Source organism: Phaethon aethereus (assembly GCF_964289735.1).
Source record: "Phaethon aethereus genome assembly, chromosome: 7".
Lineage (NCBI taxonomy): Eukaryota > Metazoa > Chordata > Aves > Phaethontiformes > Phaethontidae > Phaethon > Phaethon aethereus.
Genome location: NC_138583.1, coordinates 40,189,937 through 40,262,025, shown reverse-complemented (window position 1 = coordinate 40,262,025; position 72,089 = coordinate 40,189,937). Strand labels below are relative to the sequence as shown.

Genomic DNA, 72,089 nt, shown 5'->3' with positions numbered 1-72,089 from the left:
TATGCCAAGTAATAATTATTGCTTATGTACTTTTCCAATCAATTGGTCAAACAATCCCGGTAGACAGTCACTGGAGGGATCTTAGCCCCTACTGCTTGGGTGCTCCCCAGTTGTTATAGCCCCGTTCTCCGCTTTCACCACAGGTGAAAGGACAGAGGTTACGTTCCCCTGAGCTGCAGCTCCGTCGGAGCTCATTTCTGTTATTGCTGTCCTCAGAGTACGAAATATCAGTAGCAATTTATTTTCTTCATCTACATCAAAACCTTCCGAAACAGAAAGAATAACATTAGGTTTTTAGCGCTCCAAGATTGCTCCAGCATCAAGGAGAAAACCCCTGCTAATCTTGAAATGAATGTTTTCATTCTCTAGCAACCCCAGCATCTCAGTCAGGGAAAATAACAGAGGCATTAAAATAAAATACACTACTTGACTGAAAGGAAAGCATTCCAATATTATGTAAAATAGTGTCTCAAAGGGTACACTGTGATAAAATATATATATATGGTTAAAAATGAATCGTCCTTTAATATGTTAACCAGAAACAGAAAAATCAATAACAGCAACTTAAGTTTGCAACCAAGAGAAAAAGACATGGTTGAGTGAATGTTCAGAATGCTCCACTTGATGCTCAGAGTGCTTCATTAGGTATTTTTATATGCTGGATTTGAGTAGATACAAGATACAGAATTTCAAACGGACAGTAAGAATCCAAAGCTGTGCTGACCCTTTGATCAACTTTACTTAGCCCATAGCTACTCAACATAATTTTTTAAAGGTAAACAGTACACCAGACTAGAAGCGCTTTATTTCATCTTTTTTTTTATTTGATGTCACCTCATTTTAACAGTTTTCAGAACTGGACACGGTAAGATGCTGTGCTTCACGTCTTCCTTTTTTTTTTTTTTTTTAAACAGTTAAAGAGTTTATAAATATTTTTGTTTAAAATTCAGAACGCCAGTGAAGGCCCTGCACTCTGCTTCCTTCAGTACGCTTAAGGTATTCCATTGCAACACAGAGAAATTACCAATCGCCTTCCATCTTTTTGAGCCCTGTCACTTAAGGCAAAGAGACGTCTTCTTCATGGGAGCCACTGTCCACTCTCCTGCTGCCCCCAGCCCTCAGCTCGCCATGTCTGTGTTAGAGGTGTCCTGTCGTACTCCCCTTCTCGCTGTATTCCACAGCCTTCCCCTGCATTGGTTTTCACCTTGCTGTTTAATAGAGCTGCTCAAGATAAATGCTAGCAGAGCAACGTGACCTAAATTTGCCTTCAACTTTTGAACCAAGGCTCTAGTTAGCACATTCCATCAGAAAACAGCCATACCTTTTTCTTGATATCCAATGCATCTTCCTTTTTTTAAACAGGCTCAGAGAGCATTGAATGAAGTCAGTTCTCCAAAGAGGCCAACAGGAACATAACGATGCCGTTGCTCTTTCACGGACTAGGCTGGGGAGAACTAATTCCCTTGTGACAGAAAGTTTCCAACCCTTGCAGAATATAAAGAAAGAAGACGGTATTTCCACAATTAAATAGCACAAGCGCCAGCTTTTACAGACACCGTCCCTCAGCAGTCTGAAATAAATTCCTACTAACCAAAGTAATCACTCCTGACTTCAGAGAAAGCCAATCACTTGGAGAAATAGCATGAAAGGTGGAGCTGATTTTCTTGTAAATGTTAATAAAACCAGGCCTCAAAGGAGAAATTACTCACTGGGAACAATTATGCCGTAGTGTTTGATTCCACAAAAAGGCACAGCAGCACTTGCAAGCTGAAAAGGCCAGATCAGCAACGTGGAACAACTAAGACTACATTATTTGCTGACTATCTTAGAAGTGCACAAGAGAGAAGTGACAAATTCTAATACTTGCATTTCAAGGCATGAGTGGCAAGGCCATTGTTTCTTTACTGCCACAGCATTTTCTATTATCTTATAGCTTTCCTTAGCTGAAGTAAATGCTCTTTTTCAAAAGCACTAATAGAAGTCTGAAAGCAAGTTTCTTAATACTACTGTCGTCTTACCCATTTTCCAAAGACTTGTTAAAAATAAGGCAAAGATGCTTGGGGAATACTAAGAGCAAAGAGAGCCACTATTGATAGTATCTTTAATAACTTAAAACTATCTTGAAGCCCAAAACTTGAAGTTGGAACAGTACAAAGGAAATAGAAGTTAGCCAGGCACAGTTAGCTGCAGTGAAGAAAGTTGCCATGAGTTAAAGGATGGGCAGGACAACACTTCTGCTAATGCTTTGGCTGGCCCCGTGTCAGTAACTTATTCTGTGCTTTTTTGGATTCATACCCATGTCACTGGCAGCTTGCAGTGCCTGAAGACCTGCCCCTCAGACTTAATATGTATTACCGTCTTAAAGTGCTTGGTTCTGGGGTAGAGCAGAGGTCTACTTTGCACACTTCCATTACTAAACACTAAGCTAACTTTTTGCACTACATGAAAACTTACTTTCCCTTTTACTACTGCTACGGTCTATTAGGACACAGTTAGGTCAACACACGATCCTCTGATCTCTGGCTGAAGTAGGTCTTTTCATCCAACACTTTCCCAGCCTCAGAATACTCACGATGCAATGCGCTTCCATAAAACTCAGTGGTGGAGGCCAACATTAGAAAAAGCAAAATGCCAGAAGGTATTCAGTGAGCTTTGTGAAGAATCAACAGCATGTTCCAAAACCTGGTTTTGCAGGGAACAAGACAAACAGACATCCCAGAACCAGCTGAGGTGCAACAGAAAACAAAAGGCCGAGACACAAGAAACAGTGCTATTTAAATACCTTTACAAAATGATGCTATGTTTTTGAAATGGTATGCAGCAAAAAGTTCATAACGACTAGCTAAGACATTTAAGAAGATACAAAGGAAGAAAGAACATCACATGAAATGGATTGGACAGGGAGAAAACACATTTAATTACTGCTGCAATAATGGAGCACACAATGAGCCAAAGGACCTTCTAGGTCTATTCATTCAGTGGGGTGTTTTCATCTTTTTACTTGTCTTTTGCAATTTTTTCTTTCTTTTTATCATACCAGTTGTGTTATCACAGCTCCCTGTGATGCATATCTCGGTTTTAAAAAAGTCTAAGTTAAAGAATGAAGTACTACAGTATTCAAATATACCTTCAGTAAACCTTCTTGGCAAGTATTAAACAATGATCATAAGTTAACTACTTGCCTAAGTATAGCCCTCTTAGGAAGAATTGCAGCATCAGTTATTAAGATTAGATTTTGGCTTTTAAAGGAGAAACTGTCCAGAAGAAAACTCTAACAGAATTTCTCCAAAGTCACCTTACCTTCTTTTAGGAGAGGACTAATTTCCAAACTTCTGCTGTTCAGTGTACAAGTGACAGTTCTGGGATATCGATATGGGTCATTACTGCCCACAGCCTGACATGTTCTTGCTCTTCACAGTGTAAATTTCCCACAGAAAGGATCACATGTATCTCTTTTTTACACAAACTCCTCATTAAAATCCTTAATTCTCTCTGTGACTTACTCATGTTACTGACAATTACTCCCAACAATTATACTTGTCCTGTTGAACTCATGTGCACTCGTATTCTGCACATAAATAGCCTTTCAGTTCTCTAAGGTAAAATCAGATTGTTGCAAAGAGACTGTAGATAACCTGATCACGAACCACAGACACCTCAAAGCATCTGATCAACCCTAGCGAGGTCAACATTAAGCATTTGCCAGCATGGCAGCAGCTTTATAGCTGAAGGTGTCCCCAGCAGTACAGCACTAGCAACACAATTTCAGTCCTCACATCTACTGGAAGAAGAGTCCTTCAATCACAGGCCTCTACTTTTTAGCAAATTCATTTATTTGCTGCTTTCTCTACAGATACATTTTTCCCCAGAGATTCAAGTGAAGCTGCTGGTCAGAAGCACTGTCAGTTCAAACTAAATTCTTCTTGATTCAAACCTTCCTTCTTGAGTAAATCTGTCCAGCTGAGTGATGCATCTTTCCCGACTGTCCTTATGGTAGGAACAATAAAAATGATCAGATGTCAGCAGACACGTACTCTGCAGTACTTCACCTGCATTTCCACACTTTTGAAAGAAAGGCGTGCAAAGGTGACTCAGTAGTTGCTAGTGGTACTCCAGAACCTACAAAGTCTAAAGCAAATTAAAACTGATTTTACATACTTAAGCAATAGCACAGCATGTTCTGAGGATAGTTATGTCTTAAGCTTTTATGTACAGACATTAAAAGAACCAAGAAACTATGGTCATACAGAATTCAGTAACATATAAAATAAGGATAGGGGTGAAACAGTGACAGATGTAGCATCTGGCCTGTCCTCATCAAGGAGAAATCCTGCTGAGTAGTACTAACACCTCTTGCCTTCAAACAGGCTCCATGGTGGTAAGACCTGCACATGTGGCTCCTGTTAATATTATCGATGACTTAGAATGACAGCACGTGGAAAAGAGCCTGATCCCAACCACAGCAGCCTCACACGCTCCCCTTACATTTTGAGGACACTGACCTCAGTCAAGTGCCAGCTGGCAAGTACCATACTCCTCTCTATCGGCTTTTCTATGGGTGTTTTTTTTTTTTTAATAACTCTTTGAAATGTTTTAAAGAAATAGGTAAACCCCATTTATAAAGTAACACAGACCCCAAATCTCATCTGCCTTTCATAGCAGTATTACTTACCAAAGCTTTTTGTTGCACACACCTTGACGCTCTCTATAGACCTATGAATCAAGTATAATTAGCTTTTATTCTACAAAGAAACAGGTGCTTTTCAGTTTATGACTTCATGGTCTCCCACGCTACAGAATCTGACGTAGGAAAGGTTAGATTTATTATGTGTTCAGGAATTATTCCACTATATTAACCACCAATATAAAGTGATCTCGTTGGAGACTACATTATTGTACAAGCACTTCAGCATCTGCATGATGCAACATATTCTAGGCCCTTAGAGAGGTAAATAATTGATAGGAAATGACTCATTTTTCATCTTTGCAGCTTTTTAAAATCTTTTTTAATGTACATCAGAGTATTTCTAGGATACCACAGTGCTAAAGGGGGCAAGTTTTGTTCAGGCAACTCACTAGTCAGCACTATGGCAAAAAATGTATCACACACTGGATATTTTGATGGGTGCTTAGCAACATGGACAAAGCTAGCTATATTATTATTATGGTATTTTCCAGAATTACTATGTACATTAACAAAGCAGGAAATTGAATATTAGGTACATATGCCAAAACAGGAAATTACTTGCAAAGCTCTTTGATCAGGGTGTCAAGTCTACTGTCAAGTTGGACACAGCATGAATACCAAGATAAAACATACAGCAAAAGCAGGTCCTCCAGTTTGGGGAAAAAATGAGGTTCTAGAAGACACTGAAAAACTTGCAGTTAATTGCAAAAAATCAGAAAATGGTAAGATTTTCTTCTCCTGCTTTCCCATTGCCTTTCTCCTTCGATGTTCTAATCTATGGTTAGTGGGTATTACGTATTTGAAAGGAAAAAAAAAACCCAAGCACAAAATAACAAATAATAAACCACCAAAAAACCCACACCAAGAGAAAAAGTAAAGAAAAATGTCAGACACATAAAAGAAGAGGTGAGAGAAGAGTGAGGGCCATGTGAGAGAGAAACAGAAGGAGGTAACTGATCAGATTTCCTTTGTGGTAGTTTTAGGAAGAAATAAAATAGTGTTGTATAAGGGATCAACCAGACTATCTGCACTTCTGATCAACCTACCCTTCAGAGAGACTACAGAAAAAATCAAGCCATTAGCAATTCACTCTGTGCACTGTAGAAAACCGAATTACATATGCTGCTCCAAAGCAAGCTCTCTCTCCACCCACCATAACCAACGAGCACTGAATCTCCTCCTTAGATGCAACATTTTTTCTAGAAATTGGTGCATGTGGCATGATTTACACTACACCCACAGTGAATTCCTGTGGCCCTTTGAAATGCGCATAAATGAGCTCAGCTCTCTTTCCTGTTTTCTTGCTTTGACAGTAATGATTTTATTCCTATAAAGTCCATAAAATCTATTTGCGGGGGAAAAAAGGGCATCTGCATCACCAAAATCTTGGCTTCTTCATAGAATCATAGAATGTTTTGGGCTGGAGGGGACTTTAAAGATCATCTAGTTTCCATCTGCCCTGCCATGGGCAGGGACACCTTCCACTAGACCAGGCTGCTCAAAGCCCTGTCCAACCTGGCCTTGAACATTTCCAGGGATGGGGCATCTCCACAGCTTCTCTGGGCAGCCTGTTCCAGTGCCTCACCACCCTCGCAGGGAAGAATTCCTTCCTTATATCTAATCTAAATCTGCCCTCTCTCCATTGAAAGCCATCGCCCATTGTCCTATCACTACATGCGCTTGTAAAAAGGCCCCCTCCAGCTTTCTTGCAGGCCCCCTTCAGGTACTGAAAGGCTGCAATAAGGTCTCCCCAGAGCCGCCTTCTCTCCAGGCTGAACAACCCCAACTCTCTCAATCTGTCTTCATAGGAGAGGTGCTCCAGCCCCCGGTCATCTTCGTGGCCCTCCTCTGGACTCACTCCAACAGGCCCATGTCCTCCTTTTGTTGGGGGGCCCAGAGCTGAATGGAGTACTCCAGATGAGGTCCAATGAGAGTGGAGCAGAGGAAGACAATCACCTCCTTTGACCTGCTGGTCACGCTTCTTTTGATGCAGCCCAGGATATGGTTTGTTTTCTGGGCTGCAAGCACACGGTGTTGCGTCATGTTGAGCTTCTCAACAACCAACACCCTCAAGTCCTTCTCCGCAGGGCTGCTCTCAATCCATTCTCTGGCCAGCCTGCATTTGTGCTTGGGATTGCCCCAACTCATGTGCAGGGCCTTGCACTTGGCCTTGTTGAACTTCATAAGATTCCCACAGCCCCACCTCTCAAGCCTGTCCAGGTCTCTCTGCTCTGGATGGCATCCCATCCCTCCAGCATGTCGACCGCACCACACAGCTCGGTGTTATTGGCAAACTTGCTGAGGGTGCACTTGATCCCACTGTTCCTGTCACCAACAAAGATGTTAAACAGTCCCAATACTGACCTCTGAGGAACACCACCCGTCACGGCTCTCCACTTGGACATTGAGCCATTGACCACAACTCTTTGAGTGTGACCACCTAGCCAATTCCGTACCCACCAAGTGGTCCATCCGTCAAATCCACGTCTCCAATTTAGAGGCAAGGATGTCGTGTAGGATGGTGTGAAATGCTCTACACAATTCTTGAATGTCAATTAGCAACCATGCATTAAAGTCCCATCTCGTTTACATGCTAATACACATCTTGCCAATTAACTTGATCTGATATAGCTTTTTCATTACAGTTTCACAGGACCCTCCTCTGTTTCTGTTTCCGTTTCCATTTCTCTCCCATTTCCATTTTTTTCCTGAGTGTTTCCTGCTGCTGTGCAGCACATCACAGACTACTGCAGAGCCCCAGATCTCAAGCTGACAGGAGGAATATTGCCTCTGTATTGCCATCCCAGGGCTTTGAATTGCTAAGGGTCTGACACACCACTGTAATATCACTCTTGCCCAAGAGCTACTCAACTCTTATCCAAGTATTTACAGTCCAGCAGGTATTCCCCTGCATATACATTTCCCTCTGCTCTTTGCTGGGTATTTCTGAGCAGAATGGATGCAGAAGAGTCAAACCCCTTCTGACAAGTCCCCAGCCCCTCCTGCCTGGTCCTACGGACTAGTTACAGCTATGCTCTCCCCCCACAGCCCCTTCTGAGCTCCCCCGGTGAGAAGGATGAGGGTGTATGTACAAATGAAGACAACCATTATTTCTTGTTACTCTGCCCTTCTCCATCCAGGTAAGTAAAATGCCTTATCCCTAAAGCCCTCAGGGATCTTCAAGTCTCCAAGAGAGGCACACAGAGCAGTAATAAATGGAGCAGGGGTCAAATACCAAAAAGCCCTGAACTCACCGCTACATGATTTTTTCATCATTCATACCTGACGCTCAGTTCCTTCGCTCACCTAATTCCTGATACAAGACTTGGAATAGTGCACACGTGCACAGATCTCAGGAATTGCAGTGGCTCCCTATGTCACTTTTCCTCAACACAGAAGCTATGTAATTCTTCACTAGAAATTAAAATCAATTAAGGGACAGCAGAGCCTGAGGTATATGTATGTTTTCTTGAAGTTAGAGGTTTTAGTCTCTCTGCACAGAAATGAAGAATAAATACAACTGGAGTTAAATCTCTCAGACTGTCAGACAAATGAAATTTCTTTCTCTGCTGTCAGCTTCTCTGGCCTTTCATCAAATACTGTCAAATACAGCAGCGCACCTTGCATGCCTGATGCCAAGTCCCCACTGCTCAGAATGAACCCGAAGCAACGGGGAGGAGCAGCTGGGCGGTTAGGCTAGTTAGGACTACGTTGCAACATTCCTAGGACTTCTGCACTCTACCATGAGGTTTAATCGCACGTTTTCAACCCAAATGAGAAATTAGGTAGCCTATTTAATTCCCACAATACATCTCTCTTCTAAATAAGAAACTGTTCATCAGTTTACCTCTAAAATCAGATCTACTTCTCTCCGTATTGGAGAAAGAAGACAGATTATGAGTAATAGTGTCTTGTATCCTACTACAAAAGCCCCAGCAGATGTGAAATGAACAGAGCTCTATGGAATGAAGGAACTCATGGAGTAGGTTCACTAAGTTGAGAAGAATTATAGGGAGACCTCATGATTTATAAAATGATATGAGTGTAAGAAAAAGAAAAAATGAAAACACATCTATTTAGGGTAAATTTAATTTCATTTTCCTTTGTTCTAACAATTGGGAATACCTAACAGGTCTCTGATATGGATGGCATGTCCCTCCATCTAAGAAAAAAAGAAGGGAAGGAAATGCAAAACAGAAATAGAGAAATGAAATCCAAACACCGCGAGGTCAGGCACCCGGTGACAAGAGATCACCTGCCCCATAGGGAACACCCACTTCAACCAATGGTACCAGTTACAAGCACAGAGCAAGGTTAGCACTCACATCTCCAGATGCCTTTATTCACCCACCTATACAGCATGAATACAATCAAAGAAGGTGAACTCATGCCCCTCAAAAGCCAGTGGTAAAATTACTCATTTTAGCAATTATTCCAACCTAAGACCCCATCACCCTAAATTTGTACAATGTTCAGAAATTATGAGATCAGCATCATTTTTTCTTTCAGGATTTTTTATTATTATTTGCTATAGGTTGTCCTTTGTTCTACCATTTTGCTTGCAGCTGAAAACAAACTATTGCCTATGCCTGCTCCTGCAAGGTAAAAAATACATTTGAAGCCCACCTGTGCATGAAACTGCAAATAGGCGGAAGGCACGAGCAGGACATTACTGGTCAAAGTAAGGCTGCATTTCAAGAGAGCAACAATTAAAAGCAAAAATAAAAGGAAACAGAATCAAAGCTGCCCCTCAAGAATCTGGCCTGAACAGGCTATACATATAGTATGACATTTAAAAAAATAGGTGGTTTTCAAGCCTGACTAAAAATAGTTTGCTCAAATTTCTTTATAATGCCTTTAAAGATAGGAAGTGACAGCGGAATTGAGAAATCAGGCTGCCCGTGCTCAAACCACAGAACGGAGGAGGCTGGAAGGGTCCCGTGGAGATCACCTAGCCCAAATCACAGCGTCACAGCAATATTTTCTTCTACATCTCAGGTGAATATGTATTTTCTCTTTCCCTTATAATAACACTTCCAGTTTTGGACTGTATCTGCAAACTGATTATTTCCCTCCCTCCACTCTTAATCCAGGCACATGCTGACTCTTCTATACGTGACCCCCATCGGTGATTGGAGCTATGTTTACTATGGCAATTCAACATCTTAAGTTCTATTTATAGCTGAAAAACCTATACACTTCTTTTAACTGTCTCCTTCCTTTCATTGACTGTGTGTTGTTGTTCATTTATTATTGCAGGTTAAGCCTTCTCATATACATCTCATATTCATCTATTTAATGAAGTTTTGATTATGCCATTGTATCTAAGAACTTCCCACCTTTCATGTTTTAGAAAACTGCATTTTGGAGAGCTTCCTCAAATGTCTTTAATCACAAACAGACAATAGATGGGTGGTCTTCTGATACCAAAGTCTAGAATTTGGGATAACTCCCACAGTAGCTCCAGCTCTGTTTGCAGAATGGCAACACACGAGACGACAGATCCTTCTCTACGCCACGCAGGTGTGCTGGGGCATCCCGGAGGTAAGTGGATTACAGCGGATACCATAATCCTTATCCTGCATTAATGCAGTATTTTATCACTAGAAAGACCAGGGAGGACTCCGACTGTTTATGCATCGCTTATCTTCAGTGCACTGCCTGCAATACGTCAATTTTCATGCCAGTAAAATAAATCATTGAACTGCGGAAGAAAATTCTGTGTCCAAGAGCAACAACCAAATCCTCTTTGGTAGCCCAACTTCAGTCCCCACACAATGACAGTTAATACTCGCCGGCTGTAACAACCGCAAATAAAACGGCTCTTTCTTCTTTTTGAAGGAGGTGATTTACATAGGAACCTATGTTTGATAGCAGTTGTCAAGAAAAGTAAAACGAGCTCAGAAATGCTCTCCATAGTCCCAGATGTTACATCTGACTCCAGCTGCCTGTGCATTTGCGGGGAGGGACTGCTTATATTTAGTAAGTCTTTTCTAAAAATACTGGTGTTCAGTTCCTTGAGCCCAGATCTCAATTACCAGATCCAGAGCCCTGCAGCTAAGCTTGCCATGAACCTCACCGCCTGGTGCTGAGCAGAGAAGGGAACCATGTATTTCTGCAAAACACAGAGCAAAGTTTCATGGGGGACTTTATCTCTCCTACCTGATTTTTAGGGAGATTTTGTGTCTTGGTTATTCAAATGGCAGGCGACTGGCTTTGTTTCTTGGAAACAGAAGAGTTTCTCAAGATAAGGAGGTTAAATATTGGAGGTGGTTCTTGCCAACTGCAAAAAAAAGAGCTTTCTATTGATCCTACTACTGTCAATGAAGGATTACGTCTTTATTGATTTCAATAGAACATCTGGAATATACTAAAAACGTACAAAAATCTTGAACTTTTGCACGAAACTTAAGACAATAACCTCTTCTAGGATCCTAGTGCATCTGTGAGGGACCCAGACCTACAGAAATGTGTTAACACTGGCATTTAGAACGGCCCACAGCTCCTCCCTGCTCCCCTTGCCCGTGACATGCAAAGCCAAGTGCTCTCAGCCCTTAAAGGCTTCTGTTGGATTTTGCTTTTCAGTAGGATTTTTACCTAGGCAAGCGTTAAGAACAGGGTATCCACTCAGTTCAGTTTCCTTCTGCAGATAAAAAAAACCCCTAATACCCAATATTATTTCAGTAAAATGTCTTCTGTTTACTGCCATTATGAATATTAGCTCACTGCAACTATAAATACACAGTTACACAAATACGCCGAGAATCATTGCCTCTTCCAGGCTAGTTTCAATGAGTTGCCTAACAACATTGTTTCTCCTTTAAACATCTTTATATTTTGGTACACTGATAAAACTCCCCTTCATTTGTTCAGTCATGTCACATACATTCTGCTTTGTGCACTTCTGCATATTTGCAACTGCGCTAATCATCTCAGTCTATTCTCCTTTAGGCTTGAATGAGATGTACTACATTAATCAGTTGATTGTTATTAACCCAGTTACATTGTATCTTTGCATAATGCTGCTCCGTCTCTAAATCCATAGTCTAATCAGGTATTACGACATACATTTAATTATACTACTTGTGTACTTCATAATAATCTTCTTAATAAGTGACTGGGGGGTTATGTTTTAAGCCTTATGAAATTTCAGCAAACCAAAGGAGGAGAAGGCTGGTTTATGGGTCAGGATCAGGTCCCTAACAGTTAAGGCTGCTCTGTATTAAAAACAAACACACACACACCCCCCCCACTAACAACCACCAAACGAACAAACAAAAAAACCTCTCATGTAGCATAATCCCAGAGGACAGAAAAACACCAGTCCCCCGGTCATTTCTATACCCAGGCCAGAATGGGCAAATGTCCACCTTGGTTCTGCTGAAAACAGACATTTGAGGTTCCTGGCCTGAACAGCAGTCCAACCATGGTCAAAGACAAAGGCAAGAACTGCACATTCACCTCCTCAGTCTACCCCTGAAATAAAAGGGACTGCATGCCAGCAAGTCTGCGCGGCTCGGGAAAACACATCCAGCTTTGGAGACGGTAGTAAATCCCCAGGAGGCAAAGCCCCCAGCAAGAGCCCAGAGCAAAGCCCCACCAGCAAACGCCCAGGGAAGGGACAGAATGCAATGCAAGATCATCTTTTGAAAGTAGAATAAATCTATATTCATTTATCAACAGATGCACTTACTATTGTGCAGAGGGGACTTACCACTGCTGTGGGACCAGAGGCCTCCAAGGTGGAGGAGCCAGGGGACGCCATCGTGAGGCTGCTCTCGGCCGTCTCTCCAAGCACACGGAGACCAGGGGAGGCTCCTCATGGATGGAGAAAGGTGGACATTGCTTCACCCCCAAACAGGGCAAACCCTAGCTCAGCCTCTGGGAAGACTGTGGATCCTGAAGTTTCATGTGCCTGGAAACAGCATCTGTGAAAGGCAAGAAGGGCACTGGGATCACCTTGCCGTGAACAAACTGTGCCCGATGCCCATCAGCTGTTGGGATGAGATGGCTGGATCCATGGGCGAGGGAAAAGCAAGGATGTCATTCACTTCGATTTCATCAGCACTTTCAAAACAGCCTGGAGAAAAGGAGTTGCAGGAGGGATCTAACAGCTGCCTATAAGAAGGTCATGGAGAAAACTCATCTAAAGGTGCTCAGCGAAAGAGCAGGCGGCAGTTGACCCCAAGGCACAAAGAGGCAAGCTCCACCGAGACCGAAGGGGAAAAATAAATCAGAGTGAGGCTGGATAAGCACTGGATCAGACCTCCCCTTGCAACAGCCTGTGGAATCCCCAGGTTTGAAGAGGTCCATGGCTCAATGAGGCAAGACCCTGAGGATCTGGTGACTCTGGCCACCTCCCTGCGTGCAAACACAGCCCGTAGCTTATGTTGCTGTGGCTGCTCCTGCCCCTGTCTTTTTGGTGGCAAAGGAAACAAATACAGGTTTATTTTGCTGAGGTAGTAGAAAACCAGGTTTGTCTCTTCCAGGACAAATCACTTAATGAGGCATATTAAGAGCTGGATTGTATCCACAAACACCAGTGTTTGCACTCAGGCAAACTTAAACATAAATTAAAAAAATGTGCTAAAACAAATCCATGGCAAGCTGGGAAGATAAGCCACATTGTTCACCAGCAAGCGATGCCCTTCAGAAAGTGGCGTGCACTGGAAATTAATAAACACAAGAAGAAAAATAATATAAACTGCAACTAAATCCTAAGGAAACAACAACAAAAAAAGGTTCAGCCGCAGATCGAAGCGTAATCTTCCCGTCACTGAAGTCTGAACTACCCATAAACGCAAATGGCCCTGTTTGACCCGGTGGTTAGCTCAAATAGTTGAGGACGTGTAGCTGCTTAACTGCAGCCGAGATCAGGTTGTACGCGTCTTACTCCTTCCCTGCTTTTATCTGAGTTTTGATCTAATTACGTAAATTTTGAAGCACGTGTGCAACTTCAGCCCAATAAACGCCTCTATTGATTTGGATGGTTATTCCTCAGGGCAAAGTTACATATCTGAATATGAGTTTCTAGAGTCACAGTCTTAAATAATAAATTATTTGAGCCAAATAAACTTCTTCCTACGCATCTTTCCACGGTATTCAAACATACTTGTAAAAAGCCCAAATTAAATTTGTAGTATGCTCACTTGTTTAGAAGAGCAGAGCTTAAAATATGCACAGCTGTTTGCAGGATTTTGGCATATACAGTCATAATGTACTGACATATTTTTTTATTTTATTCCTCATACCAACGGGGTAAAGTGAAAATCTATTTAAACTGTCAGATCAATATTTTTTTTTCTGTAGACATCCCACAAAGATCATTTGTAGAAGCAGACTATTTTGTTAGCGTGTGCTTTAAATATTTTATTTTTCATATTATTACCTGCAGGTCTAATCAGACTTTTCACAGTGTAAATTCTAATAACAAATAATTTAGCTACCAGACATCTTTAGTCCCACAAAATGACTTTAAGAAAGTGCACAGTAAGTGACACATTAAAAATGTAGTTTACAGAAAAATTATCTTTATATGCTTTTTCGTAAAGCATGCAGTTGCTGTGAATACACAAAAACTACACTGTACTTGGAAAAAGGATGTGTAGTATCTACGTGAACTTTCTTGGAATCATTAATGTACTTTAGTAACCACTGCCACATTAACCATAACCACACTATACAATGCAGATACTGTTTAATTATTAACGTGTTTACAACAATTTTGCAAACAATGAGCTAATTACTACAATTATGTATTTTTCCATCATCTGAAACTGCTGGGCTGCGCCGTAGACGTGGAGGGAAGACGTGCTCTCGTGGGCTGCACGCTCTGCACCTCGAGGGCAGGGTCGGTGACGGGACCCACGGCGCCGCCCAGCCCCAGGGACCACCAGCACGGCCACGCTGACGGAGAGCGGGTACCGCGTGCGGGGGCGACCGATGCGGCCCCCGGGGCAGCGGCAGCTCCATGGCGCGCGCGGGAGCGGTTCTGCGCTCACGTGCAATCCCGGCAAAAGCGGCGGCAAAGCCTCCATTTCCCAGGCTGCCGCTTATTTTTGTTGACTATTGATTTTGTGCCAGAATTTAGTAGGATTCCGTCTTAACTGATAGTCTAGTCGTTCATCCTGGCTTTAGATTATTAATAAGCATCATGTCTCAGTCACCTGTTCGCAGTATTGCGGTGCCTCAGAAGTGACTGGCTTCAATACATAAACACCTGAACAGCCGCGCAGAAGAGTGAAATATTTCATTGTGGTGGCTCACTGGGAAACTTCTGCTACACCTGGACTGATGCAGGATGAAGAAATCCCTGCTGTGAATAAGCAAGATACAGCACAGGTAGAGGTGGGGTTCACGCCCTTTAAACTCCGCTATTTTACCCTTCAGGATGCTATGAAAAGGAGAGCGGTCACAATTTTTTTTGCATGGACTTAAAAATAGTAGTAAAAGCATAAGGCTAGTCTGTAGGCGAGCCAGGTGTAAAAGATCCTCAGCAATTTTAAAGAGAAGTAAGAGGAGACAGATTTGGCTCACAAATTATCATGATTACTCACTATTTACTGTTCCTTTTGCAGCGGGGGAAGAGGGTGTTAAGTCAAAATGCTTTCGTTTAACAGCATTTACTGTCAAACCAAGCAGGAAAAATAAGCTTCAGGGTTTTAGTACCAAATTTGGAATTACATATAATTAATATAATGTGCTCAGGTTGATTATAACCCACGGCAATTGATTTTGCCCGAGTTAGTACCTGCTTCACACGATATGTTCTATGTGTATATACTACAGACTACCATATACATGTATACACCCCCACATGTGCTCAGTGAAGATACTCACGTGAAAACCCAAGTCTAAAAACCCAAGTCAAGAACTAGAAGAGAGACCCCCCCCAGGCTTAGGTGCCAGAGACACAAGCTCCTCCGGCTTCAGTATTTATTTCTTGTAAGCAATCTGCTCTACTACACATCTGCTTTCCTTTCCTTTTTTTTGGCTTAGGAATAAAGAAAAAAAAAAAGTCACTGTTCGTTAGAAACAGAGGGGAAGCCAGGCTATGTCAATGAAAAAAGTGACTAGTGCCCATCCCCTGTGGGGTTAATGCAATTTTAACACAGGTTCCTCACTCAGTTTTAGAGTTTCCTTTGGGTCTCATCAGCTGCCAGGAGCTCCTTTAACACAAGTCAGACAAAACAGAAAGAAAGAAATGTGACTTAACACACACTGAATGCTCCAAGTGGACCTTTCCCCACCCTGAAGCACTCCAAGCCCAGACTGCCCACAGGCTGCCCAAATCATCACGTCCAGGCAGAGGGGTGAAAAATAATCTAGATGTAAACACAAATCAGAAAAATAACAGAAGGAACAATGGCAACAATGGCATCTCCCTTCAGGAAGAAATGTCCATTTAATCTTAGGGAAGAGCGTACCAGCATGGCAACCTCTGCCTCTTTGGTGCAGATGACCAAGCAGGCAGTAATGCTGGAAGGGTACACTGCACCCTCTTATAGTTGAAGTGCAACACTGATCTCAGTTGAGAAGGCCAGGACTTCCAAAAACAACAACTTCAAGAGCGTTGCAAAAACTAACAAGCATAAAATGAAATCCAGAGAAGTAGAACTATCACATGCCCCTTTAGGGCAACGGAGCTGGGGAGGGGTCTGGAGCACAAGTCTTCTGAGGAGCAGCTGAGGGAACTGGGGGTGTTCAGTCTGGAGAAGAGGAGGCTGAGGGGAGACCTCATCGCTCTCTACAGCTACCTGAAAGGGGGTTGTGGTGAGGTGGGGGTTGGTCTCTTCTCCTAAGTAATGAGCAATAGAACAAGACGAAATGGCCTCAAGTTGCACCAGGGGAGGTTTAGACTGGATGTTAGGGAAAAAATCTTTACTGAGAGAGTGGTCAAGCATTGGCACAGGCTGCCCAGGGAGGTGGTGGAGTCACCATCACTGGAGGTGTTCCAAAAACGTGTAGACATGGCACTTCGGGACATGGTTTAGTGGGCATGGTGGTGTTGGGTTGACGGTTGGACTTGATGATCTTAGAGGTCTTCTCCAACCTTAATTATTCTGTGATTCTGTGCTATTTCTAAAGAGCACAGAGCAGAAGCAAGTCAGACTGAGGACCTGATGAGGACACTCCATCCAACACAGGCATAAAACCTGAGTGAGCCAACACTAGGAGCTCAAGCAGAAGAAATGATAAAAAGCTCAGTGACACCCATTAGTGAGACAGCCACTAGGATTTGCTCTCAGGCTGTTTAAAACTGATTCACTGAAGGAGATGCATATAAAAAACCCTCCAGTAGATAACTGCTGTAAACAGCCCAGTAACATTTTATAACCCAGAATAAACTGATCGGTTAAAAACCTGTAGAAATGTAGAAGACAAGGAGTGTTTGAAAGCATTGCCATCGCCATAAGAGACCTCTCAGACTGCGGAATCTCAAAAGATACGGAAGATGAAGTGACATTGGCCTGCCGAGGTTTAAAAGATACTCTCTCATTTAACTCATTCCCATCAAGCATTTTCCAAAGAAAAAGAATGAGGTAGAATACAGCACAGAAGGACAGAGGGGGTTACTGTACCAATTTATTCACGTGGCTCTGTAAAATCTTGTAGTAAAAACAAGTGTTTTTGTCTTCATAGACCACAGGAGACACAAAGAAAGCCTCAGGTCTAAAAATTATATTTTCTTCTCACCACTAAGATCAGTCCAGACTGACAACTTGATTTTGTCACATCCCCTCCTGGATGACTAAAGGGCCAGAAATCTTATTACAGAGATAATGATGAGGATTTTGCAAAGCTCTTGGGAAGAAAAAGGCTGGTAGATGCTGTAACTTAAAATACTGTTCATAAGGCGGGGGGGGGTGACACCTTTTGTGACATAAGGATACATCCTAATTACAGTTTACCCTTTTGAGGAAAGTAAGTAAATAAAAAGCTGGATGGAATAAATAACTTTTGTTCTCGGAACACGTAATCAATTTGAGAAAAGCGAGCAAGGACAACTCCAGAAGTTACTTACATTTTCCTCTGAAACATCGGTCGATGGCTGCCGCCGTGGGAAGGATAAAGGGCCAGGAGTCTGGTCTGGCAGGGTGGGACATATATCCTCGCCTTCCCATTGTGGTATTTCTACACCTCCTTGGTAAGATACCGCTTTGGGAAAACAACTAAAATATTCATTTATGGAAAAACCAGGTCCTCGCCCAGCACTTGCAGAAGACAGTGTGCTACAGCAGAGGGGACAGCGCACTGCCGAGCCCAGAAGTCTTTTGACCACGTCTCCAGCAGCAGCACTCGATGCTCATCCCTGCTCCCAGCCACGTCAACCCCTTTCGCCAGAAGATTTCCTAGAGCTTTCTCCCTTCCTCCCGCTGCCGGAGAGCTGCCCCGCAGACGCGATCCGTCAGGATCGTGCCAGCGGAGGCGGGGGACGCGCGTGGCACCCCAAAGCCCGCGTTCAAAGACAGATTACTTTCTACTGCTGAGAAGCCCATCACGCCTTGCAAAGAAACAGAATTATCCGAGGGAGAGAAACCAAATTTTCATTTTGATGCAAGGATGTGATAGGAAAGATCTTAAAACTTAGGGAAAAAACAAAAGGTACCAGTTGTGTCTTATAAAATTTAGAGACTGAGTGAAAAGGGGACAACGGCTCCGGTATGTGTCCATGTCGGCTCCCATCACTGGGGCTATTTGTTAGAGTACAGAACCTTCAGCGAGACGGGTGTTTCGGTCTCGTCGTGACACGGCCAGCTTCATAGCAACAGTTTGTGGCAAAAAAAGCACATCAGGAGGAGTCATTAGGACCATGATGTTAGGTAGTAAAAGGCTTGGGGTTTTTGCGTGGAAAATATCCTTACCCACAAATTAAGGGTAATAATGATGCCAAATGCAAGAACTAGGAAGTGGGGGTTTTTTTCCTAGGTGATTTTCTTATTTTTATTGTTTTCATTAAGATGTACCGGGAAAAATGAAGTTCAATCTAAAATAGGATTTTCATTAAATTCTCTGGTTCTATTCTTTTTAATGCTTAGGGTTAAATTCAGCAAATAGCCAAAAAGAGAAGGTTTTTGTCCCGTTTAAATCCATTAGATACAGTTTCATAAATTCCACAGAAGCCTCCACGTTTTGCTTTCAGACGAAAAGATAAAAGCTGTCTCCACACAATGACATTCCCTCTGGGCGTGAAATTCAGGGAGAGAGTGAAGCCATGAAGCTGCAGCGGCGAGGGGCAGGCGGCGGATGCCACCCTCCCGCGGGATGCGGGCAGCGCATCGCCCGTGCGCCGGCCCTCACCGGGTGGGGAGCTTTCTACGCTTCTGATATATTTAAATTTAGCTTTTCATAAATTCTGCCTGCTATGCCTGTTCGCAGCACAGACGTAAGACCTTGACTTTGCTCAATGAACAATAGCAGTGCCAGCTTTCAAAAATGCAAACAGGACGTCCTTTGCCTTCCCTGCCTGTTCTGACGCCACGGCCAGCACAGGAGGGTGAAGCCAATTTCCAGCGCTCGGAGCGAGGAGTAAACTGGCCGTGCTCTTCTCTCCCCATGGACGTAAAAAGCACCATTGCCTACAGCATTCCTATATAGGAATGAAACAAAATTTGTAGGGCCCCACCAAGCAAAGGCAACATGCACCGTCTAATCTCTGACTTCTTGTAATGGGCGTCCTGCTAAGCACCAAGCAAAACAATCGTTCGGTGTTTGTTTCCCCGGCATATTATGTGTACAAGATCGAAGGGCTCTGGAGACCCCAGAAGATGTTGAGACACCTGTGGGGTCTGTTGCCAGTTGGCACGGACAACGCGCTGCCGCAAACCCAGGGCAAACAGCAGCGCGACGCGTCCCCAGATTTTAAAGGAGACTATTTCTATAACAAACATCAAGGTCACTGAGTATCAAATTTTAATACTAGTCCTGTGGCTAAACATGCCCACTCCTAATCCTCCACCCATCAAAGCTCAGAGTAAACGACGAGAAGACGCTCTGGTTTCCAGCACCTGCCGCCAGTAAGCGGATGGTAGGTCTGCAGACAGATTCTGACAGATTCTGTAAAAATATTGAGGCTTGAAATGAATGTCACCGAGCGTCTTGCAAGCATGAAGTTTATTACAGGCCCTGTAATTTTCTGGGATATCGTGTTTTCCTCTGGCTAGAGAAAGTCCTAGTACATGAAACAATTTGTCCCTAGGAACATTAATTGTTTAACATCAGATTTTAATGAGCTTTCAGCATCAAAAGGAGAAAAATTCTGCCCCTAGCAGAAATAACTTTCTATTTACAGGAAATACACATTGCCAGAAGAGAGCTCTGAAGATTGAAATTGTATTTCCTTAAGCCAGTAATTTCCCGAACCTTCCGAGAACAGGGCACAAGGGGATTTTTGTTGTTGTCTGCTGCTTTGTTTCCGTGGTTGGCCAAAGCACTGACATCCACTACCCAAACGCAGAGACTCCCCACGCCAACGCGTCAGCCCTTCTCCCGGCACAAGGCACAAGCTGCCAGGCAGTGACACAGGCTCCAGCTCTGTAATTAGATCACTGTTTTGTTGCATGTGCACCACATTATGGGTTTTTTAAAAGTATTCCAAATAATCTAAAATCTGAATTAATTCCTGTGCTTCATCTGAAAGCCCTCAGTATGGCCGCAGTGCCGTACGGATCTGCGAGTGCAGATGACACCATCAAATTTCAGCCAAGTGATGGCTTAGTGAAATCCAGATCTCTCTTACTTAGCGGAAAACCAAACAATACAGAGCAGCATCTTTTTGACTTGAGATATCAAGGTACTAAAATACCAGCTTTCCGTCTAAAAAGCACTGAAAAATCTAAGGTAATACAGAAATTACCTTTACCCATTAGGGTCTATAGTACCTCAGTGTCTCATTAAATAGATATACTATGCACAGATAGAAAAACACAATTAAATCTGAGATTTCAGAAGAACAGATGAAATAAGCATCCTGATAATACACAACAGTGATTCTCTGTGTTCCTGATGTTCCTATTTCACATCTTGTTTCTCCCAAATGCCTACTGTGTTTTATTTATGTTTTAAAAATTAAGATGAAGGTTTCATTAATGACAAACCACAGTTTTCCCTCCCCTGGTGTTGATTTTCTATTTCCCTGTTCTACTTCAGAAATCCACGCCCCACAGTTCACAGACGCACACTCCCAGCTCACAGCACACCACCCATCAGACGCGTCAAGACGCAGATCCAGTTCTTCCCTGGAGCTGGGAAAAACTTTTGAGGTGAAGAACTTCCATTTGGCAAAAGTCATTTGGGGCAGGCAAACCTGTTCAAAAATTCAAATTAGATTTTCAAATAGTTTTTAGCTAAAGAATTTGAAAACATTCCCTGAGAGACAGAAATTTGCTTGTTCTCAAAGTGACTGGAAATGAAGTCTGGATAAAAGTTAAGTGAGGAGACAAAGACACCTTTTAAGACAGAACATTTTTTGAAAATTGTGAAATGAAATTGTGTTGACCTGAAACTAAGGAGGTCTCTGCTCAGTTATTTGGCTGTCCTCCTGAACAAAACCAACGGCTTATTCACCAAGTTCTGTCTTCGCACCGCCTTCGCTGAATAGCTCCATTATCGTAGCAAGATGAGGGCAAAAAAATACATCAAATATTAGATATTTACCCTAATGACACATCAATGACTGTAAGCTTAAAATAGCTTTGCAAGATGATCTTTCACCGAAAGAGAAACAGACACCTGTGCACACAATGCTCCCGCTTCGTTTTCCATTAGCGCCTTTGACGCGCTCCAAACAAGGACCCAAAACACGTTACCATGCTCATGCTCCCGCCTCAGGCAGCGCACAGCACCAGCACACCATCTGAAGTGATGTGTTTTAGGTGATTACAGCACAGGTCAAAACCAAGAATATTTCCAAAATCTCTACTCAATTTTTTCAGCCATCTTCCATGTTTCAGGACTTTCAGATAGGACTTTCCAAAGCACTGCCGCTCATGATCCTGAATTCCTTGCCAAGCAGTGAAGGAGATTTCGTCACACTCTAAACTTATGACTTGTTTCCTATGGAGAAGTAGTTCACCTGTTTAACTAAGAGACATTACAGTAATCGTTCCCCATCCGCGAGCCAACTCCTCTTTTGTTGTACTTTAAATTCTTGAAACAATTAAATCAAAATAAGGCATTTTATAAAATAAAGGAACTTCATTATCAAATAGCTTGGATATTTGAAAGCAGACAATGATCTACCAGTTTATGATCCAGTGATTCCAGCAGCGCTTTGTCACTCTCCTTACGACTAAGGTAAATAAAGACTTCCATCACCCCTTGTGCGTAGCCTCCACACACACAATCCCATACTTGCTCCTCTTTTCTTTTCCCTGCATCCATCACATCATGAAAAGGTTTTCTATGCTTCCATTTCCAAAGTGTTTTAACAGGGAACAGCCGCCTTCTTTCCCCATTTTATTCTAGGCCACTTCCCCCTTCCTAAGTTTTCTTGTAAGGAATCTCCACACCTATTGTTGCCCCAATACAGATGACCCACAATTCCAGGAAAAATGATGTATTTTTAATCACAAGAGATATGAACCAATTAATGGCTGGGATTTCTTCCGTTCCTCTGCACCCTTAATAAATTAGCAGGATTTTGTATGATACCAGAGCTAAGCAAAAACCCTGGACAAATAACACAAGCTGGTACAGCATATGAAAAGCTGGAAATCACAGAAAAAAGAAAATTAAAAGTCAGGAGAACACTCTCTGAAATTCTACATGGGTACTTAAGACAGCCAAGGAAACAACATGATGCAACCCCCTGGATGGAAGTGAGCCACACACAGTATTTCATCCTGTGAATGCAGCTGGCACCACAGATGAGGTTTCAAGCACAAGATTGCCATCCCAGCTTGCAATTCCTTTCATCTCCTCGCAGCCCAAGCACGCGCAAGAAGATAAACCTAGGAGACGGGCTGCATGGAGCACGCGGGTCATTTCTTACTGAATAAAAGGTAGGAAAGGCCATGGTCTTGGTCACTATGATAACACGTTGATTTACAGGTAGAACGTGAAGCGTTAACTATCTCGACTTTGGTTTCTTGCTTTGCTGAGGTGGGCTCAGTGAAGGCTCAGACATGAGTTTTGGTGTCCCTTCATTCTGTGCCTGCCACCACAGACTCCCCATCCATGACCACAAGACCCAGTGACAGAAAGCTCATGATTCCCACGGGATTACTCCGTTTCCTCTGCTTAAATTAAAATTAAGACCGTCAGAAGCCGTGAGATGCTTTTAAATATGGACATTCAGAATGAGAACAAGTGAGGAAGCTCTTAGAGGATCACATCCACAGATTTCCCAGCAATGCTTTAAAAGCAGCACCTTGCCTGCACGTCCAGAATACAGAATTCTCAAATGATACCCCAAAACCAGCAATGACGGGGATCTGCACCTCCTTTGCTTGTTGGGAGCCTTTCACCGGGCAAGAGAGCGGCAAGCTAAAGGAGGACTGGGAGGTACGACCCGTTCATGTACTCCAAAGGCATTTGATAAAGTTCCTACCTAGCTAGAGGCTGTAGAGGAAACACTGTTACCACCAGGTGAATGATAAAGTCTTGTCATGGATTAAAACGAGTTAAGAGGTAGGAAAGAGAATAGAAATAAATGGCCAATTCTCAGCGTTGGAGAAAGGTTAATAGTGTAGTGCCCCAGGGATCAGTCTTCGGGCTGGTGTTTTTCAATATATTCATTAACAGCCCTTCAAGAGGTGGTGAACAACAAGGCAGCAGCAGTGCCTGACAAAATTATTTTAGGTCAGTCGCAAGGAGGGGAGGCCGGGAAGGAACAACCACCAGTGCACAAGCGTGCACAGAGCAATGCAGGCTCGGCTCCCCGAATGCGGCGGTGGGGAAACGGCATGGGAGGTGTCAGAGCACCCGGTATTGCCACATAGTTGTAAAGACACAAGAAAAGAGGCCAATAGTCCTATAAGAACTCACCCAATGCTATATCTGATATAATGTCATACATCTGCTAAGGTCCAGGAACAGTCAAAAGGGACAGTGTAAAGAAAAAAAAAAAATTTAGAGACATAAAAAACATTATACAAAACACCTCCCCAACCTATCACCGTTAAGTTTTTTTTTTTTTTTAATGAGATTACAACATAAAGCTAGCAGAAACAAAACTGTTTTGAAATATCGCAAAATCCTTAGAACCATCCATCATCCCTTCCAGACCTCCTTGACCTTTTGGCCCACTTGGTGCTCTCTGGTCCCCACAAGCCTCTTACAGTATATCCAAAAGTTGTCCTTGGAAATCACCTACATTTCCAGCATTTAGAACCCATGGCATTTTCTCCTTTATCTGCATTATTGGCATCACTCTGATGAAATAAAAGCAGAACATTATTCATAGGCATAGAGAGTGCAAGAAACACTTGATGACAAAATACTATAGTTTGACCTGAGATTCATTGCTGCTGACCAAGCCTTAGATCAAGGGAAGAAGCTGTGTCCCAGGTGGAAACAAAGAGCGGGAACAAAAATATCCCAAGAAAGTAGTGGGAATTAGTGGAGGAACGGGTATACATCCAGGGAGGTAACTTGCAGCAAGAGCCTCCTAGTTGTTGGGGGCAGAGCAGGTCAGTTCATCCTCAATAAATCTTCATTCCTAAGAAAGAAACATTGCAAAAAAGTATGTACGCGTGTGGCCAGATCAATGAACTATCGTTATTAATACCCACAGGGTGACTGATCTCCAACACTTGCATACCCGCCTTCAAAATGTTATCGGAGTATTTCAGTACACATAGGAGGAACAAAACTTGGTCTTCGCAGGTAAGAAAGAGAGAGATGTGGATTTGGTTAGGAAGAAGGTGCCTAAAGAAAGCGGTCGGATACCCAAATAGCCAGCGGAGGTAAAAGCCATGCGGCTCGCACAGTTCAGTGTTTTACAGAGGTGTCCAAGCCGGTTGTGAATAAGCCAGTACGGGGTGCCGGGGTCAAGGAGCCAGATCTGTGCTTTACCCTTACAGCAAAGGCGCTCCATTTTCATAGCGCTGGGACTACCCCCAAGCCGCTGTACACCCCCGTGCCCCGAGGCGACAGCAAGTGACTGCTGCCCCGGAGCCGCTTGCAGCCGCGGACCGGCAGCCCCGTCCCCCAGACAACGAGGGATTTCAAGCAAAGATCCCCAAAATGACAAATTAAGATGCCTCAAGGAACTCCCCACCTGCAGCTTGTAGGTGGCTTAAAACCATGCTGACCGCAGCCCCGGGCGAGAACGGCCGAACACCGGCTCGACGACTGTTCTCTTGCTCTCCCCGCACGGCGCGTCATCAGCATCAGGGTGTAGACAGCAACATTTCCACTATTAACAACACGCCCCATACCACTACCACAATCACGGGTAACGGTGTTTTTAATACAAAGATAAAGTACATTTTGTGAGCCGGCCCTACTAACACCTCTTTACGCCGCTACACAGCGCACCGATCCGCGGCTGGAGTAGCAAGCGATAGCAATTTAGGGGAAAGAGGATGAATGTCAGCTTTGACAGATTACTTCTTCAATTGGTTGTAGTAATCTTTTAAAAGGCCACTGACAAACTCTGAGCAGCATATGAAAGCCATGTTCACCTGAAAATTAAGGGAAAGCTACTCAGTCTAAGGGGCCTGCATATCTGATGACTTATACCATGCAATGCAAACTTAGCAAGGCACAGGTTAATTCAAGTGGTTTAGGAGAAATACCATAGTTCTGAACTACTTCTAGAAACCCACTGAAACTTTCACATCCTGTTGGTACTGCATTTAATTTAGAAGACAAAAATATTATACTGTGGATGGTTTTGTTGTTGTTTTCAACTCATTCGTGTTACTTTGCTAGATTGAATCCATCAACCAAAACCTTATTAAGTCTTTTGCGGTTGGATGGTGAGCAGGGGGATTACAGGCAGTGATTATTTCTCACCAAAAAGAGACTACCAGCCCATTTCATAAACTGACTGGAAAGCCAACGGCAGCCTCTCCTGTTCCATCTCTTACTGCAATAATGCAATTAAACTAGCATCCTACACAGCGCGTGAGCAAAGCATATGAAGGTAGGGAAGAACTTTAATTCTAAACATGTAAATTTTTTTCTTTTTCTAAACAATTAAGAAGCACATGCCTATTTGCTTAAACAGAAGAACTTTTTAAGTATGTCCTTACATCTAGGAGTATGAAAGATTTAACTATCTTTCCATTTTTCCACTAAAGAGGCTATAATAAGGCGATTCTAGTAAATTCATGGGGAACTATTCAGCTGAGCACAAAATTAGAGCAGTATGTATAAGTATTTGCAGCACTAGGTTATTAACCCATCAAGGATCCTTTTCTGCAAGGTTCGAAAACTGTTGGCAATCTTTTGGTTCAGAGGATCTATCCTTTTTGTGGCACTGTGCATGCCTCTCAGAATTTTCTACAAGAGCTTCTCTTTCAGTTATCATTCTCAGTACAAACATATGTAATTGGCCCCAAATTTGGTTTAGATTTGCATTTTCTCAGTATCCTATAATCACCCTGGATGTCAGCAAGATGCACTAGATGCAGTCTAAAATTTGCAAGGAATAATTAAGATGACATGGTTCATTTCATAATGATGTTGCAATTTCATCTTCTTGGAAACCAGTATTTTGTAATCTACTTTCTTGGTTGTTTTCAGAGGCTGCGTATGTGCACAGAATGCTGACGCCGCTCTGCTTCTGTAAAAGTAACATTGGAAAGAGCTCCCCAACGCAGCCGCCACCACCGTTGCGTCATTTAGGAAGATCAGCAGCCAGTGCACTAGAGCATTACCACCAAAGCCATAATATAAAATAATAATCAGTTTATTAAGAAAGTGTCAAAACTCATCATATTTTGAATAACTTTCCTAAGAAAGATAGTTGTAAATGGTTGTGGAAAGCCAGACATCTGAAGGGCAGAAACAATTCTACGTATATCCAGACGCAGGCACGTGTTCTCAAAGCTGCAAACATAACCCTTCCTCAATGTATACTTCAAAAACTACTTTAAAAAAAGTGATGCATACATATCTGTAGTGCTGTAACCATTCTAATCCTTAGTTCTGATGTATTTTGCACACATAGGGAAATACCACATGATTTTTGCCCTCTGTAAGTGTAAGAAAGGATTTCCCACCATGGTTTTCCCATTAAATGGCATCCTTATTGCCAGCAATACTGGCATGAACATGTTTTACAAGACACTGCTGGAAGTGAAGGATGTGGCTCTGAACTCTCCAAACTCCTCCGCTCCTCCAGTGCACGCAAGGCTCCATCTAGTGTTACACACACATAATCCCGGGGAACAGGAGAGCAGGAAAAAAGCCAGATGATAATAATTGCTATGGATTTTTAAGTTGTCCTAGTGAAATAATTGGACTTCCCTGCCCGTGCTTTCCCATGCTTGCTTTGCTATCCACCTGGAGGCTTAAAGTCCCGACTGAAAAGCAATGAAACTGAGCAAAAATATGGAGTAGACTTTACTACACAGAGCTCTTCAGTCCCCTGCCTAAGTCCCTCACAGGCGTACAATCAATCGCGTTTAATAATACGATAACGGGAAAGGAGCTAGAATTTACACCAAGTGGGAAGGAATGGTGCCGGGAATTGGATCGTCACCCAGTTTTGGCAGCATGGCCATGCTGTGGCTGCTCTCTCTCATCACATTTTAGGAGTTCCCCCTTGGCGCAGTGGCTGCAGGGGCATTAAGGATCACAGATCTCCAGCCGGAGACGTCTAACAGCGAATACTGTTACCTCGAACCTGGAAGTCACATCGTGGATAAAACACAACACAGCGTCTCCAGCCCAAACCAAACCAGCTGAGGACCAGATCTTTCATCCACGTAATGCCATCGATTCTGCTGCCATCACTTAATTACATTGAAGGTTGCACTGTAACCAGCAGTGGTTTTGAATGCAATAGGTTTCTGTACAAAACCAAGTTCTCGGAATGCAGTGCTGGGCAGGCAGACCGGCATCCCGAAAACCACGGGCCAGGGTTAAGCCAGCTCAGCTGATGGATTATCCCAGGCACTGAGCAGGCAGAAATGCCAGACTGATTCTGCTGGGAACCTGAACAACCCTTGGCTTATTTAAGGGTCTCGGTCACGACAGCATCAGTCAGCCTAGTGTTGGAGTTTTAATTTCACCCAAATCTTCCAAGTTGCAAGAAAACCCAGTCGGCCCGTCCCGCCCTCAGAGGCGCGCGTGACGCTGCCGGGCTTCCACTCCACCAGCTGTGACACCGCCGCCACGGGGGCTGGGGTCACCACTCCCCCGGGCCATGCTCGGGGCCTCGGCAACCCCTCCTCGGGAGCTCAGCGGAGGCCCCCGGCGTCACGCCTTACCGCGGTTTCGGTTGCGTCTGCTGCCCGGCCCCAGCCCCGCGATGTCCTTCCCGTCCCCCCGTCCCCAGCTTTGCCCGCTGCGCGGCTTCGCCTGCCGCCGCCCCTCCAGCCAGGGCTGCCGCACTAACCGCGGACATCTCCGTTTCCCCTACAACTGGGCCTTGCGCAGCACGGCCCGAGAGCGGCCATTTGGGGGATTTACCGGGCTCTGCGGGCAGCTTTTATTAGTAGTACTACCCAGCACTGTAAGCTTAAAAAAAGCTGAAAAGAGTCCAAGTTTGCCTTTGATAAACAGCTACCTACGGGTTTAGCGTCAAACTTTAAGAAATAAAAAAACAACCACGGGCCCAGCCAGCACCCCCCGAGCGCCAGCAGCCCCCGGCTCCCGAGCAGGCAGCTGCCCACCCCCTCGCGGCTCGCCCCGGCCCCGCTCCGCGGTGCGCAGCGCCGCCCCGCGGACAGCCGCGGCCACTGCCGCCGCCCGCTCCGGCAGCGGAACACCCGGGTTTCCCCCCCGCCCCAAAGTCAGCGCTTTTCAATATACCGACCAGCCGTTCGCATTCATGGCTAAAGCTTCCCCTTCAGCAACGCGGCCTCGGTAGCCGCGGGCAAGCTGGCTTTCCTCCCGCAGCGCCGAGGAAGCGCGCCGGTGCCTGCGGTACGTGGAACCGGTCGCTGTTGTACTAGTTTTAAACACTCCTCTGCAGATGAACACGCTGCCGAAGGTGGTGCTGACGGAAGGTGTGCCCCCCCGCCAGGTCACACAACCAGCAATGCCTGGCAGTTGCTTCTAGAGGTTTTTTGCCTTCGAGGCAAGTATTGACTATTACTAAAAATAACATCATGAACAAATTCTGAACTAGGCACAGCACCAGCAAGGAAAGGCGCTGTACTACCATAGCCCCTATTCACTGAAATGGTTTGGAAGAGGCAAGAGTTTGTGGCTTCTTTGAAAATTCAGCTCCAGAAACCACCTACTGCCTGGGGAAGTTCCCACATTTCCCCGGGACGTGGCAGCACATGGGAAGAGACCAGTGCAAAGGCAACAATGAACTTGCCCCTCAGGGCAGCCTGGGCCTGACCCCCTGCTCCAGCACAGGGTGGCCGCGGAGAGCACGGCTCTGCCTGCCCCCGGCCAGCACATGCCCCGTCCTCACACAGTGCTGGGGCCAGCTTTAGCGTTTGGGACACCATAAGGCAGACCTGGGGACTCTGGTGTAGCCCACCCTAAGGACTGTGGAAAGTCGACCACGAGATCAGACCTGCTGCTGCCTCACCTTCAGTTCAGTGTTCACACAGGTCACAGAAGAAGCATCTTCCCTTGAAATGCGGTTTTCTTTCACATAGGAGACCCCAAGCAGTTAGAACTGGTCAACCTGCAGCCTTTCACCATGTGCACTCAGGCTGCACCTTCCTCTTCCGCTTTTACAGGATGCCTTTGTAGATTTGGAGAGAAAAGGTTGCGACAGTCTGTGATGCATCCTTCTCTCTCCCTTCACATCTTCTAAGGAAGATGGGAGCTTAAACAGATCTCAATTTAAGATAGGAAATAAGATGGGAATTGGGTCAGCAGGAGAAGCATTTTGAGAGGAACGGGCTATGAAGCACAGCAACCTGCTTATCCGCTCTGATGAACCATGAACCGTGTCCTACCAGCCTTTGCTCATCTCCGATCGGAGCGTTAGCAATGCTTTCACCTCTGTCACACCTCACTTTCGCCTGAGGCTACCGTGACCAGAGCTCATGCAAACCCCAGCCAAGCTTGTTCTGCACCTCAGCCACATGTGCCAAGGCCTGGGAGCCCACCTGAACCAAGGCACTGGGTGCTCAAAGAGCCCTGATAGGGGCACTGCCTGGTGGGACCCAACATGAGGGGGCACTGCCAGTATTTCTTTCCATAAGCCCAAGGGATAATTTCACATGCTGGATGTCATCCCTCCCTGTTTAGCCTTTTAGGAAACGAGAGGCTTGCGTGGTGTGCAGAGTCCCACCAAGGCATCCTCACTTGGTCCCGTAACACCCAAGGTCTTCAGCACACACAGAAAGGAGAGGTCTTGTCTTTCTGCACTACGCACTGGGAACCTCTTTATTCAAGTTTTACAAATATTTCTGTACACAAGCAACCAGGTCAGTGGATATACTGGCATAGCTACAGGTATGACTGGGCATAAACAGCTCGTGTTCGGGGGGGAAATACTTCACACACACACAGAGCTCACAACTACTTGATGACGGAGGGCAGTAAGCTCTTGCAACATGGCAGAGGGACATACAGACCCTGAATTAAGTGGGATGTAAGTTTTTCTGTGAAGGAGGCAAGGACCATACCAACATCTGTTTCCTCTCTCCCTCATTTTGTTAGCCCACTTCTAAGTGTTTCCCTAGCTTGGAAAGGAACTTCTGCTCCCCCGCCCATACACATCAGGACAGAGCAGATAAATATGGCCAGGAGGGAAGGAAGAGAGAGTGACTTCCCCTGAGTGAAGCCGGACAAAAGTCATTACTAGGCTTTTTACTTGTGCTGCAGCAGGGCGGGATACACTTGCGTCAGGAAGATGAGGGAAGCCATGGTCAGCCATGAGCCAAACCCAGGCTCTTTAAACCCATGTTCATTGACTGTCCTTTGAAGAGCTCGAAAGTTTCATCTGAACCGGCTGCATGGAACTACAGCTTGAATTAAAAAAAAAAAAGTCATCACTGCTTTCCCGCACTTCTGCCTCAGTACTATGAAATCAGATACTGTACCTTTCCGATGACTTTCCATTAAATACTCCCCTAATTAAAATCATTAACTGCATCAAATTTCTCTTTGGACTGTCAGAAGCCTTTAACCAATGTTCACATATCACCAGATTAATTTTTAGTTTAAAAATGATATTGCATTACCCATCTCGGCAGATTTCCCAACTCTCTCGTTGAGGCAGGAGGGGACAGCAGGCCATTTGGCTTTAAAAAAAAGGAATACTTCATAGTGTTTTCAAAGTATTTCTTACTCAAGCCGAAAGGAGGTGACAGGAGGGTGACAGTTATCTGCTTAGGCAGTTATTAAATATAGTTAATACCACACAGCAGGTATGATAATAATGAGGCAATAATGACTGCAGCAGGATTTGTGTTTTGGCCACTCAAAATGAGCTGTAGGTGCTCACTAGCACTTTTCACTATCCTCTAACACTTCACTACCGTGTCATTTAAAAGCAGAGACTAATTCAGGTTGGGACAGACCTCTGCATGTCATCTAGTCCAACCTGTGCTAAAAGCAGATCAAAATCATATCAGGTGTCTCTGAGATGAGTCCTGAACAGCTCTGAGGATGGAGAGCCCCGACCTCTCGAGGCAACCTGTTCCCATTTGACAATCCTCATGGTTAATTTTTTTTTTCCTTATACCCTAATATCAAAATACAGGAAAAAAAGAATCTAACTGAAATCTTAGGACAAGCAAGGAAAAGAAAGCAAAAGAAAGAGGAAAATACAAGTAAGCAGAGTAAGTTACATTACCTTAATTGCACCCAAACACCGATGTCAAATACTTCTCCATCAGCAAAAAGTGCCATGCCATCTTTAGCAGCCATAAAAGCTCAAGACCTCACTTCCCAATCCACCTCATCTCGTTACAAGTGCTGATAAACCAGACATCCACTGTCTCTTCCATTCTATGTAAAGCCAAACTTTTTTTTCTTTTCCCCCCAGTAGCAGCAGTCCATCCCAGAGGCAGAGGGATCACGTATTCCTACAGAAGGGCGAGTTATCCCTGCAAGGCAGCAGCAGCATACAAGCCACGCTCCCTCGCAGTCCCTTGAATTAAGGTTTTGGCCATACGGCTGAAATTGTTTCCAAGCGTGTTTTAGGTAGGTGCAGATTTCCCGGCTCTCTCGTTGAGCCAGGAGGGGACGGCAGGCCAGCCGCAACGCACGGTGTACGCTCTCCCACCACGGAGAGGCAGCCTCCACCCGCACATTCTTCCCTTTGCCAAGGCAGCTCAGAGCAAACGGCTCTGCAGCTCCTTAGACACAAACCGACCCCAACCAAAATTACAGCTACGGGACAGTACAGCCCATAAACAGACTCAGTACAAATTCTTACATTAAAGAGCTGCGGGGTGTCCCTACGCCATGCAGCAGTGCGAGCCCTGTGCAGAAATATGCCACTGTCAAAAGCATTTTATCAGCACCAGCGCAAAATTCAGATGTGACAACTCCAAGCGCTGGAGGTGGTCGTTCCAGTTGCCACATTAAACACCCCGATCTGGAGGGGGCCTCCCCGAGGAGTCCCCGCCAAGGGCTCCGAACCCGGAATCGGGCGCACAGCCAGCGGCAGCACAGTTCAGAAGAGTGCTCCTCAGATAAACCGCTTTTATAAGTGCTTGTTTCCAGAAAGCCTGGTTTTGTACGAGGAACCACCACGGTGCCACTTTAACTTTCACAGAGTGGCTTTACAATGAATTCTGGCAGAAGAACAAGTACTACATGTTGCTAATTACCGAAGCTGGAAACCCTCAGCTGAGCACCATGAAAAGTTAAGAGAACAGTCACCAAATACAAACAGCAGCACAGTAGTTTCACTTCAAGAACAAATTCCGTACTGGTGTAAGAACCATAGCACTGGAACACATGGAATATAAAAATATAAATTGCCAGAGAGTAACAACGGTTATTCACTGGTGGTCTTTTGCACTTCTATAAATATATTAGCAGGACTCTATAAAAGCTCAAGTAGTTAAATTCCACTATAGTGAATTTTAAAGGAAAACTATTGCAGCAGAAATAGTATTTTGTATTTAATCTTGTTTTAATTAAAGTTTCTAATTCCTAATTTGACCACAGGGATGTTACTTTTTGGTATAATCCCCCCTCTTTTTTTTTGTATGAAGTAGGTTACAATTACTACTGACTACTGCCTTGATGCACCTGCAATTCACTTTGAGAGATTAATTAAGGCTTGTTTTCATGAGGACATGATATTTTTATAACAAAATTGCTTGTAAAGTTATAACATATAATATTTTACAGTAATTACTAAAATTATTCCCAGAAAATTAACACTTCGATTGAGTATCAATCACTAAGAATTCTGCAACACGTACCTTTTTCCCCTACAGCCAACTGTTAACTAGTTTGGGACTAAGTCCAATAACAGTCTTGCTTCACATTCCAGTTTATTTTTAGAATTTAAGCAACAAAGCCCCAAACTTGCTTCCAAAACCTTCTCAGCTGCTGCCTAAAACTTCACACCACCTAACTAAGGCATCTCTTCTTCCAGGCATGTTTTGAAGAGCATGCAGTCAGTCCTGAACCCTCCTAACAAGGAAACAACTCCTCAGAAGTTCCCGGCCATGAATCTCATGCAGGTACAGGTGTTTCTCTGCAAGCACAACCAACACAAAAATCAGTGAGGAAATACCTCTCCACTCAAAATTTATTACTGGTGAGGTTCAGGCACTTTTCTGCTCACCAGTGCTCCATTTTCTGGGTTTCGTAAAGGGAGCTTGCTCCTCTTCAGGTTCTAGACCTCTCTAAGAATATGGTGTCCTTGTCCTCTTTGCTGTGTATAGCCAACACACTCAAAACAGTTTAAACCAGTATTTCACAGCTAGAAGTCAACAGCAGCCAATACTGCTGTCACACAGAGTTAATTAACCAGAAACATTTCAGTATTTCAGACACAAAATCACCTTCCAAAATAAAAACCTCATGAGTCTCAGCACAGATGCTAAGAACTCAAAAGACCTGAAAGCAAAAAATGTTTCTCTAAGAGAAATACCCTCCTACACATACTTGCAAGTACACCTGTGCTGTAGCTGGTTTGTTGGTCAGCCCATTATTACAGCCCATTGTATTTTAGAGCATTACAGGTATTGAAAGGATTAAAATAAATTAATTCCTCTGAACACAGAAGTGAAGGGTTCATATATTAAAAAGATTATTTAAATTGCTGAAGTCATAGCCTAGAAAGTAAATCTTTCTATCTAACTGAAGGAGCACTGACAACACCCCAAAAGACTGGCCTAATCACTGTGTTTATTGGCTCATTTCCGCCATAATCTAAATATGTCCAAAAAGCATCTGAACATCTGAAATTAACAATCACTGTACCTACTTAGATAATGAAGATGCATAGTATATAGCTGAAACTCATTAATAACAATTTCCTAATTGTGCACTGGAATAAGGTTTCAGTAGTATTTTTCTCACTCACTAGACATGAAAACAATTATTAACAGGGACAGAAAATTATTATGCTCCATACCACAGAGGTATAGCCATTAATATTCTCCTAATGAGAGCCAAGTCCAAAAAAAAAAAAAGATGCACTTTAGTCCTATATGGTACTGCGATGGATAGTAGTGCCATTACTCAATTCTTAGACATCTAGGTGCAATGAACACACACAAAGAGTGTAGTAACAAACCCAAAGTTCTTTAGCATTATATTTTAATTGAATTTGAAGACTTTGACTTTTTTTATCTTCAGTGAAAACACATTTTCATATGTAGCACGGTCATGTGAAATACATAACAGTACATAAGTTATCTGTCTTTACTCCTGATCGGTTCCACAGGGCTAAGTTGTATATTGCTCCAATACAATCTATAAATGAATAATTGTTCAAAGTATTTCTGTTCCCATTGATGTCCTCCTCCATTAATTCTCTCCCTTCAGAATAGGCAACAATTCACCACTTTCCTTTAGCTCCTGTAAAGAAATATATACGGCAATTACTCTCTATGTACATTTTATGATTATGCTAACAAGATTTCAATAGGGACGCTTTACGACGAAAGAAATCAATTCACCAGCTATTAAGGGAACACAGTGGATGACCCACTAGAGGTCCCTCTTGGCCAAGACACTGCAGTTCATAATGTTGCATTTAAATTCTATTTTGTGTCTATTCAGTGAGAAAGGAAACTTACTTAGTTAAAAGATACACCTTCAAAAGAATTGGTTATCATCAACTTTACCATCTAAAAGGCGATATACCTTTACCAGAAGGTATATCTCCTTCTAGATGTAATTGAAGATATACTTTAGGCATACATAAGATTTTACAACATCCAAAATGCCCCCTACAAAATGAAAAAAGTGACCATCCATTGACAGATTTTATTACTAACAAACATTAAAACAAACAAGACAGTACGGGATTCGTAAGAGTTCTAAATAAGAGGTGCTTGCCCATATTACCTTGATGATTTATATTCAAATTAGAAAGCTGTTAGCTTCCTAGAGAATAGATAAAATCAGGAAATGGTTTTAAAATAACGTGTTGAGGAGTATATATTCTTTTCCCACATCACAAGAGAAACAACCGGCTCAGTTTTATTTCATAATATACTGTATTATGGAATGTATTTTAAAATACTGACATTTACCTACCCATACAAGTTAGTGTGAACTTAATACAGTCCAACAATGCAAATAGACAAATTACATTTTAATATTAGTGAAAGAAGTATTTTGCAGCATCTCTGCAATGCCCAAGACTATACTTACTGATCACTGAAATAACCCACACACTTGTTAAATAAAAACAATTAAAGTAATCTATACAATTCAAGTAATACCAGTATTCTTAGAACTAAATGAGATTTATTGATTATACCTTCCCAGGAGTTACAATGTCTGAGGAATTGGCTATAAAACATTCAGACAAGAATGGGCTCAAGAGTATTTGGGGTTTAGAACACTGTGCCTGCTCTGTTACAAAAATCAAAAAACACAGTTACAGATGCAGATCTATTTTTGTTGCTTCAGGGTCTGTTCAAACAACTACAATAAACCTTACTTTCTTCCAGGAATGAGACTGTTCGCTAGAAAAAAATGTCTCGCCCACCTTATTTGAGAAAAGCAATGTCAGAAGTAAAACTAGGAAGAGAAACCTGTAAAAATGCACCCACGGGGTAAAAATGGTCTTTACAGTAACAGTAACTGACTGCTGCCAAGAAAATACACTTCACTGCTAAATCTTGGCATATGAGAATGCTAGAGATTTAGAGGTCCTTTCAGCCGTCTGTTGAGCTAATAGAAGTCACAGTAAAAGCAACCAAGTCATTCGGTTTCAAGATCTAGGGCCACTACACAGGAATTTCTGTAGGCTATGGGCAAAAAACATTTCTACAGTTTTAAACAAACGGTCAATTTACATCTCAAACAAGATTCTCCCATTCCTACCTTAACAATATCCAGCCCTCCAACAAGTTCACCTTTCACATATAATTGAGGATACGTTGGCCAGTTGGAATAGGTTTTTAATCCTTGCCGCACCTAAGAAAAATAATCTTAAATGTAAACTTCAACTTTGCAATAAAGCTGCAAAAGCAACAATGAAGCCTTCAATGATGGAAAAACTTAATTACCTCTTCATCTTCCAGGATGTCAAATGTCTCGTAATCAACACTAGGAAAAAAACACCAAAAAAAGTCATCTACTGTGGAGTTTTGCAATGCAAAATGGGTACATTTACAAGATAGCTTCCAAATAACTCAGAATTAACAGGTAATAGGACGTAAAAACTCAACGCCTTATGCACCAAGAACCGTAATGTAAAAAATGTCTAGTTTCATGGGAAACTTCTTATAATGCGCATATGACAGCATAACACAGTAAAAAATTAAGTCATGTAGCTTAGGCTCTAATTGGCAAAAATATGTTCCAAGTAATTCCATTCACTATTAGCTTAACAACAACAACAAAAAAAAGACACACACATACTTTGGAGGTTTTTATTAAGGAATCAACAAGCTGCAGCTATTTCACCATATTCATATATTACTTGCATAAAAACCCAAAACCAAAATGCCTGTGTAAATTTGATTTCTGGTGGATTCATGTATGAGTTTTGGTATGCAATTCCTAGTATTCTAAGAACCGGCACTCTTCAATAACCAGCTAGTATGTAGATTCCTGCAAGTGGACTAGGGCCAATGACAAAGAATAATGATTTGAGTAACTGCTACTTAGTTCAGAGTTGTATATTGATATATAGTTATTTATTACCTCAAAAAACCCATTCTAACATCTAGTAATCAAGACCTCTCTACTCTAACTAGCAGGACAAATGAAACAGGAGTTTATTCAAAGGAAGATGATCCTAGTCTTTTTCACTACAGAAAGAACTGCTTTGAAGAGGAGAGCTGAGGCTAGGTAATGTAAGAGGCTCCACAATTAAGGAAACGGATCAAGAGGGACCTCTCTAAGAAGAGTTACTTATCAGAGTGGAAGGATTTCTTTCATGTCAACAATCACAGCAAAAAAAAGAAAAAATTCACTGTTGCAATAAACTCCTTAATCCAAGCAAGACAATCACTATGTAGTGGTGCTAACGCAGTGTAGTATCTGACATACAACATTTGACTTGGTATCAAATGAGCATAGTAGTGATTTACACTATGGGCTTTGACATGAAGACACTCTGAAATACTCTCAAACAGAGAAAATTACGTTTGGGGAAGTATTCCACTAATATTTTCCAAACTCTTAATTTATACAATGTAGTTTCTAAAACAGAACTGGCTTCCCAAATGGAATTAAAAAAAAAGCCCACTTACTTACCCAGTGCTATTTATGATTTCTATAATTTGCTTGCTGAATCCACATTTTGCCATCTAGAATGCAAAACACACGATGTTACAACATACATCTGCTATATTTAATCCACAAAACTCCAGGCCCTCAAGCTACACTAAAGCTATTACCAATTTATTGCTAGTGATGATCTTACTGAATAAGCAACATTGCTAACCCCTTTTTCATTCTTCATGTTCTCTGAGCTTTCAATAGTACTGAATGTCTCTTCCTTTATATACTCTGCTGAAATAAATTAAAATATTGATGATATTAAACACTTAGCTCAGTTACGGTATGAAATGATACAAGGTGAATCTGTTTTCCAAGTTTAGAAATATTATTTTGAAAACTAGTTAGGCTTGATGATTTTCTTCACATTCAAAAAGCCACAGCTGTAGGTAGGATGGGTATAAATGCCTTACATGTATTTGTAAAATAGACATGTTTTATTTTGAGACATATGCCTTACTTTCCATTCTGGAGAGAGTAGCAATCTGGGTAAGCTTGAGGCATGTGCCCACATGAACCTCATGAGGTTCGACAAGACCAAGTGCAGGGTCCTGCACCTGAGTCGGGGCAACCCCCGGTACAAGCACAGGCTGGGGATGAAGGGATGGAGAGTAGCCCCATGGAGAAGGACTTGGGGGTCCTGGTGGGTGAACAGCTGGACATAAGCCGGCAATGTGCGCTTGCAGCCCAGAAGCCAACCGTGTCCTGGGCTGCCCCCAAAGCTGCGCGGCCAGCGGGACGAGGGGGGGATTCTGCCCCTCTGCCCCGCTCTGGGGAGCCCCCCCTGCAGGGCTGCGTCCAGCTCTGGAGCCCCTGGCACAGGAGAGACATGGACCTGCTGGAGCGGGGCCAGAGGCGGCCCCAGCAACGCTCCGAGGGCTGGAACAGCTCTGCTGGGAGGCCAGGCTGGGAGAGCTGGGGAGGCTCAGCCTGGAGCAGAGAAGGCTCCGGGGAGACCTTCCTGCAGCTGCCAGGGCTGAGAGGGGCTGACAAGAAAGATGGGGAGACTTTTTAGCAGGGCCTGTAGCAATAGGACAAGGGGTGATGGTTTTAAACTAAAAGAGGGCAGATCTAGACTAGAGATGAGGAAGACATTTTTGATAGTGAGGGTGGTGAAACCCTGGCCCAGGTTGCCCAGAGAGGTGGTCGATGCCCCATCCCTGGAAACGTTCCAGGTCAGGTTGGACAGGGCTCTGAGCAACCTGATTGAGTTGGGGATGTCCCTGTTCACTGCAGGGGGGGTTGGACTAGATGTCCTGTAAAGGTCCCTTCCAACCCAAAGATTCCATGATTCTATGGTCAACTGAAAAACAGGTTGCATGTACAGCTGCAATTAGTAATTGAAAGTATCTACTGCAAACTCTTCATATTGACAGTATAATGACATAGAACACCCATCATTTTTTAAGCACTGAATTTTTAATCCAGACTATCTCTTCATACTGGTGATTTCAGTCCACCAGTAGCTCAAGCAAAATCAAAATGTGTTAAGCAACTTGCCTAAACTCTTCCTTTCTTCGGGCAAGACACAACTTTTAAAGGATATAGAACTGCAACAGTTCAGAAGATGTAAGCCCAAGTAGCTCGTCACTGCTGTTTCAGTGAGTCAGCATAACCCACAGGGTTCCAACAGCTATGAAACAGCTTAGCGAAACAGCCTACTACACTCTTAAAAATATCTGTTGTAAATACAGAGAGAAGGTTCAGGGAACAAATGAGAAAGTGAAATGGAAAGACAAGTCACATGAACGAGCCTAATCCCCTACCTCGGTATCCCTTTAAAAAAATACTGTACAAACAACTCCCATAACATACAATCATTTAACTACAATTATTGTTTCAGGTACACCACTGCAATGAGAAGTCTGAGTCAGGTGTCGTTCAAGTAATTTTGACAGGAAGAATTGCAGTGCCTTGCTGTTCAAAAGGGAACAATTTATCCCCTGCTTACTTTCAGTATGCAACACAAAGCAACAGACTGACCTTTTGGTTTACAGTCATTTGTTATTATTTTAATCCTAATTGTTAGCAGTTGTCTGTCTTCAGTCACTATATTTATTTCAGTGAGCAAGATAATTAAGTGCAGCTTAAAGACACCAGGCATAGACCATTCCATGCATGTGAGAAAAAGAGTGGATCATTTATGGTATGCGGCATTATACTTTAGCTGTAAAAACATCTAGCAGCTTTTTTTTAAATGCAATTGTGAAAGCATAATAAAGTCAAGAAAAATTAAACAGGATAGGACACCCCATCCTATTAGGTCTGAGGGAAGTTTCAAGAAACATGCATCCAGAGACAAAGTTTCGGGCAATAGTCAAAGTGTACACCTCAAGTAGGATAGACATCAGAAGAAAATCCATTATCTGCAAAGATAATCAATACCCAAGACCGAAAGGACACACACAGTTCTTCCATTCATTCCTGAACTGTAGATCAACTGACAGACGTCACTGCAGGGTATCAAATTCCCCGATTTTACTGTAACACAGCTATCAGCATTTCCATCAGGTAAAATAGCCACTGTTCTTCTATGGCTTATAGAAGCACCAAATAAAAAGGTAAATAACAAACTTCCCAGCATCATTAATTTTCATTAAGCAAGGAAAACAAGGTAATTGTCACTGTTTAAATATGATGTAACATAACTTATTACAACTTAATCTTACCTGCTTGCTTCCCTTCATAAAAAGCATCACAGGAGCTTTGTTTGTCAAGATTTTAAGCCTACAGAGGTCACAAAAAGACAAACATAAAATAGCTCAGTTATTATCCCAAGCTTTGTTTCAACAGGAAAACAAGAAGTGGAAAGACAGCAACTTACAGCTTTACCAAATGCATTTAAAGCATTATTATAAGCAACTCTATTAATTTAAATTGCTTACAGTAACTCTAGTGAATGAATATGAACCATGCGGTTACTTTTAGAGCAACAATTTACTTTTCGAGATTGACCTCCAAGTATCAAGCAGCAGTAAGTTTAAGGAGAAACATTTTAGGGTATTTTAAATATAATACCTATATTTAGTGACATATTGCTTTTTCACATATAATGCTTAGCATTTCTCATTCTCCATGAGAGAATGTCTTTTGCAGAGTAAGAGCCATACCTACTGCCCATCAGTCATAAGATCTATGGACTTATGGGACAAAGATTAGCCACGACTGCAGTTCAGGAACAGGTCTGTTTTGCTCCACTGTGCCCTGTCCACTTCTGGACTATCCACACAACCCTCAGACACTGCCCTCATTTCCCTCTCCTTTTAGGAAAGGCTTTCTGTGATAACTGATAGAGTAAGTCAGCAGTAAACTGTTGGACAGGAGTCTTTGCTAAGGGCAAACTAACCTCTATAAAATGCGTAACAGGTGATGATTTTCCGTAAAAGGTCGCTTTGCAAGACTTGCACAATGCAAAAAGAGTCCAGACTAGAGAATCCAGGGTCTTTGCAACATAAAACTAAATGAAGTTTTGTTGGTGATCTACAGCCTTTGCACATGTAAACCTCAAAACAATTCTTCAAACCAAGTTGTCTCTAGATTAAAAAGCAACAGCAAAACTAACAGCTACAGCAAGGGTGAGCTACAGTAATCTGAGCTGGTTCCCCAGCTGCCAGATCTGTTTCATGAAACCAAGCTGATTTCCAGAGTCCACTTTGAAGTGGATACGAGGCAGCTAATTGATGGGAAGAGATCAAACACTGAGTAAAGGAACATAATTTAGCATTACATAGATTACACTACTGATATTCCTTCATTTTATTAAGTCATAACGTGTTTGAATAACTAGCCCATAGGGTTTTTCTTATGAGTGACTGATAGTGAATACATTTGAACGATGTCAGTTGCTCAGAAGTTAAGTATGAGGTTAGCTACAAAGTAAAACTAATCTGTATCACGGAAAAAGAACTTCCCAATTGTCACCAGAAAAGAGGAGACAGACCTCAGCTAAATGTCACCCAAGAAACAAGCTCCTACTAAAAGACAAAGAACAAGCTAGGCAATAATTAGCTACTTGTGACTTGTCAGCTGCATTTTTAGCCAGTTTGACTTCAGGCCACTTCTACATCAAAATTTGACACAATTGATAAAATCTTCACACACCTGTTTAAAAGCTGCTTCTGCTGCTGCTTAAGGAAGACATTTAGCTATACCAACAATTTTAATCTATTAAAACACATTAGGTAAGCAAAAGCCATGTCACATTGCTTAGTCTTTTTGAGGAAAGAAGGTAAAGAACTATGTATAAATTCAATAAAGTTTCAGCTTATACAAGTTTGCAAAAGGAACGAAGAGACTGAAGGAAGCTTTATAAAGTAAGTTTTTAAGAGGTCATATTGCGACAATCTCATCTTTACCCATAATTCAACCTTAAACTGCAAAAGGTAGTGATTGTTTTTTGTGGCCCTGGTGAAAGAATTTACAAGTTACCCTACTAGAGTAACAAAAGGTAAACCTCAGCCATAGGACAAATTAAAAAGCAATTAATAAATACACAACTGTGAAAGTAAGTATACTTTATCACCGTATCAAAATGGCGTGCATTAAATTATTTCTCCACTGTGCTGGGAAGGCAAAAAGAACCAGAACTAATCACATATAGAGCACTTGCTCTTACCATGCTCAGACAGCAAGAGGGAATCTATGCTAACATATTTGCCTTCAAGGTACAGGCCACCTTCTTGGTAAACCAGCTCCCCTTTGCATGTCTTAATGGCACTATTCACATAAAAACTAGGTAAAAAAAGCCACATCTACTAGCAGCTTCTCAAACAGAATGACTTGACAGATATCTGGAGCTTGACTGCCTGGGGCATGTCAGAATTTCAAACAAGAGCGAATCTTCAAATGGGAAGGTTAAAGGCAGACAAATTGGTTTCTAGATATTATATCTGATTCAGGAGGCAACATACCTCCTAGTGATGCCACATATATTCATGTTGCTAAGGTGGAAGAAAACAAGAACTAAAGGACATGAGTAATCAAAAAAAATGAGGAGACAAGCCTAGATATTTTCTCCAGTGACATCAGTTATGAAGTCTATGCCAAATAAAGCTAACCAAAGCTACTAATATTTAAAAGATTAATTTTTGCAGTTATCTTTAAAGAATAAATTCTTAAAAGAGAGACAAGGAGGAATCTATATATTCCTGCTATAATTAAAAATTAACAACCTACAAATATAATAAGCAAAGCCTATTGGAACAGTATAGCTTAATGCATATATAACCATATAGCTTAATATAAAGTAATGCTTACTGTATAGAAAATAGAACATATTAAACAACTGCAGGAGGTCTGTAATTAAAGAAATCTTGACACACTTCTGATAAAGTCAAAGAACAGGAATTTATACAGAGGGTTCCCCCTATATAAATGAACATACAGGAGACATCAAAAATAGACACACTTAAAATAATGGCATAATACATCACACCTGTCCTCCAACTTCTGTGCCTTTGGACAGACTGTGTCCAGTTCTCCAGATGACTCAAGTTCCTAGGGAGATTGGAGAGGATAAAATTAGATGTAAAAAGCAAGAAAAACATGCTTCTGACAACAAGATTAAGAATTTCTTGGTTTCTAACCTTGACAATATCAAGTCCACCTATAAGCTCTCCAGCTACATACAACTGCGGATAAGTTGGCCAATTAGAGTAAGTTTTCAGCCCCTGACGAACTTCTTCATCAGAAAAAATATCAAAACTGCTAAATGAAATACCATGTTTGTTCAATATCTCCACCATTTGTTTGCTGAAACCTGCAAACACAAAAAGAGGAATTACATATAATTTTAAACAAAGCATTCCTATGTCTGTACTAAACCTTATTCATTTTAAAAATGCAATTCTTCTAGATAGTAAGTTCAAAACAGTTCTGCTGTGTTTTTCTTTGCTCTATCAATATCTTCAAATATTATAAAGGGGCAAAAAGCTTCTTTATTACTGGGATTACAAAACAAAAATACAGGGACAGCTTGGTAATTCTGGTGCTTCTCTAAATAAAGTGCTATACAGTAAGTAACCTTCATGTAAGTGTCTCTGTTGTTTCAACATACAATTAAAGCAAAGTTAAATGCACTCCTTTATTCTGCCTTTTCCAGCTCTTCTTCATTTAGCATTCTTAAAGGACCAGAACAGCATCTTCAGTAGCCTTCTTTTCATTCCTCTAATTGCACAGCACTTTCTCTACCCTGTAATTTCTTGCCCCTACTACTGAACTTCTACACCAAATATGGATGAAGTTGACACGAAGTGGGAACCAGCATTTACACCCACTACTGTGTCACTAGTTTAAGTTAGAAACTTGTCTTTTATAATGTTTTCTACTACTTTTGCTTTAAGAGCATGTCCTTGGCTACTTCATGGTGAGAGGCAGATTTTTTTTTTAAACTCATTATATTCACATGAGTACTTAATATTATTTTACTACTCTTGTAACATTTTCATACCATGTTTTGTTTTCCTTTATGACAGATCTTCATTATGTCCTAACCTGACAACACTATCTCAGCAGGATATTAAGCACTGAATATTACAATGTAAACATCCAGGTCATGTAAGTTTATTATGTAGCCAACCTTAGGGGAAAAAAAAAGTTTCTCTGTTCTGTAGTTAAGCACCTTTTTTCTAAGAAATTCATCACTTTACTAGTAAAAAGTTACAAGATGTTAGTATTATAGAATTTACAGTCTATAATCACCTAAATCTCCTTACACTAGAGGGAAACCCACACAATGTCACTTTCAAACAATTCTCCCTCTACTCTATTTTAAATTCAAAGTGAAACATTACATTGTTTTTTTTTTAATAAGATAAACTGGTTTTTGCAACATTAGTCTCTACAGAAACTCTTCAAAATCACTTTAAAAAACAAAACACACACATACACACCACCCACACCTACACTGTGCCCTTTATGTCAACAAGCCCATTCTTTAAGCCGTAACCTGAAAGGAAACCTTAGACTGATGTTCAAAGTCATCTTCATCCACTTAATACTTGCATTGACACAGAAGCACAAATGGTCCTCCAGAGAAGACATCAACCTATTGGATGTTCCACAGTGTATTGCAGATATTTACTCCATAAGAAAACAGATGAGAAGAGGTCTGCTGTACTTTACAATGCAAGGAAGCCAACAACTTGATCTTTAGGACTGATGATCAAATCTTGATTCGCAACTGCACTGTTCCTCCACAACCTATTTGCTCTGCTATGAAAATTACGCTAATCAGGAAAAACCATTAAGTACGTTGCAACACATTGAAAGATTCTGGAATTTTGTTGGTCTTTATTCTAAAAGACTGAAGTATTTCAACGCCTGCCACTGTTGCCTTCATGCACATCCCTTCTAAGGAAGTAGAAGCCTCCTAGACAACATTATCATATGGTTTGCAAAAGGATCCACCAGAATTTGTCCCTAAATCAATGTGATAATGTGGTTTATATCTTTGCCGACTCATTCTGTTCTGGATCCAAATGCCCTTGCAATCCTACCAATTCCCTCAAAGAATTCCAACAAACGCTGTGCAGACAAATGAAAACCTCTATACAAATATTAAAAGAAAAAGACAATGCTTAAAGGCTTTAATAAAGGAATAAAAAAATAAAGCTTTAAATGAGAAAAAGAATCGAAGTGCCATAGAAGAATAACCTTTGATTTCAGCTTGCAAGACCACCCTATTAGTTTTTGAAATATGGATTTTTTTTTTACTACAGCTTTCTGCAGTTTTCATGACCTGCAATTTATTGAGATATGAAGTAGCAGTATTTATATGTATGGCATCTAAGTTGCTTTTCTTTCTACAACTGAAGTGGTAAGTTCATGTACAGCCTGAAGTAAAACACAGATTCTGAAATTTTTCATACATCTGGGAGTTCATTAGTAAACAGCTGAAGGCTGATTGCTGATGGTTATTCCATCGCCAATATATTAACTCATTTCTGTTGTAAGGAATCAGGAAAAAAAAAAGCTTTATTTTAGCTGTAGGCAATTACATGCAAACTAGAAAGATTGATTGGTTGTGTTTCATTTTGAAGGGTTATGGTAGCAGTCTGGAAGTGTTATGCTTAGGGATAAAGTGCCAGAACAGCTTTACTTTCATAACAAAAGATTTAGGTTGAATTTCTGAAGAAATGCCACACATGCATTGAAAGGAATAATTAAACTGCTAACAAAATATTTTAAGCAGTTATCTAGATGATCACAAATGCCACTCCAGATTCTACACCAATAAAAACACCCTAAATAAATTACAGTATCAATGAAGCAAATAAACAAATACTACCACAGTCTAAATGAATCCACTGAAATAATACAACATACATAGTAACCACATACAATTACCAGTAAACACATAGCTGAGGGGACAAACCTTACTTTACACTTAACTGGCTTTTCCAATGAAGAAATTATGAACTACAAGAAGATCCTCAAATACACTGGTGGATAGGGTCCCCCCTACTTGCCAACTGCACTAAAGACTCGAGTGCAGGTCTATTATTTGTATCAAAATAGAGACAATACAAAAATATCTTCACATTTAAACAAGCATAGCTCCTTTTATTTAATCCTATTTTTAGTACTCCTACTACTGTTATAACAGATCCGCATCACCTTTGACAAAATGTTGTTACCTTCACCTTGAAAAACAACTTTGTCTATTCTAGGAAGTTTAAAGGACCCAACTTACAAACATTTCCCAACTACTGTCAGAAACTATCACAGCAGTCTAAAGCAAGCATGGTATTTAACTGCAAAATTGAGAGCTGTAAATTCAGATGATTTCCTGTGTTGCACTATAATTTAATACTTCCACTTTTAATACATACATTTATTTAGGAAACTCTCTCCTGTGCACTTTTCATGCAGTACCAGGGATCAAATGTAAGAACTGAAAGCTTGAAGAAAGTTCTACTTTACGATACTAACATGTTATATTCTCAAGTTGCTTTCCATATTGAGTTTATGATGAAATACCTAACTATCCTAAAACTTGATGTCTCAACATATTTTTTTGTTTGGGTTTTTTGTAGGTTTGTTGTTTTGTTTTGTTTTTTAACTAGCCTCACAATTCTCTCCCATCAAAACACATGAAAAACAGCAAAGGGTCTTTTTTCTACATAACTTTAAAATCTGACTCACATTCTGCTCAATGCCCTTTAGAAAGCCAGTTCTCTACCGAGCATCCACAGAAATCCAAAGGAGAAAGGGTGTGCCTGTTCTACCAACCGATCACGCTGACACAGAGGCTGCCTCGGACGTAACAGAGAACCTGGGCACACAAGCAGTTCAGAGGAGACTTGGCACTGCCTGCACACCACCTTCAACCTCAGCAGGGACGTCACAAGAACCATGCCCTACTCTTATAGCTTGCCACGCACCTGCCGAACAACCCACAGTGCAAGCACAGCAGGTTCACCAAGAGTAGTGCCACATTAGCATCCAATGCTGTTACACTTAAAGCACATGTATCTGAATAACCTGAACTGTAGACACCCCAAACATACTCATAAATTATTAGGAGCTTATCAGAGCAGTGCTCTGTTACATACAGGATGTATCAGGATTATTACAGGATGTATCAATGGATGCACTTCACTAGTCTACTTCAGAATAAGCCAAAATTTCCATTCCTACCAAATTATGCATCAATTCCTATGATAATACGTAACTTTCATGCACCTATAAGTGTATTTTTACATAATACAAATAAAGAATTATCTATACACAAATAGATGGAACTTCATCAGTTCTTCATAGGAGTAAATACCTATGCACAAACTGCTAGAATCCCAAGCTAATACACAAGAGCATGATGAACATAAAAGTTCTGAAATCTGTGGTTATTTCTGAAACTATTTCTACTGAAATAATTCTGGGACCTATTAGTGCATTGAAATGAGACAGAAGCCTTGAAATTAGAAAAAGGAGGAGAAAAATACGAGTGCAGGTACCAACAGAACAGAAGCTCAATACAGTATGGGAAGCCTCAGTACATACAGGATCTTGCACTTGCGCTCGTATTTCTGTAACACTCTTAGAGCAACATCTGAAAAAGCAGATCATAAAATGGCAAGCAATTATTTTAAAAGAAGCTGAAAGTATACTTAGATACAGAGGGCAGAGGCAATAAGAAAAGCTGCACACAAGCTGTAAGCAAGTGCTTCATCAACCCGAAGGAGCCTGGACAGAATTATAAGACTCCTCTCACTCTGACAGGGCAGGACCATTCTACAGGGCATGGCCCAGACTGACACACGGTTGACATGCTTTAGCCACTACTTCTCTTTTAAATATTGTTTCATGACTTTTACATATAAGCTTTCCTTCTCAAAAAGGGCAGCATGCACTATACTAAACTCCCTCCAATTAACAGCACTTGACAGAGAGACTTTCCTGCCCAATATACAATATATCAGTCCAAAGCTTCTCTTTGTAATTCAACTCCAGACAGGGCCACCCAGCAGCTTCACCACCACTGCCACTCTATGGACCCAATCCTCAGTTTCAATAACTAGAACTATGTAGAACAATATAAATAGCTCTCCTGTAATACAATGCCTTCACAGATATAATGCAAAACAACTGAGGCTGTTGGGAAAGTCATGTATTACAAATCTACTCTATTCTCACTTCACCAAATCAATGCGTTCCATATCCTTCCCTTTCCACCCTTTTAACAGCACATGGTGATACTACAATTTGGATCCTTCCAGATTAAGCAAAATGGACAGAACATGTGAAATCTGTTTCTTCTTGGTCCTTTTATACTATTTCATACATTTTCCTTTACATAGTTCTCCACTCAGGTTTTTTTGAAACTTCCTGGACACACTCCAACAGAAAGCACAAGCAGCAGCTACATTGGGATGGCTGCACTTGAAACTGTTAAAACTGCGGTGAGATCTTCCACAGCTGGAAGATTAGCAGTGCATTCACACCACAAGGATATTTGGCGATTCTGTGCATACAGCATCAATAAATCGCCACACCAACAGTTTGAACCAAGCACTCGTGACCTCCTGACAAGACGCAAGAAGCACTGCTCTGTCTCTAGGCTGCACTTGCAGAGTCCTTACCAGAAAGAGGTCAAAAAGAATAGTTCCATGAGTCTTCATTTCCCTCCACAAAACATTTTAAATACATTTAGTTCACATGGATCTCTGCCACAATGTAGAAACATTTATGAGGAATCTTTCAAGCCTGTGCATGCTACTGTAATACATACACAGAACAAAATAGGTATTTTCATTATTTGTTTTTAGACACAAATAACTGAGGTTTTGCATGACAGTTTAACTTTTTGAGTGGTTGTTCTCTCTTTACTGGTTCTGTAAATATATGCCACATGCCTTCCTTCAGGAGCTTGGCTGTAAGGAGCTAGCAGTTGCTAATTCTTTTCTTATCCTCCTGTTATGTTTCACAATACCTTCATCTCTTCGGCACAGTGATGTAGCTGATATGATCTGCCCCACAGGATACATTTGCTAAGCAAAGGAATCCAATCTTAGTCATCTTGGTGTCAGCTACTGCAGAGAACTAAGTCATAGAATCATAGAATAGTTTGAGTTGGAAGGGACCTTTTGAGGCCATCTAGTCCAACACTCCTGCCATGAGCAGGGACATCTTCACTAGATCAGGTTGCTCAGAGCCATATCTAACCTGACCTGGAATGTTTCCAGGGATGGGACATCTACCACCCCTCTGGGCAACCTGGGACAGGGTTTTACCAATGGACTTGTTTGACCAAGTTAATGCAACTTCCCCCATTGCCTTTACCTCCCCTCAGTGTCAGAATTTTATAATTATATCTTATTGCCACCATGAACAGAATAAGACCTTTTCAGTCTTCCTATTCCAAGTGAAGCTCTAGAGATGAGGAATGCTTTGGTCCAGGGTTTTTTTTGGTTGGTTGGGTTTTGTTTTTTGGGTTTTTTTTCCCCACACTGTGTTTTGCCCTTTGTTTTTTCAAGATGGAACATGAGCCCTAGGGAGCAAAAGTATATGAAAATAGCAGCACAGAAACTAGCAGCTAAATGTTCACGTCTAAGGTGACAGTAGAAAGAGACTGGTGCGTTAGAAGCAGACTGACAACTGTGAGAAAAACGTCAACAAAGGCAGGCTAGGATTACACTCAAAGGAGACAACCTGGAAAGTGTAGTAGTGTTCATTGCCAAAACGATGCCCCCAGAGCTACACTGGAACAAGAGGAAGCCATAACCAAAGAAGAGCTGCCCAGAGTGCTGTTTGGTCAAGCAATCCCCATCCTACATCAGTGCTACTCTTCCATTTGTCTCCTACAGCTCAATACAGAAGGCCCTACAAAATCAGTTCTGCAATGCATCTTCTTGAGACTGCATGACCAGAAGGATGGCAGCTTATAGTACTTAAAAATTTTGGGTTTTTTAACATTTGTTCATGTGCCTTCCATATAGATCAACACGTCAAGATAGTTAGGAACCAAGCACTCTAAACAGTGAGCGAGCGTTAAGAGAACTAGGTTTAAGAAAAGACATTTACACTGCAGCAGAAACACATGCTACTGGTCTTTCAATTTTACCAGCTAGCATAGTTTTATTTTCTTTTTCCAAATGGCTAAAGTAATCCTGGATATTAGTCAATTCTTGTTTTTCCTTGAATTGAAACATTCTCTTCAGACTATTTTACATTTTCAACATGTGTAACTTGATGCACAAAATATGTCAGGAATAAACACTGAGCTACCTCTGCAAAAGTGTCCTGGTTCGAGGACAGCATTGCACATCACATATTCTTTAGAAAGCCCCTAATCTCAGCGATTCCATTTCCAAAAATTTAACTAAGGGGATAGCAATTCCCTAGCTGCACATAAGCAATATGAAAATATTTTCATTAATGTTTCTAGGTGTACAAGATGCTGTTGGGATGTATCTCCCCAAAACTCAGTAAATCTGACAACTAGCCCAAAGCAAGGGCTGTCACATTGAACACAAACTCAAGAAATTCCTTACCACAGCGAGGTTCTTTTGGAGACCCTTTCATAAACAGCATGCAAGGGGCAGCACTGATGAGTTTCTTGAGACGCACATTAAGATCTTCTTTTGCACTGTCATTAGAGCCAGCAGAAACGGAACTGCTGGACGCATGGCGCTGCACTTTTTTGGTCAGCTCCGGGGCATGTGCACCATCTAGTCTGTCAACTTTCTGAGAATTCTAAGGAAACCAAAACACAGGCTTGTGTTAAAGGATTAAATTCAGAATTTGTACTGTAATAAAAAAATAGTAAAACCACCATATAAAGTATAGATTTTCAGATGCAGGGTGGATTAGTGTATTGATCTTTTAGCCAGTCTTTAGTTCCAAGATTCATACCATTCTGTTGGCTGGCTACTGTTAATGCCAGCAAACTTGCTACTAGAAGGATTTATTAAAGAAAATATTTTTAATTTTATTATCAAGCCAAACGTGACCCAAACAGACTTGTCATTTCTACCAAAAGGTTATTTACTTCTGTTTTTGCCACGCTGTGGAACTATAGCTAGACAATGAAACATTACTGAAATTTTTTTGACCCAATACAAGGTATGACAGCTAAAATAAAAACTATGTAAGAATCCCAAAGCAATTAAAGAAGCTCTGAAATATGACATATAAAGTACAAGAATCATTTTTATCTACTTTTTTAGGTTCCACTACACAGACTTAAATCAGATACATAAGTGTTTCCTCACTGAGAAAATTCTTAAGGTTCTGCTCTTCTGGTAGTAGTATTAAAAATGAATACATATTAAGAGTCCACATGGAATCCATTTTCTCTTAAATCCATTTTCTCTTACCTTAAAGAATAAGAACGTTGGAACAGAACTAATTCCATATTTTTCAGATACTTCAGGCACAGCTTCGGCTTCCAGCTAAAAAAACAAAACAACAAAAAAACAGAGAAAAGATTATTTTCATAATCTTCTTTAAAGTTGGACTGTGGATGTCAATGCTCTCTAGAATGTTCTTCTAGGCATTTTATACATTTAAGAAGGATTTGATGCAGAAGTTTGTGACACATTTGCATTTAAATGAGACTCACTGGATTGGCGTGTCATCCACTGAGCCTACACAGTGTCAAAACAGGTTCAGAGGTTTTTATTTTGTTGCACATTTCAAAAGATGCCCGGAGGCTGCGAATAAAAATTTTGGTGCACTAGTGACCTAGTAAATTTTCAATCATATGCAGCTACTACTATATTGAAATCCATAAATCATTGACCCCAGTTATGTCATGATTACAGTGCTTATTTTCTGCCCACAGCAATTCTTGCTGTTTGCTCTATTGACTAATTTCAAGGGGCAGTACATCATGACTGACATTTGCAGCCTTCTGCAAATTATGAAGAAAAAAAGGAGTGTTTCTTCAATAAGGTATTGATGTCTACTAAATTTTATTTTTAACTCCTGCAAGACTACCCAGTATTGAGTGGCAAGTTTGTTAAGCATATTGGTTCTAATTTTATTCAGCATTCAAATGCATACCTTGAAATTATATAATGTAGTAATTTGCCAAGAAACTATATCTTCTTAACTCAAATTTGTGATTTTCTGTCCATAGGCTAAAAGCTTACTTGAGGGGCAGAAGATCTAATACAAAGTTAAGACACTAGCTCTGTAACAACTGCAGAGTTAATGGTTAAAAAAGTGGTAATAGATCACAGAATGTTTGGGTTGAAAGGGACCTTTACAGGCCATCTAGTCCAACCCCCCTGCAGTGAGCAGGGACATCCCCAACTCGATCAGGGTGCTCAGAGCCCCGTCCAGCCTGACCTGGAACATTTCCAGGGATGGGCAATCGACCACCTCTCTGGGCAACCTGGGCCAGGGTTTCACCACCCTCACTGTCAAAAATTTCATCCTCATCTCTAGTCTAGATCTGCCCTCTTTCAGTTTAAAACCATCACCCCTTGTCCTATCGCTACAGGCCCTGATAAAAAGTCTCTCCCCATCTTTCTCCTCAGCCCCCCTCAGCCCTGGCAGCTGCACTAAGGTCTCCCCAGAGCCTTCTCTGCTCCAGGCTGAGCCCCCCACAGCTCTCCCAGCCTGGCCTCCCAGCAGAGCTGTTCCAGCCCTCGGAGCATTGCTGGGGCCTCCTCTGGCCCCGCTCCAGCAGGTCCATGTCTCTCCTGTGCTGAGGGCTCCAGAGCTGGACACAGCACTGCAAGGCAGAATCCCCCCCCCTCGCCCTGCTGGCCACGCGGCTTTGGGGGCAGCCCAGGACACGGTTGGCTTCTGGGCTACAAGCGCACATTGCCGGCTCGTGTCCAGCTGTTCACCCACAAGGACCCCCAAGTCCTTCTCCATGGGGCTGCTCTCCATCCCTTCATTCCCCAGCCTGTGCTGATACCGGGGGTTGTCCCAACCCAGGTGCAGGACCCTGCACTTGGCCTTGTTGAACCTCATGAGATCTACCCAGACCCATGCCTCAAGCTTATCCAGGTCCCTCTGGATGGCATCCCATCCCTCAGGCGTGTGAAGCGCATCACTCAGCTTGGTGTCATTTGCAAGCTTGCTGAGGGTTCACTCGATCCCACTGTCCCTGTCATTGATGAAGACCTCTGGAAGAAGGGACAGGCAACTCATGAAGAGTACAAAGATCTCGTTAGGTCAAGCAGGGACAAAATTAGAAAGGCAAAAGCCCAGCTAGAGCTCAGTCTGGCCACAGTCGTAAAGGATAATAAAAAATGTTTTTACAAATATATTAACAACAAGAAGAGAGGCAAGGAGAATCTCCATCCCCTACTGGATATGGCGGGGAACATTGTCTCCAAGGACGAGGACAAGGCTGAGGTACTTAATGCCTTCTTCGCCTCAGTCTTTAATAGCCACTCCAGGTATCCACAGGATATTCAGCCCCCTGAGCTGGAAGACGGGGATGGAGAGCACAATGTACTCCTCATAATCCAGGAGGAAGCAGTCAAGGACATGCTAAGCCACCTGGACATCCACAAGTCTATGGGGCCTGATGGGATCCACCCGAGAGTACTGAGAGAGCTGGCGGAGGAGCTTGCCAAGCCACTCTCCATCGTTTATCAGCAGTCCTGGTTAACAGGGGAGGTCCCAGAAGACTGGAGGCTTGCCAATGTGACACCCGTCTACAAGAAAGGCCGGAAGGAGGATCCTGGGAACTACAGGCCTGTCAGCCTGACCTCTGTTCCAGGGAAGATTATGGAGCGGTTGGTTTTGAGAGTGCTCACAGGGCATCTGCAGAACAGCCAAAGGATCAGGCCCAGCCAGCATGGGTTCATGAAAGGCAGGTCCTGCTTGACCAACCTGATCTCCTTCTATGACCAGGTGACCCGCCTAGTGGATGAGGGAAAGGCTGTGGATGTTGTCTACCTGGACTTTAGTAAAGCCTTTGACAGCGTCTCCCACAGCATTCTCCTGGAGAAACTGGCGGCTCGAGGCTTAGACGGGTTTACTCTTCGCTGGGTGAGGAACTGGCTGGATGGCCGAGCCCAGAGAGTTGTGGTGAATGGCGTTAAATCCGGCTGGCGGCCGGTCACGAGTGGTGTTCCCCAGGGCTCGGTTCTGGGACCAGTCTTCTTCAATATCTTTATAGATGATCTGGATGAGGGAATCGAGTGCTCCCTCAGTAAGTTTGCAGATGACACCAAGCTGAGTGGGAGTGTTGATCTGCTGGAGGGTAGGAGGGCTCTGCAGAGGGATCTGGACAGGCTGGATCGATGGGCAGAGGCCAACTGTATGAGGTTTAATAAGGCCAAGTGCAGGGTCCTGCACTTTGGCCACAACAACCCCATGCAATGCTACAGGCTTGGGGAGGAGTGGCTGGAGAGCTGCCCGGCGGAAAGGGACCTGGGGGTGCTGGTTGACAGCCGGCTGAATATGAGCCGGCAGTGTGCCCAGGTGGCCAAGAAGGCCAACAGCGTCCTGGCCTGTATCAGGAATAGTGTGGCCAGCAGGAGCAGGGAAGTGATTGTGCCCCTGTACTCGGCACTGGTGAGGCCGCACCTTGAATACTGTGTTCAGTTTTGGGCCCCTCACTACAAGAAGGATGTTGAGGTGCTGGAGCGTGTCCAGAGAAGGGCAACGAAGCTGGTGAGGGGTCTGGAGCACATGTCTTATGAGGAGCGGCTGAGGGAACTGGGGTTGTTTAGTCTGGAGAAGAGGAGGCTGAGGGGAGACCTTATCGCTCTCTACAACTACCTGAAAGGGGGTTGTGGCGATGAGGGTGTTGGTCTCTTCTCCCAAGTAACTAGTGATAGGACAAGAGGAAATGGCCTCAAGTTGCGCCAGGGGAGGTTTAGATTGGATATTAGGAAAAATTTCTTCACTGAGAGGGTGGTCAGGCATTGGAACAGGCTGCCCAGGGAGGTGGTGGAGTCGCCATCCCTGGAAGTGTTCAAAAAACGTGTGGATGTGGCGCTTCAGGACATGGTTTAGGGGACATGGTGGTTCTGGATTAATGGTTGGACTTGATGATCTTAAAGGTCCTTTCCAACCTAGTGATTCTGTGATTCTGTGATTCTGTGACATTAAACAGTACTGGTCCCAATACGGACCCCTCAGGGGGGTACTCATCACCAATCCCCATCTGGGCATTGAGCCATTGACCACTACCCTCTGGGTGCAACCGTCCAACCAATTCTTCATCCACTGAACAGTCCACCCATCAAATCCATATCTCTCCAAGGTAGAGAGAAGGATGTTGTGGGGGACAGTGTCAAAGGCCTTACAGAAATCCAGACAGACAACATCGGTAGCTCTTCCCTTGTCCACTGATGTGGTTACTCCACCATCGAAGGCCACTAGCTTGGTCAGGCAGGACTTGCCCTTGGTGAAACCATGCTGTCTGTCTCAGATCACCTCCCTAGATCTAAATGTTTCAAACAGAAATCTGCAATCCAGTGCACACAAGAAAAAGCCTTTCAAATTCTTATTCCACAAACCATACAGCGACAATTCATGAACAAGCAGTCCGCTCCTGCCCACCTCTATCTATCCTTAGGTATTTTAGAAAAATACTGTGATTGTTCTCACCATTAACTGAAATGTAGTGAAGCTCTGAGTATTTTACTATTACAGCATTCTTTGATTTGCTCCAGCTGTATAGGCTTTTAATGAACTCACTAAATACAGAAGCAACCCAGCAGAGTAAGTCTAAACTGACAGTTCAAGCTTCGTCTCTATTTCTGTAAATCAATGCTCCAACAGGATCAACTGAGAAACTAAAGCTATAAATTGAAAGCTGTAAATAGATTCCAATTATCTATTCTCTTTCAATTGGCAAATAATTAAATATCTTCTACCTATAATATTAATTCTCTCTTCCAGTAAAGTTTCCTACCTACTTTGATACTTACATTCCACTCTGAGGTTCACACATACGGAACAGATTTAATTCCATATTTCAGTAGCTTACTCTTACTGGTACAACTTTCCTAAACATTGTTTCTAACTATTTCTGGATGTATTCAGACTTTCATTTTAACCAAGCCAAGGATCTTAGAGTTAGGCTAAACAACAACGAAAATGAGAAATGGCATTTAGGAAGACTTCAAGATTTATTGATAGTTTTGAAGTTCATTACATTATTACTTAGCTCTACTCTAGAATGTAATGGTTTATGATTTCCAAGGCAGTACACTTGTCAGTACACAGGCCAATCACCTGTAACCATCTCATCAGTTAACAGGTTCTTGCCAATTAAAAAGCAGACTGACTATTCTGCAATACAGACCAAAACTACACAAAGAACTTCCAAAATCATATACATTCCCCATGAGGAGCACCCCCTAAAAAAAACGTATCAAGAAAATTCACCTTAGTACTTCAGTAGCTTGTTTTCTCTAAACAAGTATGCCACTAATATTGGGGGGAGAGAAATAGGGGGAAGGAGGTGCCATTATCTTAGTTTTGCAACACTTGATTACTTTGGAACCTTGTTATTAAAAAATAAATTACAGCTGAATAAGAGTTATAAATAATATATGAATATGAATAATAATGTGGCAACTGAGAGTTTTCAAACATTATTGGGCCTACTAAAAGTTATGGCAAGTCTACATAAATTTAAGCATCTTGAGTTTCCACAATGTTGAAAATTGGTCTTTTGAAGCTCTAAGTTATAAAATACAACCACTCAAATAGTTCTGTCCTCCTGTTTTACAGAGAAAAATACCAAATGAGAGGGGAATCATTAAAAAGACACAAAACCTAAAGGCTTTAAGAAATCAAATTAAAATACTCACACACAGCTGGCTGCTCCATTACTCCCTGCCCTCCTAATCACAGAAGTGTCTCATTATCAAGAGAAAGTTGTTTTAAAATGAACAGCATGTTGAAGAAGTGCATTCATTTTTCCCCTCCACACTGGTTCTCTTACTATGATGTGCAGACAATCTCACAAAAATATAGCATCTCATTTGAGTTTATACCACCCAACACTATACAACTGTCATCTTAAGAGTGACAATGTTGCACAGACTTAAGTTTACCTTCCTTTAAAACTTCATGAAGAGTACTGATCATCTTTAGTATCAGACAGAAAGCCTCCATGAATTCCGAGACCTATTTAGCTAACCATAACATCACAGGAACAAATGAAATCTCCAGCACGCTTGAACAGTGTTGCCAAATTCATCGCAAATCCAGGGTGTCATGGTTTAGCCCCTGCCAGCAACTAAGCACCACACAGACACTCAACTTGCCCCCCCCTGCACCCTCCCCAACCCCAGGTGGGACAGGGAGAGAATTGAGAAAAAAAACCCACTCGTGGGTTGAGATAAAAACAGTTTAATAGGACAGCAAAGGAAGAGGAAACAACAATGATTAACAATAACATTACTGATAAAGGAATATACAAGAACAAGTAATGCACAATGCAGCAATTGCTCACCATCAACCAATAGCCTGTCCCCAAGCAGCTATTCCTGCCCCCGGCCAGCTCCAGTTTATATACCGAGCATGGCGTTCTATGGTATGGAACATCCCTTTGGCCAGTCTGGGCAAGTGTCCTCACCCTGCCCCCTCGCAGCTTTTTGTGCACCTCCCCGCTGGCAGAGCATGGGAAGCTGAAAAGTCCTTGACTTAGTATAAGCACTACAACTACTCAGCAACAACCAAAAGCACCAGTGTGTTATCAACATTATTCTCACACCAAATTCAAAACACAGCACTATACCAGCCATCAGGAATAAAAAACAATTCTATCCCAGCTGAAACCAGGACACAGGGATAAAAAAAAATCATGCTTTAAAAATATGGCTATCTACAGAACTGAAGGACTTAGACATTGCAGGCACAGAGAAATTTAAAAACCTGTTCGGTGGAGTAGCTAGCAAAAAAAAAATCCTTCATTGTATCTTAGTAGACTGACCTTTTTTTTCTTTAAACAGCATGATAAAATGAAGGTATTACTTAAGCTTGTGATATCAAGTTTGGAAAGATGAACCTAGAACTTTCATCCCATGGATTTTTGACGCATCTCTTGCATATGTTCAACTCACATCTTTAAACATGAAGCCATAAAAGAACCTCAAAAACAACTTTACCCACATTTTCTAATACTTTATTCATACTTTGTAATAATGGCTCTCCTCTGTTTAAAACAAGCTTAGCTTTCCTGACTTACCTTCACAAATGTAACCTGCGTGTGTTCCTTTGCTAGTGCTGCCATAACGTCATTCATTTGAGCGCACTGAGGAGCCCATGGTGCCCAAAAGTGGACAACTACAAGGGACCTATTAAAAAAAAAGAGCAATAGCATTTATTTTTTAGAAAGAATCACGCAATATAAAAGTTTGATATGCTAAAAAAAAAAAAACACAAACAAAAAAACAAAACAAAAAACCCCACCACCCAGACCATCTTCCTGAGAAAAAAAGACAAACAAGTGAAACCAAGAACATCTTCTATGACTTGCACAAAGGAGGACTTTAAAGCTTTTTCAGGAAACATCCCAAAACCCAACCAGCACTGTTAAGGTAATGCAATAAAAAGAAAAATGTCACCCTGTACTTTGATAGTAAAAAATCATTCCATATGAATGTCAGACAGTAAGAAGACCTTTAGTGTTTCTGCTTAAGTCATACACTACAGAACACAGACTTTGAAGCACCTGTAAGCCAAGCACTCAGAATCACTCTTGGGCACCCCACATCTCTTCGCAGGCAAGCTTTCTATCTTCAGAAGCTCTGGGAGCTCCAGAGCTCAGCAGCTCACACTACAGGCTGCACCATTGCTTTTCTCCTCTCAGTGCCACTATTGCTTCTCACTACTTATCCAAGAAAAAAGGTAGTAACTTTTCAAGTCTACTGGGGCTTTTCTAAATATACAGTATTCTCATGCTGAAATGTTATTTTCTGGTTTTACTAGCATCAACTTCTTATTCTTCTTCCAGCTTCAATAAGGTTTCCTTGAATGTTTGGTATTGATTACACACAGCATTTACAGATGAGAAGTCACATGTGAAGAGAAATCCCATCAAAATGGGTACCATGAGGTACCTCTCATGAGCTTAAAAAAACACACTTTGATGACAACAGTGACAAGATATTTGCATTTAATTTTCAATTCTGTTTTCCAGGTTTGCTGAAGTCAAAACCACTCAATAATAGGAGATAAAGAACAAAAGACATATAATGTACTACTTTTAATCTACTTAGAAAGGGATATAGAAATCAAATGAGCCATACCATAGAAGCTATTTAGGGTATTTTATTACTAAATAATGGCAGTTCATTATAAATTTTAATAGCTATGCAGGCAGCACAACATTAATACTGGAATAGTTAACAGCTGTGTTATCTGACCACATACTCTGAATACAGCGCTAAACAACTCAGAAATTTAAAGTTCATAAACTTGATTTTCCAAAGCAATTCTAGAAAATTTTGGTAGAAATATAATATAATAGCCTCTTTGGTTTGGGTTTTTTGTTTTGTTCTGGTTTGGGTTTTTTTCCATCATTCCATCAGCCAGAGAGTGGTTCTGCTTCAAAAGCTGATTAAAACCGCCAGAGTTTATAGGCTAGTAGAAACTTAAATTATGGAACAAGGCAGTTCTATTCTTCTGTGTCAGCCTTACAAACTTAGACCTGAGCTCAGGAACAGTTCGAGGCATCTTCTCCACAGCCATCATCTGTATAGATTCTTCCAACACTCACGTGCGCAAGTGACCAACAGCAGTGATCCCAAAGGTAAACCATCTCTAATTACAACAAAATAGCTGCACACTTCTTTGATTTCACTGCTCACAATTGACACTAGCATTTAAACCCCAGTAAAGACTCATTTAAGTGATTTACTCTTTATTTAAATGGGATTTGATATGGACTGCTTGAGAAACCTGAGACCGTATCTCACTGCTCAGAGTAAAACCTTAACTGTAAAACTCTATTTCAGCATGTAAACTTCTATAGTAACGCTCTTTGTGAAGCCCAACTACAGAGCAAAGGAAGAGGCAGATTATAGCACAGGTAGCTCATGCAGGAGCTTTTTCTGCCCTCATAGCAGATAGGTCTTCCAAGCATTACTACAGCTGTCAGCTCATACAGACATTTTAATTAAGACTTTTGAGCCAATGGGGACAAGCACTTGGAATTGCTGTCCCCATGCTGCAACCAATATTTTTTGCCACAAAGTAATGAGTTGAAAATAATTAGGTAGGTTGGGAGACAGGGTGGAGTCATTTATATGTATGAGAATACACAGTCACAACAGACAGAAAATTTTAAAATTAAAAAAGCAGCAGCAGTTCAATATTTCAGAAGACAGACCAAGATCTGATGCAGAGAATTATCAAGAGCTTCACTCCAGGACTCATTTTCCTGCACTTGTTCGCAAGATCCTTCACTTGAAATACAAACTTTAAAGACCTCCTCCAGTATCATTCTTAATGTATGCACTGTTTACTGACACCGATAAGAGCTCAGAGAAGTTGTTAGAAACAGATCAAGGATGAACAAAACCACTTTTTTTTAATCAAGTTTTACGACAGAAGAGTCTAACCTACTTAGATCTACTACAGCTTTTACAATTACAGACAATGAAGTTGTCAAGCTGTTATTGCAGCTGCACAATGCCCATACATTTAAAAAAAATATTTTTTACATCTGTTAGACTACAAGTAGGACAAGAGAATATTCCCACTGGCTAAAAACAAATAGTGGAAGAAAGGAGAACAGAGAACATAAAAGTAGTCCAGTGGCTACGCATCACACCAAAGCACTAATAAATAACATGATGCACTTTCTTTCCATTAACTGAATTCAGGAATGCATACTCCTCTTCTGCTACCAAGAAGTATTTTACAAGTGCTCAATTTAATTTAGTATGCATAGCGGGACACATCTGATCACATGAATGTCAGCTCATGACAAGTAGAAGAGGAATAATCACATGGTTATTTAATCCTCATTCCCTTACAGCCTATTCTTTCCTTACCAACATATAGCTGCAGTGCACTTAATTTTTATTTTCATGAAGAACACACTTTAAATTAATTTGCACCAAGGGTTTGGGGGCAGGAGGGTATGACAAATTTGTTCACAGAACAAGTCCAGTTTTGCAATTAGACTGCCCTCTTGGTATCTCAACACTTTAAATTTGAAAAACAGCAAGAGTAATTCAAAACATTAAGGGAAGAAAACAGGTAGGAAAATTAAGCACATAAGTGATTCTAAACAAGGTATTTCTTACATTCTAAAAACTCCACTGTTACCTGTAAAATAGGATTATAACAAACAGCTCATGAAAAGTACCAAAGTTTCTCTTCCCGCATCATCTTATACTTCACATTTTGGAGGAAAAGCTGTGGCCCCAAAAAGAAAATTAACTTTAAAAAACTTTGGTAGCAGAAAAAAAATCAGAAGGACATATCACACATTTTCTGTGGTGAAACAAAAAGCCTTGCTTCTATAATGTTATTTTAAAAAAAAAGTAATAATTGGTTGAGACAGACCCACAAGGTATACCTTTAAAACAAAGAGCCTATTGACTGGAGAACCAAAATAGCAAGACATTCCCAGACTGGGATATGCAGAAAATAATTAATCCACAGGTCACCCCCGTTTTGGGCCAAGATACAAGTATTTTATAAGTATTTATAAATAATTGGGTTTATAGCTGTTTTGTAAGCTGATTTTTCTAAAACATAGTCTAAGTAAAACAACAGATTACAGAGCAATAATAGAAGTGGTTCAATAATTGACATTGACAATAATTGACACCAAGACATTGGCTCACTTCATCTTTTGCAACCATAAATTCTAGATGAATTTTTTTTTAAAAATTAAACCTTGAAATTTACACTTGTTCCATAACACAAAGTTTACTAATAACTTGATGTCAGAAAGATCAATTTTCTGAATCAAGAACTCCTATGAAATTAAGTGTCAACATAAAATGCTGGCAGTTGCAGCTGAGTGGTGGTAATTCTATTAGTTTGGAAAAATCAGGAAGCCAATTTGAAAAAAAAGCAGTAAAATAGCATTAAGCCTAGCTTTAAAAATTCAGCACATTTTTTGTCTTAAGCTTTATCTTTCAAGCAAAAAATACTCTCTTGAAGAACCTTTCTCCTTTACCACTTTATTAAGTGAATGTTTAAAACTACGGGTTTTTTTACACCATTAGTTTTCAAATTCACTTGTTAATCTAAATATAGATGGTACCTTAACTCAGCCAATGTATATTTTTAAAGTTCTACCACTATCCAGAAATGAAGAGATCATTAAAAAACATCTCTGATTTGAGGGAATTGTTATGGTCTGTGAGTGCAGGTTTGTTTGGTTTCTTAGCAGTAAAAAAAAAACAAAGCCAAATATTTTGAAATGAAGCAGAGGAAAAGAGTTATCAGTAATTCACCTTAGGACCAAAAAAAATGCATAAAATAGTCAAGTCCATTAAAGAGAAAACTGAATCATGTTCTGTGGACAAAGGGAATGAAAGAATTGCTGAGGGTTTTGATGAAAATAACTTCAAAATATTGTATTTGTTCCTGAAGTCATTTTCATTTCAATATGTCTCAACAAGTGTGACTTTCCTCTGTGATGTCTCCACATAATTCAGTTGAAGAATAATTCCAGAAAAGAAAACTGAAAGTCATGCAGCAAGTTTCAAAGAATCTAGTTTCTTCTTCCCATAATCAAAATGTTTCCAAGTTTCTTTATGTTGTCTTTAAGAATGTGACACTGGTAGTTTCATCATCCTTTTTAAACCACTCAATCAGTTTTCTCTCCTTATTCATTTAAAGGCCACTTTCTAACGTAGCAGTTAAATTATATGGAAGTGTTTTTGACACAACACCTTAATGTGCCTTATAAGACCTAGTTACACACATACTCAGCTGGTAAATTAAAAAGATATAATAATAGTTACTACACCTGTGATTCAACAAGCAAACAAGCAAAGCTCATAACCAAACCCGTCTGTCTGCATTAAGGCACTTAAGTACCTGTTCATCTTTAACTGCAGCAGTACTTATTACAACTGTTTCCTACCAAAGCGAAACATGTGCACGGTTTTCCCCCAAACAATCAGTGCCCAAGACTTCCAACACCAGACCAAGAGCCTCTGCCCAGTGGCTACAGAGAATCAGTGGTGCATGCTGAGAGATGCCAATGGAAAGAGAGACCTGTTACTCATTACTGGAGCATAAAACCAGATTAACGAGAAGCCGGCCCTGCTGCATGAGAAATGAGGGATTTAGTTTCACATTGTTTCTCAATAAGCAACCTAATGCTGCTGTTTTCACTGAAAATGTTGTACAGTAATCGTTTGTTTTGTTAACACCTTAGGGCTCAGGGGGAAAAAAAAAAAAGTCTTAGGCTGCATGAAAGTTCTGTTTTGCATACTTTTCCTGCCAATCTGCCTATTCAGGCTTCCCATCCCCCGCAGAAGGCTTGGCAGCTGCAGCAGTCCTCCCCGTCTGAACGCCTGAGCTCTCCTAGAGACCCACAAGCTGCACCTGAGGAAACGGGCGCTTAAAAAATAAACTGTCAAGACACAAACCCGAAGTCGTCCTCCAGTCTATGGGTTCGGGTTCTTTTTACTTCCCCGCGAACGTTCTACTCGGCTCCGAGGCAGTACCGGACCTGCTTCCATCAGCCTTTTCTGCGAAGCGACCGCGGAGCCACGTTTTGGGGGAGACGGGCAGAAACACGAGAGCGCCCTTCCCCCCCGCCAGGGCCTGACACTTCGGGACCCGCCGCAGTTACTCGCCGGGAAACCCAAGCCCTCTCGGAGAACCGCGCACTGGAACGGCAGCACTTCAGGCGGCGAGGCCAGCCCTTCCAGTCAGCCAGGTGGCGCGGGGAGTGGGGTCTCTCTTGTGGCGGACCCTGCTCCCTCAGCAACCGCCGAGCCGAATCCCTCCCGGTTCCCAGCCCCACCTCACCCATCCTTCTGCTGCAGCAGCTGCTGAAACTGCTCAGCAGAGCCCGCCGCCGCCACCTCCCCCGCCGCCATGGCCAGACCGCCGCCGCCGCCACAGGAAGGGGGAGAGGCATCGGGTCACGTGGGGTGGACCCGCGCATGCGCCACTGCGTCCGCGCCTCCAGCGCATGCGCCGCCTGTCCGCGCAGGCGCCGTAGCAGCCCGGGCCCGGCGCGGGGAAGTGGCCGCCATTTTGGTCCGGGGCGGGTGGCCAGGCGGCGCGCTGGGCAGCCGTCCTGGAGGCCGGCAATCCCCGGTCACCGCAGGACGTGGCACCAAGCGAATTGCTATTCAGTTTTTCTCCAACTCGTTGATATTCAGCCCTCTGAAAGGAGGTTATTTTGCAAGCTGTGATTTGTGGGTACAACTTCCCATCCCCTTCCGCAGCCTTCAGTGCCGTCGAGAAATACAGTGCAGATTGATGAACTTAAGTCTAAAGAGAATACACTTGTATGGAGTAATGAAGGCGTTTTATTAATGAGGTTGGTGTTTCCTTATCCACACCTCCTGCAGTTGTTAATGGCTCAACATGGCTATAATGTACATGTGGTATCATAAGCTGAAAGTAAAACCTCTAACTCTGTTCTTTTTTGTGAAGGAGGAAGACAGTCCCGTATCTTGCATGCCTTAGATACATTTTTAAGCAAAATCCAAAAGCTTAGCCAGTGCTCTGTCTAAATACGGAGATAACTCATATTCATAAAAATCCGTCTTCATTGTACAATTACCAAACTAAGACTGCTTTTATTTTGGATGAAAATAACTTTGAAATGTTTTAATGTCATATAGAAAATCTGTATTTTGAATAATTTTGTTAGTTTTCTAGAATCAACCAATTCAAACAAGACTTCAGGTTTGTCTTCATGAAAAAATTAATAATAACACTTTGATTAGCAAACTTAATGCGTCTCCTGTTTCTAGTGAAGAAAAGGCTTAAAAATTACAAACCAATGTAACTGACATAATAAAGGAACCCAGAATTTACAGTATATAAGACAATGTATTAGAATGTAAAGCTGGAAAAAAGACTAATCTGGATGTAAGAGGACTGGAAGGCGTGCACCCCCGTTCAGCTCTGCAGTGGATTCAGGGCACGGACGGGGAAGGCAGGCGGGCGGGCAGTGTACTGTCTTCTTGAGGTGAAATTTTTTACTTCAAAAGCAGCATCAGGGCAGCAATTTTTCCAAGGAGCTTGACACAGGAACGCTCATACCATAAAGTAATAGCAGGTAATTTAAACTATACTCTTAAAATCAAGAAACAAAAGGTACAATAGTACTACAGGTTGTAGTTCCTGCCATTCATATCAGGTTGCTGTTCAGGACCAACATATTACCATTTTCCTTCATATTTGCCAAGATAGACTATTAAAAAGAATCAGATATAATGTGAACCTGAAATTAGATTTTCACTCCTCAAGCTCACTGCCCATAAATATGCAGCTGTTACAATTCATGCCACTGGAACCAGGATTACCACTGGTGATGGGGAATCACATTGTGAAGAAATGGAACAGGATAAGAAGAGTGAATATTTTATCCTGTTTTGTCTAACAATACTTATGTCCTTTTGATGCGGAAAGAGAAAAAAGAGTTTAATGCAAAATACTGTCTTACCTCTGTGCTGTTAAAAAGATGGTCATAAAGGATCCTGAAGAATGTTTACTGTTCTTATAAATTTAATGTAAAATTTTGACACATTAATCATTGACAATATTTTATCTGAAATCTCAAAAAGCACAACAGAAATAAATCCAAAATAAGATATTAATAACTCCACTGAGTTACTGTCTTCTCTCAAAGAATACTTCTAAGAGAACAAAAGTATGTAAGTACTTTTGAAGAAAAAGAAAAAACATGTAAATATACATGCTTTGTATAATTCTAGTTGACATAAAGTACATTGCTACCACATTGCACAAATAGCCACTCAAGGGAAAGACCTGAATTCCGTGTGTGACACCATAGTAGAGTAACAGGCCAACTAAAATAGATTCAAATTTAAGGTTTTTCTCAGACCATCCTAAATCTTCATTGTTCAACAATACAGCTGTTTTTCGATTAGTTTTGAGAAGCAAAGGAGAGGACGTATTTGAACATTTTGATAAAGTCTTCTTCATTGTTATCATAGAATCATAGAGTTGTGGAATCTTTGAGTTGGAAGGGACATTTTAAGGTCATCCAGTCCAACCCCCTGCAGTGAGCAGGGACATCCCCAACTCGAGCAGGTTGCTCAGAGCCCCGTCCAACCTGACCTGAGATGTTTCCAGGGATGGGGCATCAACCACCTCTCTGGGCAACCTGGGCCAGGGTTTCACCACCCTCACTGTCAAAAATTTCATCCTCATCTCTAGTCTAGATCTGCCCTCTTTTAGTTTAAAACCATCATCCCTTGTCCTATCGCTACAGGCCCTGATAAAGAGTCTCTCCCCATCTTTCTCCTCAGCCCCCCTCAGCCCTGGCAGCTGCAGGAAGGTCTCCCCGGAGCCTTCTCTGCTCCAGGCTGAGCCCCCCCAGCTCTCCCAGCCTGGCCTCCCAGCAGAGCTGTTCCAGCCCTCGGACCGTTGCTGGGGCCTCCTCTGGCCCCGCTCCAGCAGGTCCATGTCTCTCCTGTGCCGAGGGCTCCAGAGCTGGACGCAGCCCTGCAGAGGGGTCTCCCCAGACGGAGGTTTATCTGTTCAATATTTATTAATTGACTACATTACCAAATAAATAAAAAACCACCAACAGTTTAGAAATAAACGTTTGGAATAAATTAATACTAACAAAATTCTAAACAAAGTATATGAATCGTGAAGTGATTCACCTCAAGTGTTCATCTTAACAACTGTATGTTCAGCTTAACTGGTGTTGTGATAAAAGTATCAATTCAGAAAGAATTCACAGGCGTGATAAGAAGCATGAGAACTTCAGCTCTGTTTACTGATTGCTACATCTTTCAGATGATTTGGGATGAGTGGAGAGGAGAATGTCTAATTCTATATATTTCCTCTGACATTTTAACCTGACAGAAAACCAGTAGCATAATCAGAAATCTGTAGGAATAGAAAATCTTTGGGGAAGGCATATTTGGGATTTTATACCATATTTTGCTGAGTTTCAGAGCTTTTAAAAATTTCTGTTCCTTTCAGTCATGAAGCAAGGAAAATACAGTATTTTTTCCCCCATAAAATACGTTTCAAAATAATTTTGCTTAAATTCCAAATTCTTCTCTTAGATAAATAAGTCCCACAGACTTCCCAATTTTATTATAGATTTCAGATCATTAGAAAAACATATTAAATAATCTAGAACATCAAGCAAATACCATATAACCTCCACCTGCAGCTCTTTCATGACTAAGGAAAAGCATTAGACTGTGTAGAGTGGCATAGGACACAGTGCTGTGTCATTAATAAGACTAAAATATGCAATTCCACAAACAAAACTATTTTCTAATTGTAAATTCTTTTACCTTTTAAGTTCCCTAGTACCATACAATATCTGCATTTTGTGTGATCTAAGCATGTCTGCTGTATTAAAGACAGGCTTATGTTGTTGGAATAGAGTGTAATTTTTGCAATTAAAAAAGTGTGTTATAGTCTGATTAACTCGTGTTTCATTATTTATTGTCCATATTGTTGGTCCCATTGCCCGACCCTTTTTCAACAAATGGAGCTACTTTTTCACTGCGAAGGAATTCAGCGCAGATCGTGGCCTAGACGGTGTTCAGGTCAACGCAATATGAGATGGAGGGTGTGAGTACTCTCTAGTCCGCGGGCCAAAGCTCAATGACACGATTACTCTTCAGGAATGACTCGCCGCACTTCAGCTGTAGGACAGATGTAACTTCTGGAAATAAATGTCTTCCTCTGTAGCCTATGTCAACTACAGCTATGTCACATAATTTAAAACCTCATTCTTTAATAAGGTTCACAAGACCTTTTCAAGGTTCATTTGGAAGGTAAAAACAAGGATTGCTGTTAAAAATGTATAGGCCCATTGAGACGCAGGAGAACTAAATCTCCCTAACATTAGGCTATATTTCTGGGCATCCCATATGGAGTATTTGGCAGCACGGTCCCAGGGAAACCCAGGGCTTCAATGACTCCAGATTGAACAACAGGCAGCAGGCCAAATTAATCTGGCAAGCCTCCCATAGTGCCCAGTGATCTACTGCTCACCTCAAGTTGCAACGAACTTGACTCCAGAGGCAATATCCCGATGGGGACGAGACAAAACCTGAAAACACAGCACACCGCAGTGGCGTGGGCGGTCACTCCTCCGCGCCACTCGTGTTCACCAGCCCTGGCTGAATAAGTCGGTTTACAAAAGAATTGTGTCCTGGCTTTACATTTGCTAATTACCCTATTGTACTGCCCTGCTGAAGTACTGAAATGCATATTCCTTACAGACACAGGTTTTATTCTGTTATATTCAAGCTGGGAAATCCCCGTAAAACACTGAGGTGTTTTAACATAATTCCCGTTCTAGCCAGTCCCTGAGCCCATGACTTTATGTGTGGCAGAAAAGTTACGGGTGCTTAATACTATTTTCCTGAGCCATGCTGAGACAAAGACCTAACAGTAGCAAGACTATGTAATTCCAGTTTGAAGAAATTAATGTAGCTGGAAGGTGCTAAGTATTCAGGATATATATAAGCTATGTTTTGATGCAGAAATAGTATTTATTAGTACATGTACAGTGTAAAATAAAAACTAATGCCTTTAGAATATGCCTAAGCAACACCTCTTCTTGTTTTATCTGGTTACATCCTTTCTCTATGCTGATAATTCATCAGCTCTACTTTGGGGAATTTAGTCTCTCCTTTGCTACAAAAGACTTCTTATTGTGCACTAATCTGGAGACTTATTTATACAAAGTGATTAAGAATAGCATATTTTTGTTGATTCTTGCAAAAACGGCTTCTTGGGCATCTGAACTGCTGAGATTTATTAAACTGTACAAATTAAGATTGATCCTAGAAAAAAACTCTGGTTAATGGAAACAGTTGCATTCAAAATCAAATTAAAATGTATATTAAACCAGATTACTTTTATTAATTCTTCTATTTTTGAGAATTGTTTTTCACCTAGAGGCCTTGACTGTGACTACTGATGATACCATTAACATGTAAGGTTCTATCCCTCCTTAAGAAATCATTGTAAATCAAGGCAGAATTGTTTGCCATGTAGCAAGAGATATCCAAGGGTGACAACCTGCTTTCACTGAAGAAAAGGTGAGATTCAGTACATGTGTGCAACCACATGTTCACACCATTCTTGTTGGTTTGTAGGAGGAGTCTTTATTGTCCCATTTTATCCTAGGGAGAGCCTTGAGCACGAAGAGAAAAAAAAAAAAGCTTAGATGTGATAAGAATGTGTGATATGATTATAAAGGGTGAAAATGACAGATTCAGAAGATGAGCAGAGAAAACTCATAATGATTAGAGGGTAGGAGCCAGGAAGAGGGCACTGGCAACGGTAAGAATGCGTAACAGAGTTCTGCAAAAAATGTTTTGTGAGGAGCAAACATGTGGTCCAGGATTATATTTTGACTTTTGGAAGCATGACACAAGATAAAATGGAAAACACTTTGGTCTGGAAGAACGTATAGGTTGGGAGGTGAAGAGATTATGTAGTATGAACACTATAAAACAAAGAGCAAATATTCTGAAACAAGACAGGAATTCACTTTAAAACATGTCAGATTTTACCATAATAGTGGTGGGAAAAGGCTATGACAGGTCACTAGTTTTCTTGATTAAATGTCAGTAAGAGTTGTATACACAGAATAAAACAAAATGAGGGGGATTTTAACAGGGAATCAAATATAGCAAACATGGAAATACTGACATTTTCATCTAAGAAAACAGTAAAGTTAAGGTCCCAGTTGAAGACCTAGAGATGCCAGTTAGCTTTGGATCAGGGATGTAAAAAAGAACAAATATGTCTGTAATTGCAGATTTCCCACAGTCATGAGTCTTTTTTGAACAGCACTCAACAAGGTGCGAGAAAAACACAGGTCTGAAGGTGTGACCGGTTTGTGACTGCTAAATCTATTTACTAAGGGTAAACATGAACACAAGAAAATATATTTTTTACTGTGAGGGTGGCCAAACTCTGGAGCAGGCTGTGCAGAGAGGTTGTGGAGGCTCCATCCTTGGAGATACTCAAAACCCCATGGGACACAGTCCTGGGCAACCTGCTTTAGCGACCGTGCTTGAGCAGGACTAGATGATCTCAAGAGGTCCTTTCCAATCCAAATGATTCTGTGAAATTATTCTCCTTTTAAATTACCTGGTATGCCACAAAACGATGGAGTTAACAGCAGAGAAAGCATAGAGAAACATTTAGCAAATGAGCTTAATGGAGGAAAGGGAAAAAATTGAGCAAATGGAGAGAAGAATGAGAAGGCTTGTGAGTCTTCAGTTTCTCGGGGTACAAGAACACCAAATCTAAGAATAGGATTTTGGGGTGGTAGAAAGTAACTTCTCTGCAAAAAAAGGGGCAAACTACTTCAGATAAAAGTCAGAAAGGTCCCCAGAGGCAAAGGTCTATGAATTTAACAAGGTCAAATATAGTTGATAGTTTGTGGATGGCAACAAGCTACCTCTGACAACCAAAATAAATTTCCATTCCTTTGCTGGGAGATTTGGGGGTTTTTTTGGTCAGGTTTCACCTGCAGAAGAGAAGGTACATCCCTAACTGAAAACATAAGACACCACATTTAGGGTTGTATTCATGTAAAGATCAGCATGTCTTTTGTTTCTAGCCTCTTAGTTCCCAAGATGCCTTGAAAAGGTTTGTAAGTTATATGTCCTCTACCGTTGTTAACTGAACTCTCAAAATCAGGTGATTGCAGTTTCACTTCAGGCCATGCAGTCTTCACAGCATTAAACAATCACAAGATCACCCTTTTGGATTTGCATGACTATTCTTCACAATTTACTGAAGTGAGCTTCCGTACTCTTTATCATACTCTTTACAAAACTAAGCTTTTTGTTATTCAGAAAAATATCCATGGAGGGAGGGAACTGATACTCATTCTGTTCACACAGGCACCGCTTAACTCAACAGTTTGTATGTCAGGTGAGACTTTTCTAATGCAACTGCCCATTGCAAAGCTTGCACCTGCAGAAAAGGATCCCCTGCCGTATGCTGACACATTTATATGGATGTGTCACAAAATGCATGTTTTTTATAGTGCATCCTATTGTTCTAAACGTGTGAATGTAAATGGGAAGCCAGTCCACAATGCTAGCTATACTGGCAAGATGCATACATAGGCTGTGGGGGTGGAATTGGAAGGTGGCTTTGAAATAATTAAATAAATCTGATTTGATGTGAATGGATTTGGGTTTGGTTCAAACTCTGAAATGACTTATGCTTCAGATGTTCTGCAAACTGGATTACCCAGATTTAGGGTTATTTTTCTATCGGGCATGTCAAATGCTAAATTAAAAAAAAAAGAACCTGTGGATTATTTTTTTGTGATACGCCCTTAGGCTCAAAGAATGTGACAGAGCATATACTGTAAATACAACTGGATCCCTAGTGAAGACTAAGCTGTAGAAGGAATGAATGCCAGGGATAGCTTGACAATACGTGTTCTCTCCTGCAAAACAGCTTGATTTAGCAGAGCAGGAAAGACAAGCAGTATATTACACCCTCCTGACAGAGGATATCGTCCCGTGCTGACCTCAAGAGCCAGCAACAGTAAAATGAAGGACTCAAATTTTATCGGTGACACACTGCGCCAGTGAGTGATGAGCACTGTTGAATTCTGCTCTGTCAGACCTCCTCCCTTGCATTTTTTTTTCCTCCCATTTTCGTAGGAGATAGAGGGTGCGGAAGACACCTTTGCTTCATTAAAGAAGGGAGTCATCCTCTAGAAAAGAATCTTCTGTTGATCTTTTCAGAATTAACCTGAAAGGAGTACCTGCCTGTTCTGGATTGCCGTGCAGTTTGTGCGGCCAGCTCTTTGGTCCAAGCCTGTGCGAGTGATTTTGGTCTTTTGCTGTCATGGGTGGGAATTTGCAGATGA

General features: G+C 41.7%; 1 protein-coding gene across 1 annotated transcript; it reads right to left on the bottom strand.

Moving 5' to 3' along the window:
• Positions 1–34,714: 34,714 nt before the first annotated feature.
• GLRX3 (glutaredoxin 3) lies at positions 34,715–64,236 on the bottom strand (the record flags this gene model as incomplete). The annotated part of the gene is made up of 11 exons (XM_082002495.1): positions 64,028–64,236; positions 58,266–58,374; positions 51,466–51,540; positions 50,641–50,842; positions 43,234–43,406; positions 43,083–43,144; positions 40,318–40,375; positions 37,625–37,677; positions 36,430–36,469; positions 36,245–36,337; positions 34,715–34,765 (listed from the first exon to the last, which is right to left on the bottom strand). The coding sequence occupies exons 1-11, from the start codon at positions 64,096–64,098 to the stop codon at positions 34,715–34,717; spliced, it is 987 nt and encodes a 328-aa protein (XP_081858621.1). The 5' UTR covers positions 64,099–64,236.
• Positions 64,237–72,089: the final 7,853 nt, after the last annotated feature.